This window comes from Hibiscus syriacus, unplaced genomic scaffold (genome assembly GCF_006381635.1).
Source record: "Hibiscus syriacus cultivar Baekdansim isolate YM2019G1 unplaced genomic scaffold, ASM638163v2 tig00116984_pilon, whole genome shotgun sequence".
NCBI classification, from domain to species: Eukaryota; Viridiplantae; Streptophyta; class Magnoliopsida; order Malvales; family Malvaceae; genus Hibiscus; species Hibiscus syriacus.
In genome coordinates, this window is record NW_024063507.1 from 327,498 (window position 1) to 399,586 (window position 72,089).

The following is a 72,089-nucleotide window of genomic DNA, read 5'->3' on the forward strand; positions in this document are numbered from 1 at the left end:
TCGGTTCTAGCCTTGAACAGTCATGTGAAATAATTTTGGCGTAGGCAATAAAATTTGCGTTCATCATTGGGCATCCTCAACTTATTCCAACAACTATCCTAATAAAACTCATACATGACAAAAAATTATTCGAACCAATTATTATCAAATGCAATTAACCTAAGTATGGAGTGTAGCACCTCCCCCAAACTTGAGGGGTGCATTGTCCTCAATGCATGAATATGAATGCAAGGAAAATTACTCGATCATACGGATGCAAATGCATATGCAAGAATCGTACCTCATTATGGTTGAGAGGCTCGGTTGGACGTGTGGGTGGTTCTGTGTCGTTTGAGAGGAGGGGGCTTTTGGATCTAATGTCGTCAGATGGAAGCAATGATGGAGATGGCATAGCAAGACAGCCGTTGTGCACTTGAGGTGACGCCTTGTCCTCGGGGTACTTGTTGGTGATGGTATCTCCTCAATGAGTGAGGGTTCAGTTGGGATGTCTTATGGTTGGCTTGCTTCAGGGTCAATAACTGGTTCAATATTGAGATCTGGTTGTTGTTTAGATGCTTGTTCAGGAGTAAGTTCGTTAGGGACTGAGACATCAAAATCTGTGGCCAGGGCCAAATCATCATTATCAAAAACATTTCGGTGGGATTTCTCGAGTGTGCTCGGAAGAAGAAGAGGATGAGTTGAGATAGTCATCGGTTTGGCCGTCGCCTTCTTTGTGGATGACGGAGATGTGAGTGGCAAGAGGAGTGACATGCATTGGGGACTCGGGTGGAACATTTTTTTGCCAAGCAAAAAAATGTATTGTCGCCTGTACGGGCCAATTGGCTTAGGATTTTATCTGGAAAATGTGTAAGGTCTTCATTGGTAACTGGAAGCAGTTCCTTGAAGAAAGCGTTCATCTGGGCATCTCGTGCCTTGACATTCTTGAAGAAGGTTTGTATGTGACCCTCCAAACGTTTCATCCGTTCCTATGTCTCTCGCGTGGATATGACCACGGCTGCCATTCTTATCACGGCAACTGATTTTTGTTCTCGCTCCAGGCCCTCTTACGGAGTATTATCATCAAACTCATAAGCTCGGGCACCTTCTTTTTGGTGATGCCTTCCTTCAACTTGACCTCTAAATGCTCCTCAGGGACCTTTTTCTTTTATGCATAAAGCAGTGATAAAATTGGGAAAAAGTAGATTACCTTGAGTTCTTTTTGCACACTAGTGGATCTACTCGAAAATTATCTTGCATGCATCGATGGTGCGACCATAGATGATTGAGTGGAGTAGTATTAACCACCTCACCAATACTATCGTGTTGTGAGAGGTAGGTATCAGCTTACCTTTCAAAAAGTGGTTTCATAGTTTGGTGACCGGCTTAAGGGTGCGACGGTCTACGCTACCGGCTAGGAACATGCCCTTCGAACTTTGCCAACTCGAAACACAAGTCCTCCATCACACTAACGTAGGTTTCAGAGCCTGTCACGATAATAAATTTTTTATGTTGATTTTTCACCTTGTCCAGCTTAAAGTAGCGGTTTATGGCCGAGGGAGTGAACCAGATGGATTTCCCTCTAACGTACACAGTGTACTGCGATGGGGCGCCTAGGTGGGCATAAAACTCTCAGACCATGGCTAGCACCACCGCATTTGGGTGCCGGGTGAATTTTTCCCAGTTATGTTTCCGGACAATGTCCATTACTTCCGATCTAAATGGTTCTTCGCCAAGCTCATGGAAGATAAAGTCATCTTCCAGGTATAATTGTTGTTCCTACAGAGCCTTGAACTTTTCCACAGCCTTGGAGTTTTGGAATCGCTGGAAGTGTGTGGCCGCGACGGAGGATGTAGAGGCACCATGATTCTTCTTTGAGCGAGCCATGATCAACATATTTTTATGGAGAAAGCAACTGATTTTTACGGCAACTATGGAGGGTTTTAGGAGGTTGAAAACTCAAAGAAAATTAAAGGAAAGATGGAGAAGAAAGTGAAAAGAAACGGTGAAAGGTAAAAGATAGAGGTAGACGGTTTTGGAGGAAAAAAGTTGGTAGCAGACGGTTTCGGTAAAAAGTTCAAGGGAAATGAGATATGGTATTAAATGGAAAGATATGTGAGTTGACAAAAAATAATAAAATAATGGGAAATATATTTTTTCCTCTCAAAAGTGTCGCCAAAACTAATATTTTAAGGTTTAACTCTCTTCCATGTGTGAGTGTGAGCCCTATGCTGCCACGTGTACCCTTGCTACTAAAAGAAACAAAATCAGAGAATAAAATAAAATAAACAACTCGTGCAAAATAAAATAAAAAATTATTTTTGTACAAAGTACAAATTGTTGTTACCTCAGCAACAAAATTTTTCAAGAAAAAGTGGCAAACTTTTGGGCATAGTGGAGTAATGAAGACGATTTATCACGTAATATGGGTGCTCCGTTGTACGTCTTGAGTTTTTGACCATTCACCTTGAAGGTAGACTCATCATCCATGTTCTTGATTTCTACTACGTCGTGGTTATGTACTTGATGTACTACGAATGGTCCTGACCATCTATACATCAACTTGCCTGAGAACAACTTGAGTCTTGAATTATAGAATAGTACTTGTTGTCTAGAAAAAATTGCGTAGGCAAAATTTTTTTGTTATGCCATATTTTTGTCCTTTTTTTTTGTATAGGCGGGCATTTTCATATGCTTGAGCTCTAAATTTATCCATCTCATTTAGCTTTGATAATCTTTTCTCTTCAACAAGTTGTGCACCCATATTTAGTTTCTTGATGGCCCAAAATGCTTTATGATCCAATTCCATGGGCAAATGGCATACTTTTTCATAGACTAACTTGAATGGGGACATTCCGAGTGGCATTTTAAATGTTGTGCGGTAGGCCCACAGTGCCTTATCAAGCTTTGATGACCAATCTTTGCACTTTGGGTTGACCACCTTCTTAAGACTATGCTTGATCTCACAGTTGGAAACCTCAACTTGCCCATTAATTTAGGGATGGTATGTCTTGGCAATTCTATGGCGCACCCCATATCTCTTCGGCACCTTGGAAATTAATTTGTTATCGAAGTGGGTGCCTTCATCGCTGATAATTGCTAGTGGTTCTCCAAAACGTGTGAATATGTTTTTGTATAAGAATTTCAACACAGTCTTGGAGTCATTGCGAGGTGTGGCCATGACTTCAACCCATTTGGAAACATAGTCTACCACCAAGAGTATGTACTGATCACCAATGAACGATAATAAGGGTCCCATAAAGTCGATCCCCCATACATCAAAGAGTTCAACTTCCAAAATATTTTTCCATGACATCTCATTTCTCTTCGATATATTCCAAGTGCACTGGAAACGATCATATGACTTGTAGAGTCGTGTCCATCTTTGAATAAGGTGGGCCAGTAGAAACCGGATTGGAAGACATTTGCAGCAGTCTTCATCCCACCAAAGTGCCCTCCACACAGGGACGTATGGCAATGAAATAGGATCTCCTTATGTTCTTCTTCGGGACATACCTTCAGATGATTTGGTCTCCACACTGCTTGAATAGGAATTGTTCATCCCAGTAATAGTGATATACATCATGTCTGAATTTTTTCCTGCCCTGACTAGATAAATCTGGAGGCATAATTCCACTAACAAGAAAGTTGACTATGTCAACGTAGCACGACACTGCCGCGGTAAATAAAATTTTATCGTCAGAGAAATTCTCTTGAATAACATTCATGTCGTGACAAATATTTTTGTTTTCTAGCCTAGACAAGTGATCCGCTACATGGTTTTCAGTACCATTCCTATCCTTCACCTCCAAATCAAATTCTTGCATCAATAATATCCATCTAATAAGCTTAGGCTTTGCACCTTTTTTATCAACTATGACCTTATTTTCTATAAGATATGGCCTAAACTTATCAAAAGCGAATACCAAGACAAGTAATTCTTTTTCAGTAGTGGTATAATTAAGTTTAGCCTCATTAAGGGTACGGCTAGCATAATAGATGACAATGAAGATTTTACCTTTTTTTGCCCTAACATTGCCCCTACAACATAGTCACTTGGATCGCACATTAGCTAGAAAGGGACGTCCCAGTTAGGTGGAAGAATAATTGGCATTTAGGTAAGCTTTTTCTTCAGATCAGTGAACACACTGAGGCAGTTGTCATTGAACACGAATGGTTGATTTTGTTGAAGCAAAAGACATTAAGGCTTTGAAATCTTCGAACAATCCTTGATGAACCGCCTGTAGAATCATTATGCCCTAGGAAACTTCTTATGCCTTTTACAGTGGTGGGTAGAGGCAGATTCTCAATCACTTCCACCTTGGCTTTATCAACTTCGATGCCTTGGTGAGAAATTTTGTGTCCCAACACAATTCATTCTATCACTATAAAGTGACATTTCTCACAGTTTAGCATAAGGTTGGACTCCTCACATCGCTTCAGCACTTTAAATAAATCGTCGATGTATTGGTATAAGTCCCAAGACATAAAAGTTATCCATAAATATTTCCATGAAGTCTTCCACCATATCTGAGAAAATGGCAACCATACACCTCTAAAAAGTTTTTTAGAGCATTACATAGTCCGAACGACAATCTTCTGAAGGCATAGGTGCCAAATGGGCAGGTGAAGGTACTATTCTCCTGATCTTCAGGTACTATGATGATTTGATTATATCTGGAATATCCATCAAGGAAACAGTAAAACGTCTTACCTACTAACCAATCAAGCATTTGATCGATGAAAGAAAAGGGGAAGTGGTCTTTCTTTGTTTGTTGAGCTTTTTGTAATCCATGCAAATCTGCCATCATGTGACGATTCTTGTAGTCAAAAGCTTATATTCTCATTTTTAACCACGGTCACACCACCCATCTTCGGCACGCATTGAACCAGACTGACCCATGAACTATCGGATATGGGATAGATCACCCCAACATCAACCTATTTTATGATTTCCTTCATCACCACTTTTTTCATTATCAGAATAAGTCTCCTTTTTGGTTCGACTGAGTTGCTATGGCAATCATCTAGCTGGATCTTGTGCATGCATATTGTAGAGATGATCACATTTAAGTCTGCCATAGTTCAACCTAGAGTTTTTATGTGTTGTGATAAAACATTCAATAAGCTACCCTCTTGCTCGGGGGTTAGACTAGTAGAAATTATAACTGGTAAAGTTTTATCACTCCCTGGATACGCATATTTCAAATACGATAGAAACGGTTTAAGTTCTAAGGTAGGTGCATGTTGCAGCGAAGGTTTTGGAGAAACAAATTCATTGAAATCAAGGGGTTCAAATCTCATAAATAGTCTAGCTTGAAGTAAACTAGATTGTTTCTCCTCCAATGAATTGTCCTCAGACTCTGTATTCGCTCTATCTTCAGTGTGTCTTTCATTGTTTCAATCAAAAAACATTTTTCCGAGGCAAATATCTTTGTATGCCTCGTTCAGAAAAATTTCGACTGGACAAAAATTATTGTATCCCTCTGATTTTAAAACATTGTCGTGGAAATTTTTTTTACACTATTCCTTTTGAAAAGTTTTGTCTTGGCACATATTGTCATACTCATCGAGATATGAAAAGTTTCTATTCTAGATTCCTCTATTGAATCAACGTCTTCAATGTAATGGCATTCATCTAAATCATCAACATATTTAAGAGTGTTGAAGACATTGATCGTGACGTTTTGATCAGTCACCCTTATCGTGAACTCTCCCTTCTCACAATCTATTAAAATACGCTCGGTAGCTAAGAAGGGGCGCCCAAGAATAATAGGTTAATTCTCATCGGCCTCATATTCTAAAATGAGGAAATCTGCTGGAAAGACAAACTTGTCTACTTTAATAATCACATCTTTAATTTTGTCGACAAGAAGAACGTGTGATCGGTCAGCTAGTTGTAGAATCACAGTGGTTGGTTGAGTAATACGCATTCCAAGCTTCAAAAATATGGACTTGGGCATCATATTTACACTTAACCCCAAGTCATAGAGAGCTATTCCCACATATTTGTCACCGATGGAACATGGTATAACAAAGTTGTCAAGATCTTTTTACTTCGGCGGAAGTTTACTCATTGCCGAAATTCTGTCGTCGTGGCAATATTTTCTATTCTTTCAACCTTTCTCTTTTTTGTGACAATGTCCTTCAAGAATTTGGCATATGAAGGCATTTGCTCAATGGCTTCAAGTTATGAAACATTGATATGCAACTGGTCAAGGACATCAACAAACTTTCTGAATCGGATCTCATCATTATGCTTCTTCAATCGCTAAGGGAAGGGTGGTAGAGGTCTGACTTCATCCGTTGCAGGTGGTGATAAAACTTTTGCCTTGGCAAATAATTTTTGCCATCAGTGTGATGATTTGTTGAAGCCGCTTCTTTTTCCTTCTCCATAGGTAGTTCTTCTTGTTTAGAAATTTTATCTTGACCTTCAGATTCTTCTTGTGTAATGCCTTGGCGAGAAATTTCTTACTTCTCACCCCAAACTTATCATCAAGATTAATTTGGGTACTACTCCTAAGTGAAAGCGCACTTCATTGCCCATTCCCATGAGGCTTAGTGACCTGAGTATCACGAGGCATAGCTCCTTGCGGCCGAGAATGTAATGTTGTGGCTATTTGACCCACTTGATTCTCCAATGCTCTCAATAATGAACTATGGCTTTGTAATAGAGCTGCTTGGCTTTGTAATAAAGCACCATGATTCTTGATTGTCGAAGAGTGCTCGTGTATCAAGGTCTTTGTTGAAGCCATGAACTCTTTTGTCAAGGCCATCAATTCCTACAGTGAAGGTTCAAGGGAGTTAGAATTTAACGAAGATGCATTACTTTTATTGTTACCTTGCTAGGCCATCTGTTGATGTTACAAACTTAGTATTCAGAAATGTTTTGTTGTGGCCTATTAAAATTACTGCATAATTGTTATTGTTGTTCCCTTGATTACCCCACGAAAACTTTGAATGTTGTCACCATCCAAGATTGTATGTATTAGTGTAGGGGTTGTTGTTGCTTCTATTGAAATTGCCCACGAAATTGATAACTCCTAGTTTTCTGGGAATTCACTCTCATGATGGTTGTCGCGGCAGAAAATGCATGCTGAGTTAGTTGCCTTGACTTCTTTCACCTCACTAGAACACTGCAAACTTTTTGGCATGTTAGTTATGGCAGAAAGTTGGGCAGAAACTGAATCCTTACCATCAAGTTCATACGCCCTAGATATTTTCCTGCCGGTTCTAAGCCTTGCAGATGGGAATTGATAGTCATTATTGGTTATCCGATCAAGGATTTCAAAGGCTTCCTCGGGTGATTTGTCAAGCAAGGTACCATTCGTTGTCGTATCCAACATCATGCGATTAGGTGAATTGACACCATTATAAAACATGATGACTTGAGTCCAGTCGTGGAATCAATGATTAGTGCATTTTCGAAGTAAACTTTTGTATTTGTCCCAGCACTCATACATAGATTCATCATTACTTTGGTGAAACTTGTAATGTCATTGCAAAGTTGGGTATGCATATTGGGCGGGTTGTATTTAAGCAGGAAATATTTGCATAAGTCAGCCCAAGATTCCATTGAGCCATATGGGATTCCACTCAACCACGCTCTTGCTCGGTCGCGCAAAGAGTATGGGAATAATTTTAGTTTCAGCACGTCCTTGTGCACATCTTGTTGTCTAAACGAGTCGCACACTTCAAAGAAAGCACGCACATGTTGTCTAGCATCTTCATTAGGCAAGCCACCAAACTGGCAGATAGAATTGAGCATGTTGAACATCATCGGCTTGAGTTCGAAGTGAGATGCCTATATTTTTGGTTCCACGATTATAGGGTTGAGATCATCGAGAATAGGATTTAAGTGACCCGGTATAGCTCATGGTCTTGCAGTATTTTGGGGAATATTATTTTCTGTGACGTCGGGATTTTCCTGGTATTCTATAGTGTTATCAGATTAATACTACAGTCAATTCATATAGTCTCTGGCACGCTGAGCACGTCGCCTTTGTCTGAATGACTACTCAATCTCAGGGTCGAACAGGGTCGAATGGTATTAATGGTTCGTCAGCAGATCTCCTAGTCATGCAACAAAAAAACCTACAATAGAAAATAAGAAAACAAACAAGTAAAAATAAATAAAGAAAACGTGACAAGAAAATAAAAATTGCTATGGAAAAATTATCAAAATTCCTCCACTTACCAATCCCTAGCAACGGCGCCAAAAACTTGATCACTTGTAATTGTATATGCTAAGGCAAGAAAATATGTGTAAGTGTACACAATCGATGCAAGTAATATAGTAGTAATTTAAGTATCGTCTCCACATGGATTCGTGGGAATTTTTGATGTTTTGCTACAGCTAGAACTAGGTGTCACTAGCTAGTCCTACGGTTCTTGTCAAAATTAAAACCAAATGGGATCAAATGGTATAAACAGATGGAAAAGTTTTGTCGAGGCAAGAAATATTGTATAGTTTGGTATGCAGAAAAGTTTGGTCGAGGCAAGAAAATTATTCAAAAGTAAACAAATAAAAGTTGTCAAAGCAAATAAAAATGTTGAGTTCAATATATTCATAAAAACCTCACACAATCAGACTTCTTACGAAGCACTTAGGTTAGTTTTGCTATGACAAAAAGTTATTCTATGTCTGGAATGTCTTAGTGTGCTATGCTTAGGTTCCCAATAGATTACTAGAGTATTCAAGGATGGTTGCTACATCAATACTACTCGGCGTAAACTACAACCCTTGGTTTGTCAAACTGTTGTTGTGGTAATACCCCCTCAATGTAAAATGTAGCCTTTGTCTATCTTACTCAAGCATTTACCCTTTTAGTCGAATGAAACCCTCTCTTTATCTCTAAGATGGATTAGAACCTTACCATCCCATATTAGTTTCGTTGTTCACGTAGATCTACCGTAACTCTCTCGATATTAGGCATATATTCCTAGAAAAATGGCAATCTTTCGAAAGCTCTTACAAAGTCTAGGAATGTTTTGCCGAGGAACCAGGTAATCTCTCAAAACTCTTATATTGTAAAGGTAAAATATTTAAACAATGAACAAAACAACATTTAGCATAAACAAATTGCATCATTCATTAACAAGAAAATAACGTTTCAACAAAGCAATAACTAACACCAAGTAAAATAGTTCATGGTGCGGTGAATATCATCCAAAAACACTATTTAAGTACAGTTCTTAACATGATATGAAAATGAAGAACAAAGGAAGAAAAACTCCCAAAATAAGAGTTTTGTCGTGACATTCTGACCACCACCATGCGTGCTCCAGTGGGCAGCCTCTCTCGAGTGCCTAACTGTTGCTCCGATGAAGTTGGGCTATGGAGGGCACCAAGGACGGTGAGTGGGGAACGGTGGAAAGGTAGGGTGATGCAGTCGTTTACTCCACGCTCGGGGTATATTCTCTCTTTGATTGCATAACCCTTTTAAAAAATTATAATGGGTATTTATAATGGGAATTTCTAGGGTTTAGTGCCCTTGGAAATTCCCTAAATACCCTCGTTGGCATACCCATTTTATAAATGATATAGCAGCTGGAAGTGGTCAATTTCCTTGATGAGGTCATGATTGCATGTGAGGATGAAGTTGGGCAAGTGACGTCAGCAGTTCTTGTTGAGTCACGTCAGACTTATAAGATAAATCTTGCTTTGGTAAGAAAATTTGTTCCTCACTGTCATCTTATTGTGTTCCTCTAGCTTTGGAAAATTACTTTGTCGTAGCAAATAAATTCCTCCTTCATCATTTCCTGCATCGACACAACCAGCAAACAACCTTCCTCTTCAGCAGCATTAGTTAAACCAAATAAAATTTGCCTCGGCAAAACTTATCCACTACATGCAAATGTATACTACATGCAACTATAAGCAAATAAAATGCTATGACAAATGGATTTTAGGCAAACAATAACCTAAGTAAAAAGGCCCAGAACATTGTCTTTTACAGAGTTATCACACCCCCAAACTTAAGCTATTTCTTGTCCTAAAGAAATGGATAACAAACGATAGAAAGATTAAGTGTCATGATAAATTAAAAATTAGGATAATAATGTGGTTTAAAAATTTCAGCCCTCAGCAAAAAGTTTAGCCTCAATATACTAGATTGCATGAGAAGTCAAGTACCTTTCCCTAGGTCGAGACTCTTTGTCAGTCTGTGTCTAGTCTATGCCTTAACATATTTAGAAAACTCCTAAGTAAGCTCCTCTATTTTTCCAAGGCCTCAAATTATTCATCAAGCATAGTTTTACTCCTATTTATTTAACATGTAACTTCATACTTTGTGTTGTCAATATTTTTTAAACACTGCTCAGGTGGAGTCAGCTCATCACACTTGCCACCCCACACTCTAGGTGAAAAGGAGCATACCTGCCACCCCTGAGCTAGTCAGGTAGAGTCATCATGTTGCTGCTTTCATTCACTCATATGCCAAGGCAACCTTTTATTTAGGGAAATTTTCCAAGTTATGTCAACACAATTCAAAACGTTAAGGAGTTTAACTTAGACTTTCAAACATTTAATGCCACGACGCGTAAAAATTTATTTCTTAAAAATTTTCTAAGCACCTTAAGCAGAGAAAACATACAATCGTGTTTACAAATTAAAAGAAGAGGGGATCAACGTTTGGTAGGATTTTTGGGTTAATTATGGCACGGGTTCCCGTAAATTTGGAAGTTTGTAGTACTAGCCTTTTTTCTATTTCTTCTATTTAGGTCATTATATATTCATGAATTATGTACCTTGGGTCTTCAATTAAATGAATTTTGATCCCACATTTTACTCTATTGTTATGTTTCTTTTTTATAAAATTTGTATAATACCATAATTTAGGCCTTAGCTTTAAATTCTTTTAATTTATTTATGTGATTAACCATAGGTAGAGTGATTAACCATAGGTAGAAACCTTTAGATTTTAATTCTTTTTAATCTAGTTGTTAATTAAATTTTAAGTAGATCCCATAGATTTTAGGATTTCTCAATGTAGTTTTAATTTTGAATTATTGTGTAATATCCCATATTTTAGACTAGTGACCAAAATATAAATTTTAAAAGTTTAGTACCCAATGTAGAAACTTTGTAAAAGTTTAAGGACCAAAGTGTAATTTTAAATGGTTATAAATATTTTCCCCGTAAATTAATAGTTCACCCCAAGAATGAGGCTTTTATGGGTTTTGAGCGTGTTGTGTGCTCTAATAATCCACTGGTTCTCAGTCCTTACACTACTCATCTCCCATCTAGTCTTTCCCTATTATCTTTTAATGTTGAACAATTTACCTATGCTTTTCTATGGATGATCTAGATCTACGATGATTGGATACGATGGGATTACTTGTTGCCACACCCAATGCACCTTTCATCGTACCTCTAAGCAGCACGACACCTTGCAGTGAGTGTGTCTTTCTTCGAATACATGCACTACCACCAGCGTCGATCGATGATATGCGACTGAACATACAAAATCAAATTAACGAGGTGCACAATCTGAACTCCATCGAGTCCAATCTTGCTGAGATTTTGTCATACCTTCGTTCGGGTACCTTTCACCGAGGTGGCGATCGTGACCGTCACTAAATACGAGGTGTATCTTTATTCCTTCTCATATGATTTAATTATACATATTGGGATAATATGCTTTAAGTGGGGAATAGAGAACTTAGAGAACACTTGCATCGAATTATCGCTCGCTTGTTTACACGCTTGAAATTTATTTTCATTGGTTGATTTGTTGAAATATCATGTTATTAATCTTGAATCTTTCTTTGCTCCATTGATTACCTTATGAGTTTGTGATCATGCTTTTATCGGATTTATGGTGCATAATAGTAAAAACGGCATTATTAGAATTTTTCCTTAAAAAAATTTCTTGATATTCCATTAGTTCATTAGTTGATTTGTTTCTTGACTCGATACACAATACACCTTCATGTGATATTTGAGTCTAAACAAGTATACCTTCTTATTCTTGTTCATTTATTTGATTGAGTGCGCCAGATTAATTTTTACATTCTAGAACTTGTAATAAATGCATATCGATACTATATGTTGAACTTGATGTTGTAAGATGATTAGGGAACTTAGGATTAACCCACTTCTTTACCCAAAATTACCTACCCACTTATTTTTATCACCTACTGAACCAATTTTGTCTTTGCCCCTTTCTTTGCTTTCACGGCATTACAAATCCCGAAACCTTTTTATTTTTTCCTTTTTTTGTTACCTTTGTCAAGACAGGAGATAGATTTGTTCCATGAATGAACAATCAAGAAAATGAATGGAAGCATTTGGAAAAAAATCTAGTTCAAATAAGTGTTCGAATACAACAAAAAAATGAAAAAAATGGAAGAATAAATAAAAAGTTGATTGTTTGATTATGTTTCTTCGAGTTTTTTACTTAGTTGAATTCGTGGATTAAACTTATGTATTTTTGCATCTCTTGTCTTGAAGTTTAAACCCAATCTTTCAGATTTATTTCTTGATTTTCGATAATAGATGATTGACAATCGACCTTTCTTTCAAAGAGTGCACATTGTCTTAATCGACGCCGTGATCTATCATTGGGGAGATGAATTGGTTTGTAACATCAATAATTCGAGCACAAGTTTTTCTAACCTAAAGAAAAATTGGTTTTAACATCGATAGCTATTATTAATCCAAAAAAGGATTAAATTTCAAGGAAATTAGCCATGATCGAGACGAAGCAAACCTAGAGGTTATCTTTCATCATAATTATTTTCAATCTTTTATTATTCTTACATTATTTATTTATTTATTTTGAATTTATTTAATTTACTTTGTTAAATCCCCTTCTTGTTTTCCTATAATTTCTTGGTTAAAGATCAATTCAAATCGACATTGGAAATTTCTGAATCCCTGTGGATCGACCCCTTTTTCCCTATTATATGTTTATAGCTAATTTATCTGGAAAAAATGGCTTATCTATTTGAAAATTATGACACTTGTCAAGTATTGATACCACGAGAATGGGAATCGATGCTCCAAGACCAAAAACCCTTTTATTTAGACTACACGAAGAATAATATCGATATTGTTCATCTAGTGTCGATACATGTACCCAAAAATACCCTGTTTGAGAACGAAAATGTTACCCCAATTCCCCTCACAAGTCCCTCTAAGACTATTGAATGTTTACTAAGCTTTATGGGAGTTCAAGGCATCATTATAGGTCATTTCAAAGCAATGTAAACATCAATATTTCATTTCCCATCAAAAATCACAATAACCCATGTTTGCACCCATGAACACAACAAGCAAGCAAAGAACAACCTAAAGATATACAATTAGTAAAGGAGAGTTAGGAATGTGTTACCCTAACACCAGCTATTGGAAAATGCTCACAAGATCACCCCAAGCACCAACTTCTCTTTGTTCTTGCCCTTTGAGCTTTCACTAATTCCTCTCAATAACCAAAAGAAAATAAGAGGATTATTAACTCATGAAAATACCTTAAATGAGTAAGGACATGATTCAAAACTTTTAAAGTCATATTTAGAGGCTCCTAGAGTCCTAAAACTCAAAACCCTATAAAACCCCCATTTTAGCCACCATGATTATACCTTGAAATGTTGGGCTAGAAGTGAAGCTCTAAGGGAGGAGTTAATCTTTCTTACCTTCACAAACTCGTGCTAGGAACGTGGAACAACAAAGTTTTCACCTTTGGTGGCTTTGAGACAAAGAATATAAGGAAAAGATGAAGAGGAAGAAGACAATGGAGAAGTCTTCCCTTTCCATGCATGACATAGTCACAATCAAGGGGAATCAACTTTTGATTCAAACTATAGTGAAATTGTTCCCTTGGTCCTCTATATTTTGACCCCAATTTAAAAATATACCATTTTTAACACCTTGTGGGCTTCACCTTAAGCCCAATCCATCTCACATTTAACCCAATTTGTTTAAATTAAGCTTATTAAAGCACTCTGAGCCCAAACATTATACCCGAAACTACTAACCTAATTTTTGGAGTGTTACATTTTTACGGTGAGTACCAAAATAGAATCAAAACATAATATTAGATATGCTTTCTCAAAAGATAATAATTAAGTAATCAAAACAAACTAAGTGACAGGTGGATGGCCAAACCAAAAGCTTACCCAGAAATGTATGTTTGATTATTTCCAATCTCTGCATATCTCACAAATCTAAGTCCACCACATCCAAAAGTCTCCGATTATACTTTTTAAATGCATGAATTCTTTAATAAACTTTGAGGGACGTCTCGTTTACAAAATATAAAACTATGTATTTAAATAATATTATAAAAATATAATATTTATTAAATAGTATAAGTAGATATATTTTATTATCTTATTCGATTCATTGAACAGAAATAATGTAATATTTTAATATTTAATTAATGAAATCTGAGATCAATCATAGTGATGTCAAATCAACCCTTAGAAGAAAGATAAATAAAAATGGCAAAAGAATCGAAAAATGCCAAAAAGCATAAGAAAATGTGCAATGAAGGAAGATGAAAATGTGCAACATAGGTAGACTTATTGAAAATAAAAAATAAAAGAAAATAAAAATATGATATAAAAAAAAAGAAAATAAAGAACACCAGCTATCGACAACCATCATTAAAGTTGGTGTCGTCGTTGATCAACCAAAAAAAATATGAGCACCACACAAATTACTCGGACGAACTATTAAAATCTCAAAAAATCCAATAAAATAATTGTATAATGTATGTGACATGGTATCCAATAATTTTTTTCTCAATTCATAGCATATATGAAGAAATATAGCTTGTCCCATAATCTCACTAGTCTACCTGGCCTGCCTCTCTAGAGCCCTATTCACTGTCTTGGCCTGGTGGGTGGATCAACTGCAAGGTGTGTTAGAATGTCGCAAAGAAGGCATATTTGTTGAGCCTGAGAAACTCTCGCTCATTCTCCATCACTGAGCGATCACCCTGAGTCAGATGTAGAAACTGCTCCATCAGATCATCGGTATGAGTCTGTCCAATATAATTCTATCTGAACTATGAGAGGAACTGCTACCAAGTCGACCTCTTTGTCTCCCTAACCATCTAAGTCGTCTTCCACCAATCTATGGCATCACCCTTGACCAGGGTAGTGACACACCCCAGATTAACCTCTAGAGTGAGATGCAATTGTCTAAGGGTACGAAGCGTGTCTCTAAGCTACTATTCGTATGCTATAGGGTCATTCTCTTTATAACCAAAGAACTCGATGGTCTTATATTTACAGAGTCTATCTATTGAAGACTCATGGGGAATGTCCACTGGCTGAGCTAGAGGTACTGGTGGAAAAGGTGGTGCAATTAATGAAATAGGGAGAAACCTAGCTATCTGTCTAAGTATGGAGGTGAGGTTCATGAAGAAGGTATCCTCCACAACCCCCGCATCTACTGGAGCATACCGCTCATAAGTGTCTGGGAAGAACCCCTCATTGATATTTGCTGGCGGTGAGGCATGGCTCTCCTCTCTGCCATCCTTACTATATGTTGGGTTATCTGCCATATGTTCTATATGAAATTAAAATAAAAAGGGGTCATTATCGTCATTCCAATATTTATAGTACTCTTGATTCCCTAGAGGCGTGTACATATAGAAACTGATTGACTCTAACTCACGGGTCCTAAAAATTAATAAACATTTACACTCTAATACCACTAAATGTAATGCCATAATCCCATTTGACTCGAGGATCCATAGGTTACAATGTTACATGGGACTACCGAAATAGTGACTAAAATTTTTCTTTGAAATTGTTGTAATTTACTGAAAATAAATCATCCAAAGTAATAAAATAAAATGCGATAATAATCCAAGTTTATAAAATAATGGGGAGCTCCCAAAATAGATCCAAAATAATATAGTACCAAGTACAAATCAAAGTTACGACTGAATATACACAAGGGTCCATAAATAGTACATGCCCTCTAAAGATGACTCAAGATGTACTCTGATAATCTCTGCTAGTCTGAACTACTGCACCGGAACATCTGGTGATGATAACTCCCCATGATCTGCCCCTAAGAAATTGTGCATAGAAACATATTCTGAACGCTGAGCTTACGAGATCAGCGGGTCAATAGTAATTGTGCTACATTACATACATTCACTAAATAAGTTAGCTAGTGGCACATGTCTGAACATGTAAAGCTATTGATTTTAACTGTTGAGTAGGCATCATGGTGTGGATGTAGGTTCTGCATCTCAGAGCTCATCCAACCCTCTAGCCTTTCTAAGTTACCCTCGGGTATCTAGGGTGAGGCCTTGAGATGGATCAGAAACGTACACCCGCTAACTTACTCCTTCGAGTCTTGGGGAATATGGGCTCAGTCGACTACTGAAGTGCCTTGTCACTGACTTGGATATCCATTGACTGTCGTGTTCTACTAAAGTGGAAATCGGGTGTCCTGACTATTTCCCGAGCGTCAAACAAGGTTATTTATGTAATCCTAGCTATTAATATTTCTACTATTCTATTATTTATTATTGTTCTCACTTGAAGTCTTATTTGTTATATTAGAGCATATTTGGAGTATCTCGGGTCTGATCCCTTAATCATTGGATTATTTATCCAAAAATGTCTGTGGGTATTGATACTAACCCTTCAGTATCGATATTGAACCTTTGGTATTGATACCCTCGACTGATGTTGACTATTTGATTAAGGAATTATTGATACTCAAGGATGAGTATCGATATGTTTTGAAAAATACTCTAGTATCGATACCCCTATGGAAAGTATCGATATTATTTCCCTTGTATCGATACTCAATGAATGAGTGTCGATACTACCCTTATAAAACTACACAATTTATGCTTTACTGAAGAAAAATATCGATATTGTTTCTGTAGCATCGATACTGTCGCTATTGGGTGCTCTGTTTTGGCACGAAAATCCTATCTTTCCATACCTAAATGCCCCATTGATGTCCCCAACTGATGTTTAAGTGTTTTATTCCATTATAGGGGTAATTAAGAGTTTATAAAGATTCTAAAAATGCTCAAACCATGCAAATTATCATGAACATGCTTCAAGCTTATGCAACCTACAAATCTCACCAAAATGAGCTACAAGTGATATAGAGAAGTTAAAAATAAGTTTCCTGAGTATCTAAGCTGTTGGTAGAGTCAAAGGCTCAGCCCAAGATGAGTTTCTCATTCCCCACTGCTTGAGAACTTTCCCCAACTTCTCTCACCATAAGAAGAAAATGCTACAATTACTAACTGAGTTTTAAGGATGAGAAAGGTTTAGAAATACCTCATAAGGCTTAAACTTGTTGAAAAACGGATTAAACTCAAATGATTCTTAAACCCCCATAAAACCCATTTATGGTAACCAAGGCAAAAACTTGATCTCTTGGTCTTTAAAAGAAGCTCTAGAGGTGTTGAGTTTGATTCTTATCATCAGTTTTTTAAGTGAAGGTTGAAAATTATAAAGCTTTGACCTTTACTAAACTTGTTGAATGAGGAAGTGAATGGAGAAGAAGAGGAGAAGAGACAAGGTTTGTGGAGGAAAAGAAAAACATTGCTTCAGATGTGATATCACCCAACTTAATGGGTTTTCAGGCTTTTGAAAATAAAATGGTGTATTCACTTCCTTGGTCCCTCAAACTCTGATTGTGAACTGAAATGACCCTTTTTACACTTTACTTGGCTAAACCCAAGCCCAAAACCAGTTCAACTTGGGTCAAAGCTTTCTATGAACTAAAGAATTAAATCAAGGTCCACCCTGGGTTAGCCCGAAACTCCGAACCCAAGTTCCAGGGTGTTACAAAAGAGTAAGATCGTTCCACGACTCAGCGTCTTTTAGATGAAAAAGTGAGATCGTCACCAGATTCAACATCCTTTAGTAAAATAAATGAATCACCTACCAATTATGACTTAGCTTCCTTCAGAGAAAGGAGTAAGATTTTTCCACGATTCAGCATCTATCAAAAGAATGAGTGAGATCGTCACTAGATTCACATCCTTCAACAAAAGAAATGGATCGCTTACCAATTACGACTTAGCGTCCTTCAGAGGAAAGAGTAAGATCATTTCATAACTCAGTGCCTTTTAGACAAAAGAGTGGGATCGTCACCAGATTCAACATCCTTTAAAGAATAAGAGCAATATTATCTTTAAGTCTGACTTCTACAAGTGAAGAAGTAGTCATCCAAATGCGACTAGTCATCCACATCAAGAAGGAACAACGCCGTCAACAAAAATGATTATATCCTTTGAGATTGTTTCTCTTGAAACAAAATTTCATCTTGCTTAAAATAATTTCCCTTGAAACAAGAACAAAATGTTTTTTCCCTTGAAACATTCTTTATCTTGCTCGAGAGTGTTTCTCTTGAAACACAAACTTAAACAAATTTTGTCTCACTAGATATAGTTCTCAAAAGAAAAAAAAATAATCTTGCATAAGGTAGCTTCTTTTGAAATTAATTTTGTCTCGCTCGAGACAACTTCCTTGGAAACTAAAAGCATTGATGTCGTTTCTCTTTAAACAAATTTTTTCTTGCTTAAAATTGATTTCTCTTAAAATTATAATTCATGATAAAATCTAACTCTTTTGACAAGGTTTCTCTTAAAACAGAATTTTGGTAACATCTCCTTGAGATAAAGATCGACATTAGTCTCTCTTGAAACGATGTCAAATTTCAATGTCAAATGGAATAAAACAAAAACTCGTTGTCTTTTTATATTTTCCTATTCTTGTTAACACAAGAATGGACAAAGAGGGCATCTATAACATCAATTTTTGTCTGAGACATAACATTTTTTTACATTTATTATTATTATTATTTTACTTTTATTTTGTAGGCCTAAGCCCTTTTACAAAATGACCCAATAAAAGACCCAATAACAGATCCAATATTACAAAAAAAAAACCTAAAGCCCATTGTGTTACAACTTTTGGCTAACTCTAGCTTTAGGGTTAGCCACCTACTGCTACCGCCATCTACCGCCACCACCTAGGTCGTCAAGTCTAGCCGCCACTGTCAGAGTCCATCCTCGATTCGAATAAAAATAAAAAAAAGATAAGAAATAATGGCATCTCATTTAATGAGATGCGGCCGGCCAGGGCAAGTGGGAAGTGGTGGACAAGAATACACTCGTCCCCAACACATTTCCAAGGCATCATATAACCTGCAAAGATCAAAAAAGAAGAAAGAAGATTCAAACAAAACAAAAGTGAACCCGGAAAAACAACAACCAGTTCGAAAAAAAACATAAAAAGAAAGAAATTCAAAAAAAAAAAAAAGAAAACTGAAAAAAAAGAAAGGAGAAGTTAAAAAATAGAAAAAAAATACTAAGAGGGAACGAAAAAGAAAGAAAGAAAAGGCTTCATCTTGCTTTGTTGATCGTTAGAAAGCCCATAGCTCACCGAAAATCCCAAACGTTGCCGAAATTTTAGTTTTACAAAGGTAAAATCCTATATCTAGGCTTTTGAGGTTGATTTTAGGTGAAAGTAACAAAAGTTTGGGGAGAGAAATAGGAATAATTTTGTGTTCATTTTAAATTTTTCCAGCCACCGGTACCGATGAGTGCCAACCGGTCGTTTTATCTCCACCGAAATGAGAGACCAATGAGAGAACTTTGAGAGAATTCTCTTAAATTTGTTTTCAGACGAGAAAAAATGAAGGCTTAGCTAGAATTTAGCCTTGGTTTTCACTTATATATGGTACCCAAAACTATGTCGTTTTGGAGGTTAGCATTTCTGAACTCTAGCGCATGGGCTAATTGTGCGAAAAGGGGCTATGATTTTATAATGTTCCATTATAGTCACTAAATGCAAATTTCTATTTCCATGCTTCAAGCTCTAAATTTTTATTTGACTTCCATTTTAGTCACTATTAATTAGTAGTATGCTTTGGTTAAATTTTACTTTGATCCGTTGATTTTCATAATACTATATTTTTGTCCCTGTTTCATTATTTGTTATATGTTAGTCCCTGTACTTTTTGTATGGAATTTTTATTTTTATTATTTGTTATTATTATTTAAATATATATATATATATATACACACATGTATATTTTACTTGTACATATTATAGTATATATCTTTTATAATTGTTTATTTATTCAACATTTTTAAACCCTTATATATTTATATATTATTATACTTTTATCTTTTTTTTAATTTTAATTTATAAAGTATTTATTCGTCAAAGTTTATATTATTACTTGTTATAAGCTTTACTTGTACCTATGTTCAACAACCCTCATTGTGTGATGGGCGTGAAAAGCACCACTCTATAGGAGAAGTGTGATTCGACAACATTAGAACGAAAAGTGAACTTAAAATAAATGGAATTGATTTTTGTTCAATTATATGATTCAAAATAATTAATCATTGAATTCATATGAAATGAAACACTATTACAATGACGTATAAGAGATTAGGTACCATTTTGGGTGTTGTGGGGGTGCTCACACTTTCCCACGCGTAATCGACTCCTGAACTCTTAAAAATGAATATTTAATAAACGTAGATCAATTTTTGTCTTTAAAATGATTTTTCTTAAAATTGTTTTAAAAGGCGTTTTTAGGTATTCAACCTACCTAACCTAAAGGTTGATGGTGATTCCAAAATTTTAAATTAATTCGAAGTTTCAAAATTTTCAAAATAAAGTCATAATTATTTTTAAATTTAATTTTCGTTAAAAAATGGTTGTGACAGTATTTTTGGCATATTGATGGTTCACAAAGTAGTGATTGGGTGTGAAGGAATTTATTGCACTGAGGTTTAAGGTTACTCTATTCAGGAGCTTCTTGATGATCCAAAGTTCTCTTATAGCTAATATATGAAGTGCAATCAAGGTGAAGAGAAATAAAGCTCTATGAGATAGGTTGATTTGGCACTAGGTTACTTGCTTGATAATTTGGTTATAATTCATTAAGTAATTTTAGTGATAAAAGAGAATGTTGTTATTTCTAAAAGTTATATGAGATCAATTAATGACATTACAAAGTGTGTATATATTTTCAATTGAATACTTTTTTTTAAATAGATATTATCTTGTAATCATCTCAAACTATATAAAAAAGTTATTCATAACTTAGATAAACATTGGACAAGCTTCAATAAAAAACAAACTTAATAGGTTGAATATTGATGATCTATGTAATTTGTGCGTGAGAGAACAAGAAATATGTGATCATGTATTCTATGAATGTATATATTTTGTGAAACTATATGTTTTGAGGATTCTCAATCATTTGATAATAAATAGGGGTGTTTAAAAATACCCAAAACCGTTAACCATAACCGTTAACTGGTATAACCGTTATATTTAACAGGTTAATTAACCGAGTCGTTAATACTAAACGGTTTCGGTTAATCGAACCGCTAAAAATTATGGTTAACGGTTAAGGTTACGGTTATCATTAATAAATTATATTTATAATTTATTATATTTTTACACAAATAACTTGATATAAGTTTTTATTATTTATAATTTATATAGATAATTAATAAAATTTATATACAAATAACTTAATATATATTTTTATTATTTATTTCTTTGAACATAGAAACATACTTACATTAATATAATTATATGTTTATTGTTAGGTACTAATATATTGAGAGATGTACATACTTACACCAGTATAATTATGTGTTAAGTGCTACACTTTTATTTTATTTTATTCACTTACACCGGTGTAAGTATGCGTTAAGTGTTACACTTTTTTATTTTATTTACTTACACTGTTGTAAGAATATGTTAAGTGTTACACTATTTTTTTCACTTACACTAATGTAGTATGTGTTAAGTGCTACACTTGTTTATTTTATTCACTTACACCAGTATAAGTATGTGTTAAGTGCTATATTTTTTGTAGTATGAATTATGAAGAAATTTGACAAAAAATTGTAATAGGTTAACATATGGTTAACTTGTAACAGAACCGTTAATAACGGTTAACCGTTAGCAGTTAACTATTTCTGAATGGTTAGGTTACGGTTAGAAAAATCTCATAATCGTTATAACGGTTAACCGACCGTTTAGGCTAAACGGTACGATTAATCGTCCATAAACAACCCTAATAATAAACACTCAAATATCCTACAGGTACTCATACTCGAACCCATAACCTCTAAAAATAACAATTATCTATTTAAACATTAAGGCTGTTTGATTCATGACGATATTAATATACATTTAATCTAAATTTTGATTATAATATTTACATTTATAAGGGTTTGTGCGAATGCTACCCTAGAAAGTTTAATTTATCAAAATTTGATGGAAACTTCGGATTTGATGACAGCAACGAGTGAGAAATTTGTAAGGGTTTGGCCAAATGCTACCCTAGAAAGTTTAATTAATCTGACAGTCAGAGAAATTTGTTGACGCTATTTTATTTATAGTTTCTTAGGATTTGATTTAACAACGCCACGTGTGATCAAAATAGAGTTTATTTGAAATTTTATTGATCTTTTTTATTAGACTTTCGGATTGAATTTAGATGTACGATTTTATGTTCATGGATATTTTCTCATGACGTTCGGTTTTGATTTGAGGTTCTCAGTTGTATTTCAATAGCTTAACTCCCTTTGTTGTTTGTTTGCCGATACAATCAGAATTATTTGTATCTATTTTTGTTCGAATCTTTTAGTTGTGTTCTTAACCTCTTCCATATATAATCCTTATATAATATAAAGTGGCTATTTCAATGTTATAAGAAAAGTTCATATTATGTATTTAATTTATGATGATAGTAATAAATTCTTATTGTAATTTCAGATATTTTCACTTTTTAATAATACTAACGGCTTCCATTTTATACATAATAACATTCAATATATATACACTTTAAATACGTACATATATATATATATAATACTTGATTGCAAATCCATAAATTATCATGTATAAATAATAACATTCAATATACGTATATACACAACGCTAGAGGCTAGGGCGGGTAAAATTCTAGTTGTAAAACCGAAGTCTTTACCGAGTCAAACAAATCTCCAATGGCCTTCTGGAATTATAAATAAGCACAGATTCATTATTCCTCTCCTCTCCATCTCTTTCTTAAATCACGGCGCCATCACTATTACTGGCAAAAGAAATGCAGGCAATGAGGTCGCGTCGTAAAGTGACGCCAGAGCCCGAATGGCAGAGATTCTGACGACAAATGGGAACAACTCCTTTCCTCCGCCATCTGTAACGGTGACGACCTCGGTCCTTTTGTCCGCAAAGTGTTCGCTTCTGGAAGGCCTGAAACCCTCCTCCACCACCTCCGTTACTTCGCTCGTTCTAAGGAATCAGAAATCGAAGAAGTTTGTAAATCTCACTACCAATATTTCATCTTGGTCGTCGATGATCTCCGATTTCTTCTCTCCGACGTTGATTCTCTCAAATCTTCTCTCTCTGACTCCAACTCAAGACTCCAATCAGTCGGTGGTCTTCTCCTTTCTTCCCTTTACTCCTTAGTCGTAGCTCAAAATGTTTCCAACAACATAAACTCGACTTTGCAATCGGTTACATTGTGTATTAAGCTGATGGAGCTTTGCTCAAGAGCAAACCTTCATCTCTCAAACGGCAGTTTCTACATGGCATTGAAGTGTTTAGACTCGATCCAAAACGAGCTCCTAGATAAAACATTGTCATCTACTTTAAAAAGGATGCTGGAGAGTAAGATTCCAGAGATTCAATCTCATATCGAGCGCAAGATCAGCAAAGAGTTTGGCAATTGGCTCGTGCATACTCACGTGGTGAGCCGCAATTTAGGCCAATTAGCAATTGGACAAGCCTCGGCTGCTCAGCAACGCGAAGAAGATCTGAGAATCAAGCAAAGGCAAGTCGAAGAACAAAGTCGACTCAGCTTGAGAGGTTGCGTTTACGCTTTAGAAGAAGATGACGATGAAGGTGGACCTGGAGGAGACGAGGATGACAGTTATTGTAACGGTAATAACGACTTGTTTGGATTTGATTTGAATCCTCTTTATAGAGCTTATCATATTCATCAAACTTTAGGACTAGGAGATCAATTTAAGCAGTATTACTTTGAGAATAGAAAGCTTCAATTAACGTCTGATTTTCAAGTATCTTCTATGACTCCGTTCCTTGAATCTCATCGAACATTTTTTGCTCAAATTGTGGGGTTCTTCATAATAGAGGATCACATTTTAAGGACAGGCGGGGGTTTGGTTTCCAAAATGGAGGTTGAGAATTTGTGGGAGACTGCGTTGGTAAGATGTGCTCGGTCTTATAGGATCAATTTTCTAGGATGCAAACTGCTAATCACTTTTTACTCTTTAAGGATTATGTGAGTTTATTAGGAGTTATTTTGCGTAGGTATGGCTACCCTGTTGATGCATTGCTTAATGTTTTGAGTAAGCATAGGGTTAAGTACCATGAGTGATTGTAGGAAACAGATTGCAGAAGCTCTTGCTGATGATAAGTTTGAGCAGGTGTTGAAAAAGGAATATGAGCACTCGATGAATGTGTTGTCTTTCCAATTACAAACGTCAGATATTGTTCCGACATTTCCTTATGTTGCGCCATTTTCATCCACTGTGCCTGATTGTCGGATTGTGAGATCTTTTATCGCAGATTCTGTTAGTTTTATGTCTTAAGGTGGGCAGTTGGATTTATATGATGTTGTAAAGAAGTATTTGGATTGACTTTTGGGTGGGATTTTGGATAGGGCTCTTTTGAAGCTGATTAGTTCATATATAAGGAGTTTCACATGCAATGCAGGTTGCGACAAATATAGTTGTTTTGGAGCGAGCTTGTGATTTCTTCTTTCTTCATGTTGCACAACTTTCAGACATTCCTTTGAGAATGGCAGAAAGGGGTAAGAAACAATTTCCTCTTAAAAAACCCCGTGATGCTGTAGAAGAGATGTTGTCAAAAGAAAAGTTGATGGTTTCATGGCAATTTCAAATAAGTTATGGGATTCATCAGATCGACTATTAGGAACCTTTGGGAGACGGGGTGCCAGACATAATCCAAAAAAGAAATCTTTGGATGCATTGATAAAAAGACTCAAGGATGTGAGCTAACTTGGCAAGGAATCGTACGTATGTACGTATGTACGTATGTACGTATGTATGTATGATTACAAATGAGGAGGAGAGGCTCTCTATTTATAGTTGAGCTCCCTCTCAACCAATGGCCTAGATCGTTTTACATCAATGGCTAAGATCTGCCCAATTAATTACAAATCCCCTAAATCAAGGAAACCCAACCCAATTACATCAATTATCAGGATTCTTTCCTTGGATAGGTGTTCACATTGGATATGGTAAGATCCCCCTACAATATCTTCCTGATTTGTTGTCTCTTGTCATATTTACCGAGCACATGTGATCATCTTAAGATATGATGCCACTTTTCTTTTCTGCAAGGCCAATGTGAATGGTTTCCATAGCATTCTCAAAGTGATGGGCCAAGTCCAGTGGCCTTGGCGAGCCCACACTCCATCTTGAACCTCTTTGTCAGACACTTGCACCAATGTCTTGGACACAGATATCACAGCCCATGACATTCTCCCCCATCGAACCTAGTGATGCCTCGTCACTGTACTGAACGATCTTGCAACATCACCTTGGATACTTTTCAACCCCTTGGCTTGTTAGGGTCCCCCCATACAAACTGTTTGCCTTGGCTTCTGCCGCATGTAACTTCACGATCCCTCGCACCATACTTTACATCAACGTGGTTTCCTTTCGACACCTTCACTTGCTCACGTCCTCCCCCATAAAGACTCGGCCTCCACATAAAAGTTGTGTTTGCTTGTCACTTTTCGCTAAGTGGTGAAATGGGCTAACACGCCCTCAAGTACATCTTTTTTTATAGGAACCCTTTCCTACAAGTCTTGATTTGTCTTATCTTGGACCCTTCTGGCCTACGGTAAAGTCTTGGATCCCCTCCAAACTTTGATTCCTCGACCTATGCTCACTAAAGAAAACAAATCAAACTCAAAAGAACATTAGAATCGTGCTGAGATGTACCTTCCTCTCTGATTTCGTGGCATTTACTCAAAAATGAGCCAACCCTTCTTACTCCATGAAGTCTGACACTCCTCGCATTGAACCCTTGTCATTGGAGTTCTTTGCATCACCATGCATCATCACTTTCTTACGATAAAGTCCGATGCCCCTTCTTGCCTCCTCCCTTCTAACACGAAGGTTAGAGCTCATTTCCCACCTTTCAAATGGGTAGTTTCTACATGGTTGCCTTGTCACTCAACGTCTTGGGCCCCTTCGACTTTTGTGTACTAGTCTATAAAGGATGTTCTTCACTTAACATTCTCGGCAAGCACTTCCTTTGACCCTTCTCTTATGATGGTCTCTGAAGCCATGTTCTCTACACGAACATGCTCGACAAACTCCTTGGACATGGACAACGCTTCTTGCACTTGGCTTCCACTCGCCTTGGCAGAAACAAACCTTATTGAGCCAAATCTCAATGCCTCTTTGATCATGGGTTCGTCCTCTTTTCTGGACAACTAGATTATGGGCTCATCCATCACCTTGGATGACTCGACTCCCCTCGGGTAATCTTGCAACACCTTTGGCATCTTAATTCGACCCTTTGTTTACTCAACTCTAACCCTCGCGTAGCATCTTTGACACTTGAACTTGTGCCAAGTCTGCACACATCTTCCCCAGACTCACCATCTAGTTCATCATTGAGTGGATTTTCTTTGCCACTCGAGGAACAACATTCCTTATCATTTGACTTGCCTTCATCACAGAATCCCTTGCCACTACCCTTGTCTTTCGGCTTTACCTTGGAAGTCTTGTTCTTTTTTACTTCAAATTCTTTGATGGACTCAACGGTTGTCAAGGCTTTAGAGAATTCCTTGACTTCCTTTCGCTCTAACACTTTCTTCGCCCATGGCTTCAATCAGAACATGAAGGTAAAGAACCCATCTTTTTAAGTCAAACTCAGGACTTTGAGCATGAGCTTTCTGAATCGGCTCACATACTCTTAAGTGTCACTTTATGCCTGAGACGTCTCAACTTGGACCACACCTCCATCCTGGCAAACTGTGAGCGAACTTGCTCACTCTACACCCTCGGCTTAATGGTTTTATCTTTTTCTATCGCATCAGGTCTCTTTATGTGCTCGATTGCTTTGACACTTACAGTCTCGTACGTCTCAATCCTGGATTGACTACTTGAGAACTTGTAGTCACACCATGCTTCCTCCTTGATCCGAATACTTTGGAACATGCCTCGCCAAGTCCTTCTCCTGACTTGATTGCTTGGACACTCGCAATAGCATTGGACTTTCCTCTGGGTTCAGTTGCCTTAACATCCACAGTTGCACCTCATCTTGTTCCTTGCTTGACCGCATTGACCCCCTCAATCAGACCAAGTCTTTTCTCTGGCTTGACGTTTTAACACTTACAACCACGCCATTTCCTTTCTTGACGGCATTGACACTCACAATAGTACCAAGTCTTGCTACTCCTCATTATGGCTCATCTATTCCCTAAACGATGGCAGTAAGACGAGTCTTCTTGGGACATACTCTAATCAAGTGATGACCATGTATCACTTCAACTTTTCTTTGCTCACGTTCTTCTTCACACCGGACTTAGCCTTGCCATTCTTTCCTGATGACTTTCCTTGGTTACGCACAGTCTGTAATACCCCAAATATTGAATCGGGGACTTTATTGAAATAATTTAAAATTTAAGGATTTATTTAACAAATTGATAAAAATTGAGAATGATTTGAAATAGTGGTTTAGACTAAATTGTAGCAATGGATGATTATGAGGGTATTTTGGTCCTTTAAAGGGAAAATAATTTAAAATTTATTTTAATAAGATATTAAGGAAAATTGGGAAAAGGGAAAATAGGTTACCAAAAGTTATCATCTTTTTCTTCTTTCTCTTCTCGTGGAAAAGCTCTCCTCCATAGCTAAAGGTGAGTTTTCAATTTACTAGTTTATTCCTTCATTTTTGGGTGGCTTTTGAAGCATTAAGTATAATAGAAGCTTAAGGGATGATTAAAGGGGATCAAAACTAAGTTATAGATGAGATATTAGGGACTGAAGAAAATGAGTTTTTGAGTGATATGTTAAAATAGGAGTGTTTATGGATGTTTATTGGTAGATTTGACTTATCAAAGAGGTAAATGAGAGATTAGAAGTATTGGATAGGATTAAGAACATATTAGGAAAAGTGATGTGATTCTTAGAATTAAATGTTCTTTGATGATGTTAGATGTTTTAAGAAACAAAATGAAGAAAAATTAGTTTGGATAATTGAAGAAGAGTTTAATAGGATTGTAGGGTGTAAGCATGACGAAATTTGTCCCCATTTGGGTGATATTCGAACTGAAAACTGGAAATTCTAGGTACAGGTATCGATACTGATAGAACAATATCGATAATATAGGCTAAAATTTGATGAAATTGCTATGTAGTATCGATATCGATTCAATCAGTTTCGATACCGAAGGGAATGTATCGATACCATTTCCAAACAGAATGCAAAAATGGTATCGATACCATAACATAGTATCGGTACCATAGTATAGTAGTATCAATACCATAGTAGGGGTATCGATACTATGGAGCCAGAAATGTTAAAATAGGTTGATATTGTTATAGAAAGTTAATGATATGTCCTTTTAAGTATTGTTTTAGTATAATGGTTAGGAAATATACTAACATTGGGTATCGTACACGTTTTAATGGATGCTTGAGTAGATCGAAACCAAGCTCCCGAGAAAAGCAAAACTAAGGGTAAGGGAAAGTACCGGAGTAATCAGCTTTACATTTTGGATAATAGCGAAGCAATCTAGGTGAGTACATTTAATTATGTATGTATATGTTACGGTAGTCATAGTTGTATGATTTATTAATGTATGGTGATTACCAAATGATACTAAGTGTGCAAAAACTTAAGAAATTCATACTAAGTGTATGAATTTCTGTATGGGCACTTTATGTGCAAAACTAAGAAATTCATACTAAGTGTATGAATTTCTGTATGGGCACTATGTACGAACTAAGAAATTCATACCAAGTGTATGAATTTTCGTATGGGAAATATATGTGAAATTGTTAGAAGTCCATAATAAGAAGGTGGATTGTCGTATTGGTAGCTGGATTATTGCATGGGCACTATAGGTATAAACCATAGAATGTATAATGATTGAAAAGGGTTAATTTATATTATGAATGATTATTATAATAAAAGCTGGTCTAAAATAAAAGATTAATAGGCCTAACTGTGCATTTGACAGAAAGTTATCATTTATGCCAGTTAGATGAAAGGCTAAGTGTCTTTGAGGCCTAACTGTGCGTTTGACAGAAAGGTTTCATTTATGCCAGTTAGATGAAAGGCTAAGTGCCTTTGAGGCTTAACTGTGCATTTTGTAGAAAGGTGTCATTTATGCCAGTTAGATGAAAGGCTAAGTGTCTTTGAGATATAATTATGCATTTGACAGAAAGATGTCATTTATGCCAGTTAGATGAAATGCTAAGTATCTTTGAGGCCTAACTGTGCATTTGGCAGAAAGGTGTCATTTATGTCAATTAGATGAAAGGCTAAGTTCCTTTGAGACCTAACTGTGCATTTGACAGAAAGGTGTCATTTATGCCAGTTAGATGAAAGGTTAAGTGCCTTTGAGGCCTAATTGTGCATTTGATAGAAATGTGTCATTTATGTCAGTTAGATGAAAGGCTAAGTGCCTTTGAGGTCTAACTGTGCATTTGGCAGAAAGGTGTCATTTATGCTAGTTAGATGAAAGGCTAAGTGCCTTTGAGGCCTAACTGTGCATTTGATAGAAAGGTGTCAATTATGCCAGTTAGATGAACGGTTAAATACCGTTGAGTAAAAGAATAATAGTCTAACTGTGCATTTGGCAAATAGGTGTCAATTATGCCAGTTAGATGAATGGTTAAATACTATTGAGTAAAAGAATAATAGCCTAACTTTGCATTTGGCAGAAAGGTGTCAACTATGCTAGTTAGATGAATGGTTAAATACTGTTTAGTAAACAAATAATGGCTTAACTGTGCATTTGGCAGAAAGGTGTCAATTATGCCAGTTAGAAGAACGATTAAATACCGTTGAGTAAAAGAATAATGGCCTAGCTGTGCATTTGGCAGAAATGTTTCATTTATGCCAGTTAGATGAACGGTTAAACACTGTTGAGTAAAAGATGAACGGTTAAACACTGTTGAGTAAAAAGAATAATGGACTAGCTGAGCATTTGACAGAAAAGTGTCAAATATGCAAGTTAGATGAAAGGTTAAATAACTTTGGGTAAAAGAATAAAGGAATTATAATGTATTGTGATAGGAATGTTGCATAAGTGATATGAAGGGATGATATAAATATATATAGATAATGTACAACAATGGATAACTAGTATGACTGGATGTTATAAAGGAAAACGTAAACAGAACATAATGGGCATGAAAGGATGCCCAAATGAAAATACAAAACGGTGTATTAACAATATTTAAGGTGTCACCATAATGACTATAAAAGATACATGATCAATTAGCACTTTGGTGCAATACATGTATAGTACTTTCATAATTAATGTACACAGGGCAAATAAAGAATAATGAGGAAAATATATAGAAGGATAGGTATGATGGGCATACTTGGAATAATATCTATGATAGTATGAAAGAATTATGGTTTAACTGAGAAATGCTTAACTAGTATTTATGAATAATGCAATTTAATTCTTCACTCCATATTCATAAGATACTGTCGTATAATTGTAATATCTTTACAATATTATGTCTCACTAAGTAATTACTTAACTTGTGTTGATTTCACGCGTAGGTAAAGGCAAAGATTAGTTGCGCAAGGAGTGCAACAATAGCAGCAGCTTTCATCAATTAAAGGTTGACTCATCAGTAACATTTTGACAATCTTATTCATTTTGAGAACTTAGTTGGCATGTAATTAAACTATAGTAAATATTTTGTAATGTAATTAAGTGATAGTTTTAGTATGTTGATTCTATGAATATCATATTTTGCAGTTGTTCAAATTGAAACAAAATTTTACGGGTTTTCAAATGTCAAAATTTTTATAAAGTGATGTGATCTTGTACCTCGTGCACGAAAAGGTATACAAGATACGGGTGTTACACAGTCGATGGCTCACATTGGCCATTCGAAAAGCTTCCTTTACCATATCCCAGCTGCACCTTTTCTTGGTCTCCCCCACTATTGCCACTATCCATGGGCATGGGCCTAGACGACATAACGCTCGTTGGCTTGTCTCCCGTAAGCTTTGTCATCTTTCCGGTTATATCTATGGCCTCCAAAAGTCCCTAGGTATCAGTTTGCTCTCCCGCGAGCATCAACTCTGGTCTAGGTCACTCCAAGAAGGTCTTGAGTGCACCTTACTCACTCATTTCTCCCTTGCATTGAGCAGCTCCTTCTTGATCTCATTCACCTCATTTCTCGAAGACATCACCTCGGCTTCATGAGCATTTATCCTTTGGACCATTTTCTAATCCACCTCGTTGAGAACCTGTTATGCCACATCCTTAAACATGTCCTTCATGAACTCCAACTTCTCAAGACGTGTCTCCAAAACTCCTTGGATTTCTTTGGCTCCTCATCGGAGCTTTCAAAGCTCACAATCCTATTCTCCAATAACGATGAAGTCTCACTCATATCTTCTACCTGAGATTTAAGAACAACAATTCTCTCATCAGATTTTCTGAGAGAACGTTCCTCCTGGTCCCCTACTTGTCCATGATATCCGACATTCGGTCAAACAAACTTTGAACTCCCACCTGAACTTATCTTGTGAAGTGATATGATCGCCAATAACAAAGACCCGGAGAATTACCCAAGTGGCCCCATCACACGAGCAAGGGCTAAGAAATTTCAAGCAGCCATGGAGAGTATGTTTACATCATATTTGGAACGTGGTGAAGAAGGAATAATAAGGGAGGAACACTTTAATCAAGATTATATCACATTTCAGAGTTCAAGCTATCATTACGGGGTTTCTTACTAGAATCACGATCAGACATTCACATATATGACTCGAAACATATAATCAAGATCATATCATGAAGTCTCCAAGGCATCCTCTCTTTCCATCACCAAGTCCATTGGCCTTTCCTCTTGTTCTCCACCACTGGTCTTTACACCCTTCTATGCATAACCACCTCTTTTGCATGCCATCTCGAGCTCCTTTTCCACGAACTAGTTCAATTCACCCTTGACTAGCTCGAGCACAAATCCTTGCCAGCTTAATTACCAAAGTAAATTGACAATACAGTAAGTAAATCAAACTTACATGATTTTTCACCTTTCACCAACACAGACGAAACGATCGTTATCTCCCCATAACGACTCGCTCTGATACCACTTGTCACACTCTCATAACCTTCAAGCCCAAACTTTCGCAATATCAGAGTTAAGATCTGACAGGTCGTGCCGTCTTAGACGCTTCTTAACACTTCTAGGTCTTCTTTGCGACTAAGTAAGTCTTACCTAAGCCTAGTGAGCATGCAAACCAAGGTTGGAACCAAGCCCTCAAAGCTTCTAGGACGCGGAAGCTTTAACACCGATGTGGTCCAAGCCACCAAGGTTGGACTATGGTGTAGAAATGCAAACACAAGTGTGACTACTCCTGGCCACCAAGATAGGCAACAACAGAAAGAGAATAAATAACAAAGAATTAAGAGTAAATGCCTCAGAGCTTTATTACTCTCTAAATAGAATGAATGGAATAGATGATTACAAATGAGGAGAAGATGTTCTATATTTATAGTTGAACTTCCTTCTCAACCAATGACCTAGATCGTTTCACATCAACGGCTAAAATCTGCCCAATTAATTACAAATCCCCTAAATCAAGAAAACCCAACCCAATTACATCAATTATCAAGATTTTCCTTAGATATGTGTTCACACTGGATATGGTAAGATTCCACCACAATATATTTATGATTTGTTATCTCTTGCCATATTTACCAAGCCCCTGTGATCATATTTGTATATGATGCCACTTTCTTTTTCTATACGGCCAATGTGAACAAGTTCCATAGCATTCTTCAAGTAATGGGTCAAGTCTAGTGGCCTTGGCAAGACCACACTCTATCTTGAACCTCTTTGTCAGACACTTGCACCAATGTCCCGAACCCAAATATCATTACCCGTGACAATTGCAATTGTCGTTATATGTTTATTTTTAGTAGTTCATTGCTAATTTATTCACTTGATGGAAGGCACAACAGTTTTTTTCTTTTCATTATTTTATTTTTGCTTGGCTGCATTAAATTAATCGAATCGAATTGATTTTTTTTGTATTAAATTCTTTTTGGGCCATGACCATGAGTGAATTTGTTCGTAGAATTGCATTAAGACCCTGCTATATGTTTGTAAGTAAAAACCTAGTCGTTGCTTGGTTGCTTGAATATTTCAGTCAGTTGATATGCTAGCCTATAGGATATGGAAATGCTTGATCTATTTGTACCATTCAAAGTGCATGGTTGAATCGCTACATATAATGATGCATATATGGGGAACATATTATACGCAAACATAAAATACAGGCATTTAGCTATATGTTATTTGTGTGCATTCGTCATCACTCGGACAATTTCCCTACTGACAACTTTGTTTCGAGTCTCCATGGTGTAGTTCTTCCGCTATAGTCGAAACTTCGTTTGCCCCCCTCTCCCCTGCGGGTGCGGTACATATGCTATAATGTGATGCAAATGTCAGATTATGCGTTTACCATTTGGCTCTTGAACTAAAAATGGTCATGCCATGTGGGAATTGGTCTAGGAAAGGCATGATCAAGATGCAGACATGAATGCTAATAGAAAACATTGCAAATTGCAGAGGGTTCAACTATGGAGGGGAATTAAGCATATAGCTCACCAGAGATGTTCTTTTCTTAAAGCTCTTTCCGCTAAATGGGAGCAGGGTTTGAAGAATGCTCCAAAAGTCTCAGACCATTTCTCCAGTTTCGAACATATATATTCTGGTCCAACGGTATCGGCCCAGAAAATGATTCCCCCTTAAAGACAATTCACCATTCGTATTGAAAATCGGGAATTAAGCATGCAAATATCGAACAGAAAAAAAGCGGGGCACAAACCTATATTCTGGGAACCCCATTCCTGTCACAGAAGCAACATTGAGATCTGAAGCCTAGATAACAACTTTGTCCTCGAGAAGGTGGCATCCCTCGTTGACAACAGGGAAGAGAATCATTTCAACTATCCCTTCATCTGACAACTTCATCAACTGTTAACAAACTGGAAATCATCACATGTGCATGCATATATGAAAAGACGCTGAAACGGTAAGGAGAATTTATTGAGTTAGTAATGCACAAATTCATACAGAAAAAAGCAATATAGGACTTAAAACAGCTACTTTATTCCTACTTGTTATCTGGTCAAAGCATGGAACCTGAGAAGTGAGGAATATAACTGAACAGTAAAAATTTCACATGGACGGAAATCGGGGTATGTAAATAACCTCATAATCAATGCCAAAACTGGATATGCTCCTTGCCTTGTTGACATACTTCATAATATCAGGGTTTGAGGTAAACTTGGCCTCCCTGCCATATATGTAGAAACCCTTTTTCGTAGTTTTAGCTGAAACAGGAGACAGTGATGGACATATGATATGTTATCACTATACGCCTTCATAAATAGATAGAGGAATAGGATACCTAATATTGATCTAGTGAGTCATTTCTGGCTGAATACTGTGCTGAAAGAGATCGTCATTTATTTGGGGTCGACAATATACCTGCTTGATTGTCCTCTTGCATGACTGAGATCAGCTTTGACTCATTGAATCTCTCTCCAAATTTCTTTCTGAATTGGACTTTCATTTTAGTTAAAACCTCGAAACCGAAAAAATCGATCATTCTGAATCAAAACAGAAAGTTTATAGCCAACCAGATGGGTACTATATAATTTTTTGGCCAAGACGTTAAAATCAGAAAATGAATAACAATTCAGATTGTTGGGATGCTTAAACCAACACACTCCGTTCCAGCAGGACCAAATGATTCTTAGTATCGAGTAAACTAGAATTAGGTATGATCCTTTGCACATCTAAAAGTACCTAAAAGGACCTGTTGTCATTCTAAATGCTTCAACTGCTTGGTCAATCTGATAGAGATCAACTCCATGTTCAACAAGCATCATAGCCGCTTGTGAATAAGGAAAGAAAATCCGGATCATTGCAAACCCAGTGGGATTGTGGACTACTACCAGGATTTTCTTCATCATCTTTCCAATAGCTAGCAAGTCAACAATGACTTGAGGAGATGTTTTTTCTTTGGCACTATCTCCATGATCGGTACGGAATGAGCTTGACTGCATCAAAAGCAAACATCACTGCGAGGTCGGAAACTAAAACCAAAAGAAGCACAAAGCAAACCTACCTGAAAAAATGAGTCCCGACGAAACGATTTTGCAATTTCATCCTTTCCCTGATTGAATTCAAGTTTATCACGGAAGAATTGCTCGCAAGTATGCAGAGTGGTGGGAAATAACTTTCAACTTCAGCAAAAATTCTCTGCTTTAAAGATATATTTTCACCAACAGCCTGCTTAAAACACAAAAGGGAAAAAAGTCAGGTTCTTTGACAACCTCAAATCTCAATGTAATACTATAAGAGAAAGATAATGGCAGTAAATCAATCAAAAATAAAAGAGACGGCGGAATCTATGTGGACTAAACAGGAAAAATCACAGGTAGAGGAAGAAAATTTTCACTGATGTTGAAAAAGAAGAGTACAACTTTGCGTGGCACGACTTAACTTCTAACGCCAATTTCTCCTCTATATTTAATTTCTACACTAAACGAGTTGCATCACAAACTTTTCGGGCCGGATCAAATGGAATTCGGGTCGCCAACTCTAACACTAAAAATATACTACTATTGTTCTTAATTTCTCTTTCTCTTGCTATTCTTTGACAACCTTGCAGCACTGCAAATAAGTATTTCCTTGTTTCGTGTTATCCTTGTTGCATAATTTCTCTCTTAAAGAACTTATCTTTTTTTACTTTTCCATCAATTTTAGACATATATCTTTTCTATATCGAGAAAATTTATAGACCACCTTCAACTGTATTTTTTGATGACAAATCCAGGACAGGCAGGAGTGGCCAAAACGAGATAGCTATTGACGGGTAAGCATACAAGGTGAATATAATAGACCATGCATTATGCTCACCTCTAAATTGGACCAACACTACCTCATCCGAGCAGTTCATAAGCTTAGTATTTCAATTATTAATGGGGTGTATGTTTTATTATTATTTTTTTTTGGGGGGGGGGAGAAACATTAGCAGTGGTTCAACATAAAAACCAAACCTCGATGACCATATCTACTTCACTAAAACCATCATAGCGGAGAACAACTTTACAAAGAGAGTGTTTTATCAAGTTTTTCTTCTGCCAGTTTTCCATTCTTGACATGATCTTGCAAATTTACTGGAGGGACAACAGAAAAAAAAATGAGAGGTTATGATAGCATAAAATGTTCGACTACATGAGCTCGTGTGAGAGGAAAATGGCAGAAAATAAAAGAAGGGATGGGGATGGGGTGGAAATCATTCACCTAAACAAATGTTGATTTTCACCTTTCACTCTTTCTATTCCAGCCAGTTTCATCCATTTCTTTCAAAATCACCGAGTATTTACTAAGAATGTGTGTCGTTGCTATGGAAGAGCCCATTATTCCTCCACCAACAACAGCAAACGTATTCACTTTCCTCGGTGTTAAACCCAGATCGGGTTAAACCAGGCACCAGTTTTTCAATTTAGACAGGATGACCTGGCAAGGTAAAATCCCAAAATATCAAGAAAACTAGAAACACCATAGACTATTAAAGATAGAAGTATCAATTTAGCTACAACGGTAGAGCTTCAATCGTATTCTTTAATTTCTCAGTGATATATTTGCTCTTGTTTGAATTTGCAAAGAAGTATATGCTTATACCAAATACTCCTACAGGTGTTGACTTAGAGCTACTGACTGCATACCTTGGAGGTTCTCTGCCACGCAAAGAAGTAGGCCAAACTCCTACAAGTGTCAGATTGTCGAAGTTCATTTAATGCCTCCGATTCCTATAAAAATCAGCATGCCATCTAGTACAACAATAAAGTTTTCTGCAATACAAACCAAAAACTGACCATAAAGAAATACCTTCCAAAGTGCAGCATGTGGACCACGAATTAATCCTTCTTCAATGACATCAATGCAAACCAATGGATGTTTGAGATTTGAAGATTGTTTTCTGGACTTAACTCTGGCATGCTCAAGCATCATATTAGCCTCTTTTAGGGGCTCTAATCAATCTGCTCTGTAAAGACTAACAATCCATGGCCTTTTATGCACTAAAATGTCTTTAGCCCAGTGACAAGCAATGGTAACCAATTCATCTGCTGAAGAAATCGCATCCACGAGATCCATGCCTCGTGCATCGTTTCCGTTCACTAATTTTGACATCCGGAGGGAGAGAAAGAATAGAGCACTTATGAATCCTAGTAGCTAAAATTAAACAAAAGAAGGGGAAAAAACGCATGCTTGCATCATCGTGTGTTAAGAAAATTAACCATAATTTCTTCCCATGAAGCACGCAAAGAGAATGATCATACCAAGATTATTTCAAAAGCCTTACGAAGACCTACAAGGCGTGGCAGATGCTGTGTCCCTGAAGTAAGAAAGTAGTGTAAGGACTGCAAAGGTAAGAAGTTGAGGGAAATCGTTCCTTTCGCCCTTTTGTTAAGGAGAGAATTATACTGCTCAATAGTCTTTCATAAAGGAGCTGGGAAATTAAATGATAATAATATACACCCAAATAAGCACAGCCTTACCACCAAATCCCGGAAGAATTCCATATCGAAGCTCGGGCAGGCCCAGTACTGCTGAAGAGGTTGATATTCGTGCGTGGCAAGCCTGAAAAGGTATCAGGTAAATTATAATTACTTTGATGAATAAAAACACAGAAAGATTCGTATCAATCATTCAAAATATACCAATGCAATCTCCAATCCCCCACCTAAAGCAGGGCCACCTATAGCAGCTACTAAGGGCTTTCTGGCAGATAAGAAACCAACACATAAAATCATCTTAACAAAAGATCAGAAGAAAAACCAGATAGCAGATAATAAAATGATAAATTATTTGATACACAGGCTCTGTAAAATATAGTTTACACCGCCTTATATATTTTAATGCTAAACGCTAAACTGTAAATAGTAAATCGGAAAAATGACATTAAAATGTATTGTCTAAACTAAATTTTATGGTCTGTGTATCAAATAATTTTCCTGATAAAATATGCAAAACTATACAAATATACCCTCTAAAATGTCGGTGACAAAATCTATTGACCAAAATCCTTGCTTCCTGTGATATGCAGGTTTAGATTGAGGAAAACATATTATACATATACTACAAGAATCAATTCAAATTGCATAGTAAGATGATTTGGATTAACCCTTTTTCCCAAAAGCTGTGACATCAAAACCTCCCGAAAACTTCCCATTCGAACCTGTTTTAGTGACAAATGATGAATACAATTTTCAATAGCAATAATACACAATTCTTAAGTCTTGGTTTACCTGTAATGACTATTGCTTTCACATCATCCCTTTGAAAAGCCTGCTCAGTGTTCTCCTTCAGGCTAAGCATCATTGGGAAAAAAACAACAGAAAAGTTGTTGTCCATTAGTGAAACAATTAAAGCTTGAAAATTTAGAAATGGGCTAGAAAGCAAACCATCGGCGGAGAGCAAATTAAGTGGTGGGTTGTTGATGGTGATGATAGCCACGCCATCAGGTCCGATTTCCAGATAAGTTTTTCCCTTCATTCTTCCACTCTGCCTTTCGGTTTTGAGATTCACGGTCATGGACTTCACTGAATTTAATCAGCCATGGCTTTCACCGTCTTTGTTTTTTTCCTCTGTTGGGTTGGACACATCTGTTTGAAAAACAAATTGAGATATGCTCCCTCCGGAATATTTCTTTTACTCCATTAAAACTAGAACCGAATCTGAAAAATATTGTAAGGGTAAACTATACAAATAGTCCTCAACTTTTAGAGCGCTTTCATTTTGGTCATCCAATGTTTGAAACAGATAATACAATCATTAAACTTTTAGTTCATTTTCAATAAGGTTCCTATCGTTACCTACTGTTAATTTTTGCTGAAGTGACACTTAACGCCTCTTTTTTATTCTTCCTTTTTCTTTTACCTCCCCTCCCCCTTCTTCTTCGTTCTTCAATCGCGAACCATCATCGAGGACCTCATCAACACCGACCACGTCGATGAGGTCTCGATCATCGACAATTCCACCACCGCGGCCGTCATTATGCTACAAAAATAGCTTGGGGATTCGAAGAGGAAAAATTCAATCATGGGGATGCCGTCGTAATGCTTCATTACGCTTACGATGCTGTCAAGAAGTCTGTCGAGGCTTATGTCACATGCGTTGGCGGGTATGCTATCGAGGTCCCTTTGCCTTTTCTCGTTAACTTTGTAGATGAAATTGTACATGAATTTAGACAAGCTTTACAGAGAGGAAAATGAAATGGGAGAAGGGTAAGATTAGTAGGTATCGATCATGTTACTTCCATGCCTACTTTAGTAATTCCCATTAAAGAATTGGTCGCTATCTGTAGATAAGAAGGCGTTGACCAGGTTTTCGTCGATTCCACTCACGGAATCGGGTGCGTCGACGTCGATATAAAACAAATCAGAGCTGATTTCTACACTAATAATTTGTACAAGTGGTACTTTTTTCCCCCATCTGTTGCCTTTTTGCACTATAAAAGGTCTATAAACAATTCCGACTTGCACCATCCCTTTGCTTCGCACGAGCATGGTAATGGATTAGCTATCGAAAGTGCTTTGATAGGAAGCAGAGATTTTAGTGCTCAGTTGGTAGTTCCAAAGGTTTTGGAGTTCATTAATAGGTTCGAATTTTTGAATCGTTTGGGTCAAGAAAAGGAACCATGAATGTGTTGTCGAGATAGGGAAGATGTTGGTTGATGCATGGGGAACTCATCTGGGTTGTCCTCCGAAGATGTGTTCGTGCATCGTTATGGTCGGTTTACCTACTTGTTTGGGGTTTTCGAGTGACCATGATGCTTTGAACTTGAGGACTTGTTTAAGGGAAAAGTTTGGTGTTGAAGTTCTGAAATATTATCGATCACCCAAGGATGGGGAGGATGGTGTAGTAACGGGGTATGCAATAATCTCTTATCAAGTTTATAACAAGTTTGAGGATTATTACAAGTTTAGTGGGAGGGGAGGATAAAAGATAGAAGAAGAAATAAGGAGAATGGGGAGGGGAGGGTAAAAGAAGAAGAAGAAGAAGAAGAAGAAGAAGAAGAAGAGAAGAAGAAGAAGAAGAAGAAGAAGAAGAAGAAGAAGAAGAAGAAGAAGAAGAAGAAGAAGAAGAAAGGGGTGGCAGTTAACGACAGTTAAGTGCACATCAACAAAAACTAACGGTAGGTAACGGCAGAGACTTTACTGAAAACGAATTAAAAGTTTGATGATTGTATTCTAAGTTTTAAAAGTTTGGGGACTATTTTTATAATTTACCCATATTTTAATTCTGTTGGTACTTAACTAAAATTAAAAACGACGGGGTAAACTATTTCAATATCACTAAAATTTTAGAATTTATATAAATTTTATCATTAAATTTTAAAAGATTTCAAACTTGTCCTTTCACTATTAATAGTTATGATATTTTATTGAGTCATTTAACTATTAAAAATTATAAAATGGTAATTCAACTGTTTATTATTTCCAAACTTGTCATTTGCCATTAAAAATCGACAACATTATGAGCTAAACGTCAGGGACGGAACTACATAGAGAGTGGGAGGGGGTTTTGCCCCTCCCAAAATTTTTGGTTTAATAGCATTTTTGGTCCTTATTAGTTTAAATTTAAATAAAATTAGAATTTTGCACCAAATTTCTTAGATTAAATACATAATAAATCCTTATTATCTTGGATCTAGATACTTTGCACTCCCAATATTTAATCCTAGTTCCGAACCTACTGAACGTTAACATGTTGACCATGATATGATAAAAATTTAATCCCAAAATCTCAAATGACTACCATATCTCAGTCATCATGTTAACGTCCAGCTTAGACAATCGCCAATTTTGTAACAAAAAAGGACGAGTTTGGAACATAATGAATAGTCAAGTGACCATTTTGTAACTTTTAATAGTCAAGGGACTTAACAAAGTAATATTTTATTGTCGAATGATCATCCTGTAACTTTTAATAGTCGAGGGACTTAATAAAGCAATACACTTTAGTCGGACTATTTGTCTACTTTACCCTAATTTAATTGTAAAAATATAAAACATTATGAATGATTTAATTGATAATTTGGGTATAAAACATACCGTGGCATTGACATATTGGCGTTTTCCAAATTAAAGAACAAAATAGTTAATAATTTATACTTTAAAGTTTCAAAGTAATTATTTAAGCATTAACTATTTTCTTAATACTGTATTGTAAGGTCTCAACACATTATTTTAGAGATAGATCTTGCAAGGGAGCATACAGGGGCCAAGAATCAGAATTTCTTAATGAAGTCATAAATGTGCATGCTAATCTCCTCTGGTTTTTCTTGGTTGATAAAGTGGGCTGTTCCTTCCATGAAGACTACTTCCTGCAGCAGCGGTACGTCTTTCTTGAATCCGCCGTCGTGTATGTATTCCTTTACACCAGGGATGTGGTATGTAATGTCAAGGTTGCCGACAATGAATTTAACCGGCACCTTGATCTGATATCCGGTCCAAGGAGCCGTAAGTTCCCAGTTCCTGTAACAAACAATATTGAATTAGCTTGGCTACACAAATGTGTTTCCTTCAACAACTTCTTAGCATGCTAGATTCAACGACCTACTGGTCCATAGCTCGATAATAGTTCAGTCCTCCAGTGAATCCTGTCCGATTGAATTTGTTGGTAAAGTAATCGATGTCGTGTTCAGAACACCAGGAGGGCAGGGGTGGGGTATCAGGCCACCCTCTCAATCCAGTTTCTTTAGGTATACAAAATGGTCGTGGATCACGAGAGGTAAAACACAAGTTAAAAAGCTTTTCAGTGCCCAATTGATCTAAGTCCTCTTCAATCTCCCCGGGTTCCTAGAGCGCAATGAAGTAACATAAACAGTGAAAGCAAAATCAAAGAATCAAAACAACTAATCTAACTCTGTAAGTGTTGCATGAACCAATTACCTGGAACCTACAAACATACTAATCGTCCCCAAACAAAGCCCTGATCCCTTCCACGGGCTTCACCATAGGGTTCCTTGGCTGATACGCCACGCTGAGGTTCACCAAAGCATGGACTCTATCAGGCCTGAACTGGCAAAACGACCAAGCAATCAGTGCGCCCCAATCATGTCCCACCAAATACACTCGCTTGACACCGAGCACGTCGAGGAGTCCCACGAGGTCTCCCACGACGTGGAAAATGGTGTACGAAGTCGTGGAAGCGGGAGCATCGGTGTCACCATATCCGCGAAGATCGGGAGCCACACAACGGTACCCAAGAGATGACAGTGAAAGGAGCTGGTGGCGCCATGAGTACCAAAGCTCGGGAAACCCGTGCAGAAAGAGGATAACTGGACCCGAACCAATCGACGCCACATGCATTTTTATGCCGTTGGTGGTCACCGTGGTGTGCTCTATCTTCTCCATGTTCGCAGAATCACCAGTGTTGGGGAATACTATGACAATATTATTGCATTTTAAAGTGGAGCCTTGTAATATTTTTTGAAGTTATTTCCAAGAAAACAGTTACCAGTCTGTCATAAAAACAATTGAAATTCAAAATTTCAGACGGCTAGATTCCTTTTATGACCGGACAATGCTCGTAATTCACGGAACATTCTTAGGAAATAAAGTCGGGGAGAAAGCATTTATGGTACTACTTTATAGAATATGCAATAGCATTAATCGCCCTTCTTTGAGTGATCATATCAATTCCCTTGCACGCATTGATTTAGCCAAAAATTTAGATTGTACTGCTTCTAGAACGTGGATGGGATAAAATATTGTGATCATTGTAATAAAAGATGTATGATTTTTCTATTATTTAAATACATCTTTTTAACATGTATTATTTGAATAATTAAAAATAGGGTAAAGTACAAATAGTTCTATGACTATAGGGTATCACTTTTAGAACATGGATGAGATAAATATTGTGATCATTATAATAAAAGATGTATGATTTTTTCTATTATTTAAATACATCTTTTAACATGTATTATTCGAGTAACTAAAAATAGGGTAAAATATACAAATGATCCCTTAATTATAGGGTATTATTTTATTAAGTCCCTTGACTATTAAAAGTTACAAAATGATCTTTATCTATATAATGTTGTTTTGTTAAGTCATCGACTATTAAATGTTACAAATTGGACACCTGACTATTCATTATGTTCCAAACTCGTCATTTTTCGTTAAAAAAATTCGACGATTGTCTAAGCTAGACATTAACAAGATGATCGAGATATGATAGTCATTAGAGATTCATGGATTAGATTTTATTATATCACAGTTAGCAGGTTAACGTTTAACTCATAATACCGTCAATCTTTTAGCATAAAAGAATGAGTTGAGAGACTTAACGAAGCAACACTCTATAATCAGATGATCATTATATAATTTTTAATAGTCGAGACTTAATAAAATAGTATCTATAGTCGGAGACCATTTACATAATTTAATCTTAAAAATAAAGTATATATAATATATCATTGTTCGACTTAATTTGTATTTTTTAATACTAATGTTTACACATGTAACGCACGTTTTATTTATTTATTTTAGATAAAAATTCATATATTTTCATTTTAAATTTTTCTATTTTTAATTTAATCTTCTGATGTATCATATCAACCCTTACAAGGTCATGTAGGATAATGCTTTGTGTTGTTAGACACAATTTAAAAAAATACAATTAATATAATAATCCTTTCAAAAGCGCATTTGATGTCAGCGTCTTTGCTTAATTGACACTAAAAATAAATTAATTTAATAAACGAATATTAGAAGGATATTATTTTCATAAATCATTTTAATATAGATAAATTAATTTATCATTAATATGTTATTTATTTTTACCATTAATAATAAAAAAGTAAAAAATAGTTTTTATATAGGAATTGAATTTCACAAAAATAAAATAAAAATATTAAATACTAGTGAACCGATGTAGGATTGTATGGGTGGGAATAAGGAGGCTAATATGGCCTTGAATTTCTAAGTTCAGTCTAGCAACAAACAAAGTCAATCAAAAGGAGACTGACTAAAAATAATCTTTTTATGAATTAAAAGGATATCGTTAAAAACGGATGAACAAATTCATTTTTAGGCAGATTGTTAATATTTTCACCATTTTTAGTAGTCATTTTGTGTGGCTAAGAGTAATTGTCTTTTAAGTTTTTTTTATAGTTTTTAAAAAAATATTTTTTAATATATATTTTTAAAGAATGAGGTTTACATGTGAACTATAAAGATCGTGATCCTATAACTTATTACAAGTCTAGAAAGGTGAAAAATTCATAAACTAGAGAAGAAAACAATGAAGTCTACAATAAATAATGGCACCTTGGCGTTATATTTATTCATTTGCATCTCTTTCTTTCCTTTATTAGACGCTGAAAACAAACTAGTTACCGAAACTTGTCAAAAGCTCAAGGAAAAGGATCTTTGCCTCTCAAGGCTAGGAGCTGAACAGGCCAGCCAAGACGCAAAGGACATAGTCGCTCTCACATTGATCGCCATCAATGTCGCCGCCAGCAACGGCTCGGAAACCGCAACGTTCATCCGGACGACACTCTCCGAGAGCGCCGAAACTTTAGCTCCTACCACGGAGCAGAATTTCGAAGATTGCTCGGAGAATTTCGAAGACGCGATGCAGGACCTCGATGATGCCCTGGCACTCGTTACGTCAAGGGATTTCAAGGGTATGAAAACCGAGGTGGGAACCGCGCTGGACGACGCCAACGAGTGCGCAGCCGCGTTGAATCAAGGCGAAGGGAAAGACTTGGAGCTGTTTAATAGGACTAACAACTTCCTCCAACTATGTTCTATTGTCGACGACCTAGCCCATATTTTGGCTCCGAGTCACGACGGCGCCGATGGTCCGAATTCCGACAACGGTGATAATTTGGCTCCGAATTCTGGCAATGGTGATAATTTGGCTCCGAATTGAGTTATTTACCCGCCTAGCTTCATTTCCCTACTGCAACATAATTAATATTCTTGCATGTTTACGATTCCCATTCGCTTCGTACGTTAACTTTTTTTAAATTTAATATCCAGTAGATTTAAAGTTTGAATGTTTAATACATAGATGGAATTAGAATCGAATATTGAAAAAGGGATAAACTGCTTAATTTTGAAACAATAAAAATGTATTCGATATTTAAATTTAAAAATGGAAGGATTAAGTAGTTTCACAACACGTCTATTATGCAGATGAGAGAGTCAAACTATGGGAAAAGAACTCAAACCCTCTTGGAAACATCTTCTAAATTTTAACGGAACGTGGCTAGATTTAAACCAAATAAATAGTTATGTGATTATATTGTTAAAAATTGAAAGTATGATGGTCATATTAATACTAACCTCATCGTGAAGTGGTCATTTGGTAATTTACCATACGTTTTATAGGGTAAACTACTCAATTGACCACTTAACTATTTAGCCCTTTTACTTTTTCCATCCATCTTTCAATTTAGTCAATCACACCACTTAACTATTTAATTTGTTTAATCATATCACTAGCGGTTAATATTCGATGGAAATGCTGACGTGATAGTTAAAAGAATTGATATAATTTTATATTTAGTCATTAATATTTATATATTCTTTCAATTTGGTCATAAATTAAATTAAATTTTATAAATTAACCATTCAATCAGGATCTGACATGTGTCAGAACAAGAGCATGACACGTGTCACTATATGATTGGATGATACATTTTTTATTAATTTTAATATTTAATTAAATAATTTTTCTATTCAATCAAGTGATAACACGTGTCAACACCCGATTTGTATAGAAAATAATGAGAATAAAATTGAAGTTCGGTGGAATCAAACCAGCAACTTAAAATGTGAAAGATGACCGTCCCAATCACTGCACCAAAGGTGCCAATTATTTAAAACTTACAACAAATGTTACTTATCCTTTAAAAGGTTGTTATTGGTAAAAGTAGAAGTAAAAAAGAAATTTTTATATTTTAAAACAAAAGTTAATATTTTACTTTTGTATTATCGCCTAATTGGAATTAAAATATAAAAATCTTAAATTTAATAATATTAAAAATATTATAAAAATATTTAAAATATTAAAAATATTATTAAAATATTTAATTTTAAAATATAAAAAATGAAATATAAAAAATATTATTATAAATCTTAAATTTATTATAGCTAGAAATATTAAATTATTTTTAAATTATAAAAATGTTAACTTTTGTTTTAAAATATAAAAATTTCCTTTTACTTCTACTTTTAAGATTTATAATAATATTTTTATATTTTAAAAAAATGTTAATAATAACTTTTGTTTTAAAATATAAAAAATTCTTTTTACTTATACTTTTAAGATTTTAAAGGCTAAATAACATATGTTTTAAGTGTTAAATAATTGAGACCTTTGGTGCAGTGGGTGGGGCGTTCATCCTATACCCTTTATGTCGCTGGTTCAATTCTACTGGACTACAATTTCATTCCCATTATTTTTCGACCAATCGGGTGGTGACATGTGTCATCTCCTGATTGGATAAAAATATTTAATTAAATAAATTAAAATTAATAAAAAAAATCTAATCATGTAGTGACACGTGTCATTAACGACATGTGTCATGCTCTTGTGCTGAGACATGTCAGATCCTGATTGAATGGTTAATTTATTAAATTAAATTTATGACTAAATTGAGAGAATATAAAAATATTAAGGACTAAAATGTAAAAATATACAATTTATTTTAACTGCCACATCAGTATTTCCGTCAAATATTAACGGCTAGTGGTTTGATTGAACAAATTAAATAGTTAAGTGGTGTGATTGACAAAATTGAAAGATCAATGACAAAAATAAAAGGGCTAAATAGTTAAGTGGTCAACTGAGTAGTTTACCCAATTTTATAACTGGTAGAATTAACAACACATTGATGAAAGAACCAAAATAGAATGATATTGATAGTTTGATGAGTGATAAATAATATCTAAAAGTTCATAGATCAATTTAGAATGTATCATAATTCAAAAATTGATATAAAATATTTAAAAGTTTAAGGATTAAATAGAATATAGATCATAGTTCAGGGACATCCTATGCAATTATCTTCTTTTTTAAGTTAATAACTATAGTACGGACTGTGCAATTCATTAACACATGAATAGCCAATAAACATAATTAAATAATTTTGATATAACAAAGGACTAAATTGAAAATTTTGTAAAATTGATATTTTTATCATATTCGATCCAAAATCTTTCAAGTTTGTAAAAATATTTTTAAAGACCAAAAAGTCAAAAAAAAATTTAAAAATGTTTTTGGAATTCATAAAGATTTAAAATACTTTAGCAAAACAAAACAAGGCTAATTTGTAAGGTTTTTGAGCATGGTTTCGAAACCCATGAGACAATAGCAAAAATTAGCCTTAAGGTTTCAAAACCCCCTTCACTGGTTTCAAAACCCCCTATTTAACAGTCAAGGGTTTTAAAACCCCTATACAGATTTGCATTGAATGCGTGAATTTATTGCTCCAAACGGCTCCAAGCTCCATCCAATAACCCCAAATGCCCAAAAATCAATGATGACATATAAAAGGGGTCTTCAAACAATCAAGAAGAGACAAGAAAGCTATTTCAACAATCAAAGAGCAAAAATAGCCAAATTTGTATTCAAATTATGTCTTTCCTACATAGAACACTATTTCATTCACTGTAATCTCTATTTTAGTGTTCTTAGGTGCGTGTGAGAACTTCAATTTGCAAACAATCTATCATTATGTGGGTTTTCAAATTTTTCTTATTTGTAATTACTTCTTGAGAAGGGTTGAACACTCAAGACTTTGGGGTATAAGTTTTAGTGTCGTGTAAGGTTACACCTTGTTTACAAGATTAGAATAAATTAGTGAATTTGTTAAAATTCTTAGTCATGAAGCTAAGGTAGTGGATGTAGACTTCATTAAGGAAGTTGAACCACTGTAAAATTCTTGTGTCCTTTTTTTTTTCTTACAAAAGCTTCCCACAATTTTTATTGCATATCACCCCCTCTATGTCACTTTCCTCGATCATTTAACTCAACAATTGATATCAGATCAAGGCTAATTAGAAGGTTTTAGAACCTCTTGAGAAGATTCTAGAAGAGTCAAGTCATCATCCAATTCACCCATGTCCTCTACACCAAGTTTCGTCATTGCCAATGATTCCCAACCTATTTAAAAGCCTCCATACTTCAATAGAGCCAACTATGCCTATTGGAAGAATATGATGATATTTTCATTCAAGTAAATGATTTGGGAGCATGGCTCATGATAAAAGGACATTCTACTCTAACTAGAGAAATGGAGGAGTGAGTGAAGAAGAAAAGAAATTGTTCCAACTAAATGCAAAGGCAATGCACATTCTATTTTGTGCACTTTGCTCCGACGAATATGGAAGACTACCATCTTGTTCCTATTCCGATGAGATTTGGGACAAACTTGAAGTTACTCATTACAGAACAAATGAAGTAAAAGAAACTAAGATTAGTCTTCCAATCATAATTATGAAAACTTCAAGATGAAATCGGATGAGGATATCAAAGTTATGAGGTCCAACAAAGGAAAAAGATTCCAAAGAAATGAGGGCTTCAAAAATGAATCCAAGGAGAAGGATTCTATTATTTTCTTTGAGTGCAAAAAACCTGGGTATCAAGTTTGAATGCCCACAATTGAAGAAGAAAAGATCCTCCAAGAAGAAACACAAGGCACACATAGCTAAATGAAGTAATGTTGAGTCTGTCAATAAAGAGGAGGAAGAAGTAGCCAACTTGTGTCTTATGTCCATAGAGGATGATCCTAAGGTAACCTCTAATTCATTATTTCAAATGAGTATTCCTCTGATGAATTACGAGCGGATTATGATAAATTAGCCTTAGAATTTGAGATTATGATTTCTAAAAATAAGAAAAATACTTCTAAATTGAAAAATGAAAATGATCTCCTTTTTAGGACTAATCTGAGCTTGAAACGCAAGTCAAAACTATGCAAGTCAAACTTGAAGAGTTTGAAAAGAAAAAAAAAGATTTACATGACTTGCTTTCAAAGGCTCATGATGATCATCAAAAGAAGCTTGATGATATTGCTTCTTTTAACAATGTTGGGGCAAAAAGATTTGAAAATGTGAAAACTCAAAACTCAACTATGTTAAAAATAACTTTAATTATTACAAACATAGAGGTCCCCAAAGAACCTCATATAGAAAAGTTATTAGAAGCATATGGGTCCCCAAAAGACTAATTTCTACTAATGATAAGGATATCCTTGAAAAAAGGATACCAAAGGGTACAAGATTATTAGGAACTAATACTAATAGACCTAAAAAATTTGAGTACCAAAAATCAAAAATCAATTTATGCTTGTATGTGGAGCATTGCAACAAGGCACAAAGAAAAAGTTCAAATTCATGGTACCTTGATAGTGGATGCTCAAGACACATGACCGATGATAAGAGATGGTTCTTGGAGCTTAAAGCTAAAACTGGAGGAGTAGTAACCTTTGGTGACAACTCAAAAGGTCACATTGAGGGAATATGTCACATTGAGGGAATAGGTTCCATTGGTAACAACTCTTCCATTCTTATTGAGAATATTTGTATGTGAATGGGTTGAAGCATAATCTACTTAGCATTAGTCAATTATGTGATAAGGGATACAATGTCTTATTTGAGTCTAATGGTTGCAAAATTATTACATTGCATCTAATATGATTATGCTTGTTGGTTATATGATAGGAAATATACATGGTGCATCTAAATAACATTGATATTTCTAATGTATGCTTGGTTACTAAAGATAAGCATAATTGTTGGTTATGTTATAGAAAACTTGGACATGCTAACATGAGTGCTTTACAAAAACTTGTTCAAAGCAATCTAGTAGGATGCCTAAGATAAAATTTGATATTGATAAGATTTGTGATGCATGTGCTAAGGGCAAACAAAAAAAGCTTCTTTTAAGCCTATTAATGATGATTCATTTAGTAGTGTATTACAATTGATCTATATAAATATTTTTGGGCCTATTTGAACTACTAGCTTTGGTAGAAAACAATATGCATTCGTTTTGGTAGATGATTATTCTAGATTTACTTGGGTTCTATTCTTAAGTACAAAAGATGAAGCTTTAGAAAATTTCATCACTTTGTCAAAAATAAATTAAAATGAAAATGTTACTCAATTTTAAGTGTTAGGAGTGACCATGGAATTGAATTTCAAAAATATTGGTTTTGACGATTTTTGTAACTTAAATGGAATTGCCATAATTTTCAGCCCCTAGAACCCCTAAAAAATATCATCTTCTATTATAATATTATTAGTAATGATAATCATGGGTTGGGTTGGACTGATTTTTTTTATTCATCTAAATCTAAATTGAGTATAATATTTTATAATAGTTTTTTTGATTTATGATTCAAAATTCAATTTATTTATTTTTATTAAAAACTAGCTCCTAACTGACTAAGCATCAAAATATATTAAAAAGATTATTTTTGGTTTAAAAAGTATGAACTTAATTGAAAAATATAGAGATAAAAGTACTATAATAATTAATCTTATAAATGTGAATTGTAATATTATTCTTTGATCATGTCAAATTAGATTGTAACGGCCCCGACATACGGGTTAGGAGTTTTAGGTTTATTCAATTTGGCCTTAGAATATTTCTCCCTTAGTTTATGAAGCTTTGGACACCAATGGATTTGATTTGGGCCATGGATGTGCCCAACAAGCCTTAAAAGAGGTTTTTTTAATCTGGACCAAAATATGGAAGGAATAGGAGAGTAATTAACTCATTATTTCAAATCAAAGCTGATTTCCATTTATGAGCATGATATCACTTTTGTTTCCCCTTCTTTTTTTTTCATCCCATGCTTTGTCTTCTTCATCTCTTCTTCTTCATTCACTTCTCTCCCAAGTTAAGCTAAAGGTTGAAACTTTGAGAATTTTAATCCTCCATTAAGTCATTCAAGGTAAGAAATTCAATCTTTATCTCCCAAGCTTCCATTTAAGCCATATTTTGTAATGTTTGGGTAAGTTAACCAAAAATGGGTTTTTATAGGAGTTTATGGAATCTTAAATTTTATCTGTTTTGGTAAGAGTTTTGAGTTGTAGGATCATTTTAACACCTTCCTAAGTTATAAAATGAGTTAATAACTCATTTTCCATGGTTTTGATTAGTGCAAGAGAAGGGTGAGAGCTTTAAGGAAAGGAAAAAGGAAACACTCACTCTTGTGTGATTCAAGAAAGGTTTTCAGTAGCTTGGACTCAAGGTAACATGATTATAACTTGACCATATTGCGTGTAGACCATTTAATGTACACAAAAGTAATGTTTTGCTCATGAAAGCATGCTAGAGTAAATCCATGACATAATTCATATTTTATGTCTGTAAGCATGAAAGATGATAACTTTTAACCTATAAGGCCTCAAATAAGACTTTAATAAGCTTTACTAGTCTTAGGGGAGTGTCTGGGGTGAGATTTGGAGGTATTTTCGTGCCCAAAAATGGTATTCTAGTATGTCGGTATTCTAGTCTGTAAGGTCAGTATCGATACTCAGGGTACAATATCGATACTCTGAGGGTCAGTATGGATACTAAGGTATTTCTGAAAACATCTATTCCAAATTTGGTATAAACACTCATGGAAGTATTGATACCAATGGTAGATTATCTATACTTCCCATAGCAGTATCAATACCACGCTATTTTTCAAAACATCGAAGAAAATTCTTGTATCAATACTCAGATGAGTATCATTCCCACGAGGATTGGAGAAAATCGCAAGTTAAGTTAAAGCAAAAATACTAGAATATCTAAGTATAGTTAGTGGTATGCACAAATGAGTATGCTGAGGCAAGATGAAATGTATGTGGGTGGAATTGGTTTGGTGGTTTGAATATTTAGCAAATGGAAATGTCGAGCAATTTGAATAAAAAATGTTAAGGTGAGGTAAAATGATAACTTGGGAATTAACTAAAATGACTTTATAATCCTCTCATAAACAAGCTATTATGGGAATGATTGATGGGGATCACTAAGGAATCCTAATGCTTATCTTTTAGAATGGTCTAAACTTCTATGGTTCACTTGCTCGACAGAGTTCACTAAGAGTGCTCCTATGCTATCTCTAGTCATGGAACCTGACAGACAAGAATGCCACAAAACATTCTCTAGGTCTGAGTAGCAACATCTAACCTATCGAATAAGCTCAAATCTTATTAGTCATTGAAATTCTACCTTAGTTTCTCTCGAACAGTAATGTTGGATTAGACTCTAGTTATTAGCTAAAACCTATTGTTCATGTTGATCTTCCCATAGTTTCTCTCGAACACTAAAGATCTTTAACTTAGTTTCTCTTGAACACTACGGATCTTTAACTTAGTTTCTCTCAAACACTAAGTAATATACTTAAGAAATGGCCACTCTTATGCCTCCTACAATCTTAAGTAATTTGAAATAATGAATAAAACAAGTGATAAACATAAAACCATTAACCATTTATTAAATAAAAACACTTAATCATCAATCATAAATCCCACCAAATAAGGTTTAGTTCATGGTAAGGTTCGAATCATCCATAAAAATAATCTGTTCTATACGACCCATCGAATAAAAAGAGAAATGAAGCAAAAAGGGTGGAGGGAAACTCCCAATGTGCATTACTGTGAGATTATCGACCACCATAAATTGCCTTAGCGCCACTTACTCTTCTCGGATGCCAAGCTCGCCACTCCCTCAAGCTTGTTTAATGGAGGAACACCATGAAGAAATAAAAGGAACAAAAGAAGAAGCTTTTTAGCTCAATAATGGAAATTAGAAGATTTTGAAAAGCCTCATTCCTTTGCGATGTCATAATCTCTATATACCAACAGAATATAATTAAGTTTTTGTCCCAAAATTCCAATGGTACCCTAAGTCACATTTCCCACATGTTAAGGGTCGTACAACAAATAGAAGTGGGTCCCTCATAGGCGGTTGGTTGCAAAGAACATATGGTGAAAAGACAGTTGGCCTTGTTTGAAAATATCTTCAACATATTTATCCTTTTTTAAGCCTAGAATTTGTCACAACATTTCAGTTCTCTTTGTCACAAAAATTCTCCTTGCACACCATCTAGAAATGCCACATCTTTTTCATCTAGTTTGCCACATCAACTTTCCTTGCACACCCTTGCACCTAAAACCTGCACATCAACATCCAAACCAAGCCTTCCCCATAAAATAGAATCATTCATAAAATGAAATGCCAAGGCAAGACAAATCCACCAAATACAATTACATGCTCCTAAATGCATCTATATGAACCTATATGTGCTTTAAGATAACTAATAACTTAAGTGAAAAGGCCCTAAATATAACCTTTTATGGATTTATCACACCCCCAAACTTAAGCTATTGCTTGTTTGTAAGCAATGGATAGTTGTCAGTAAAATAAAAATGTCATGGAAAAGTTCAATTTTAGGATAACCATGTGAGATAGAGTTTCAATCCTCAGAAATGTATTGCCATCAAAAAGTTAGATGAGTGGAGATTTCAAGAATATTACCATTCTTTTATGAGTGTGTGTGAGTGGGACTGTATCCAGTCTATGCTTAGTTAAGTTAGAAAAATTCTAAAGAAAGTATATTATTCTGCCATAACATGTTTTCAAATTTAATCACAAGTTCATTACTCCCATTTTCCAATTAAATTAATCAAAATTTATTTTTTTAACACTGCTACGAGGGGAGTCAGCCTATCACAACTGCTATCCCACACTATAGATGAATGAGAGTATACCTTTCATCCCTGATCTAGTCAGGTAGTGTCATCCCATGATTACATTCATTCACTCGTATGCACATGGCTGCCATTTATTAAAATGTGGTATATAGGAAATACCATATTGAAGATAAGTGTCATTCTACAGTTATGCCGAAGCATTTATTCACAATTAACCACAATTTAAAATATATAAGGGAGTTTAATTTAAACAGTTAAGTTCATTCTTATTAATACACACTAAGGCATTCAAACTTTCTTTCTTAAAAAATTGTAAAATTCCAAAGCATAGAGAGCATACAATTGTGTAACAATTAAAAACACAAACAACCAAGTCCTAGAGAAAATACTATCCAACTCCAAAGTCATGTACATTCAATTCGTAAAAGCCATAAGAATTCATCATCATCGGGCATCATCATCTTTTTCCAACAAACTATCCTAATTCTTACTAATGCCATGGAAAATTAATTATGCTAACACTATCATGCAAATAACCTATTGAGAACACTACCTCCCATAAAATTAAGGGATGGATTGTTCTTAATGCATACAATAAACTAGGTTAAAAACTAAGCTACATGCTATATAAATGCAATGCTAGGTACCTTGACTTATCTAAGATGGTGGTGGTACCGTGGTGGCTGTGCAGCGTCTGGTGCATTTGCTAAGTGGGTTAGGGATTGATTCAGGGTCGGATTCGGGTTCAGCAAGTGGGGTGCTCGGGCCCTCGGTAGCCTTGGCAGTCGAGGTCGCCACATACCTAGCAGACTTCTTCAGGCGTCACTTAGTTCTGCGCACGGGAAATTGTTGTGGCAAATCTAGTTGCCTTGTCATCTATCTATGGGACTCCTTAGCAGTCCCCTAATCATGGATGAAATAAAATATTACCCTAAAAAATGTGAAAAATAATTTAAATAACCGAAACATTAAAATAACAAAATAAAAATAAAAAAAATGCATGTGTTATTTATGAAACAAGAGTAAATGAAAAATGTCATGGCATTTTCAAAGGGTTAGAGAAGCAAACTCACACATCTGCAGGTAGAGCGTCGACTATCTCGCACGATGGGGGTTCCAGTGTATGCCTTCAAGCTTTGGTCATTAATCTTGAAAATTGTTCCATCATCCAGATTTTTAATATCTACAGCTCAGTGGGGGGGATACTTGGTACACCTCAAATGGTCTAGACCATCTTGACTTGAGCTTTCCCGGAAAGAGTTTCAATCTTGAATTGTAGAGGAGCACATGCAGACCAATATGAAAATGTCATGGAAAAAGAGTTTGATCATGCCATTTCTTAGTCTTTTCCTTGTATAGCTTGGCATCTTCATAAGCCTACGCCCTAAACTCCTTCACCTCTTTGAGCTCCAATAATCTTCGTTCACCAGCTAATTAGACATCAAAATTGAGTTTTAATAGCCCAATAAGCTTGTACTCCAACTCAACTGGGAGATGTCATGCTTTTCCATATACCATCTTCATAAGCCTACGCCCTAAACTCCTTCACCTCATTGAGCTCCAATAATCTTCGTTCACCAGCTAATTAGACATCAAAATTGAGTTTCTTAATAGCCCAATAAGCTTTGTACTCCAACTCAACTGGGAGATGTCATGCTTTTCCATATACCAATTTATACGGGCACATTCCCAACAGAGTCTTGAATGCGTACGATAGGCCCAAAGTGCTTCGTCAAGCTTTGGTGACCAGTCTTTTCTTTTGGGGTTCACCACTTTTTCCAATATCTGTTTGATCTCGCGATTCAAGACTTTGACTTGCCCATTAGTTTGGGGGTGATATGCCATGAGAATTTTATGTCTCATCCCATACCTCTACAATGACTTGGCAATTAACTTGTTATCGAAGAAGGTGCCTTTTTCATTGATGATAGCTCTAGGTGCGCCAAATCTTGTGAATATGTACTTGTGAAGGAACTTAAGCACAATCTTTAAATTTTTCCTTGGCATCGCAATTGCTTCAACCCATTTAGATATGTAGTCCACTGCCAGCAAGATATATATAAGTCTCCAAGAGGATGGGAAGAGTCCCATAAAGTCTATGCCCCACACATCAAAAACTTATATCTCCAAGATATTTTGCAAATACATTTCATATTGCCTGGAGATATTTCCTATGCGTTGGCATATATCACAAGCCTTGTAAAATTCATGGGCATCCTTAAAAAGAGTGGGCCAATAGAAGCCTAAATGAAGGACCTTTGCAGCAGTCCTCATACCTCCAAAGTGTCCTCCACATGAACCGTATGACAATGGTGTAAAATGTCCTTTTGTTTCTCTTCGGGGACATACCTCCGAAACATATGGTCGACACACCGCTTGAACAAGTATGGCTCATCCCAAAAATAAAATCTTGCATCATGCTTAAATTTCTTCTTTCTTTGGATGTTCATTTCATAAGAAAAATATCACTAACAAGAAAATTAACCATGTTAGCGTACCATAGACTTGTCGTGGCATATAAAATTCTCATCAGGGAATTCCTCTATAATTTCTGAGTTGTCATGACATTATGAATTGTTTTCTAGCCTAGAAAGATGATCAGAAACTTGGTTCTCAGTACCTTTCCTATCTACACCCTCTAAGTCAAACTCTTGCAGTAGTAGTATATATCTAATAAATCTAGGCTTGCCATCCTTCTTATTCACTAAATATTTTATAGCTAAGTGATCATGTGAACTATGACTTTGGTGCCTATTAAGTATGACCTAAACTTGTCAAATGCAAATACCACGATAAGTAATTCTTTCTCAGTAGTAGTATAGTTAAGTTGTGCATCATTCATAGTATGACTAGAGTAATATATGACGTGGAAGATTTTACCTCGACGTTTCCGTAACACTGCTCCCACAACATAATCGATTGCACCACACATTATCTCGAATGAAGATGTCCAATGGGGGGAACAAAAATAAGTTCTAAGATAAGGCTCTGCTTCATCTCTATGAATGCACTATGGAAAAATTTATCGAACACAAAAGGTTGATTTTTATAGCAAGGTACACAAGGGCTTGGAAATTTTGGAGAAGTCCTTAATGAACCTCCTATAGAAACCAACATGGCCAAGAAAACTCATAATACCCTTCGTTGTGGTTGGTGGAGGTAACTTCTCGATCACCTCAATTTTAGCTCTATCCACCTCAATACCTTTTTGTGAAATCTTGCGGCCTAGCACAATTCCCTTAGTCACCATGAAGTGACACTATTCCCAATTAAACACAAGGTCAGCCTCTTCGTATCGCTTAAAAACCTTCGTCAAATTGTAAAGTCATTTTTCAAAGTTGTCTCTAGAAATAGACAGAAATCACCCATGAATATTTCCAAGAAGTCCTCAACCATGTTAGAGAAAATGGCTTTCATACATCATTGAAAAGTTATCGGAGCATTGCATAGGCCAAAGGGCATCATCATAAAAGTATAAGTGCCATAGGGTCATATAAATATTGTCTTCTCATGGTCCTCTTGTGCTATGGAAATTTGGTTATACCCCGAATATCCATTTTGAAAGCAATAATATATCTGCCTGCCAATCGATCTAGCATATGATCAATGAAAGGTAAAGTAAAATGACCTTTCTTGGTAGCATTGTTGAGTTTATGGTAGTCCATAAAAATCCTCCATCTAGTGATAGTGCACATGGGTAAGAGCTCATTGTCTTCATTACTTACCACAATCGTGCCTCCTTTCTTGGAGACGCATTGCACCGGGCTCGCCCACAAACTATTGGATATTGGGTAAGTAACTTCAGCATCAAGCCACTTGATAATCTCCTTCATCACCACCATCTTTATTTACAGGTTTGAGCCTTCTTTGTGGCTCTATGGAATTGCCATGACATTCTTCCAACATAATTTTGTGCATGCATATGGTGGAACTTATCCCCTTCAAGTCTGCCATAATCTATCATATTGGTTTCTTATGCTGTGACAAAATGGTTAGCAAACAATGTTTTTGCTCAGGATTAAGGCTTGAGGAGATAATCACCGGTAATGTCTCATTACTACCTAAGTAAGTATAATTTAGGACGTCGTGGCAAAGTTTTTAGCTCCAAGGTAGGTGCATGCTGCAGTGAAGGCTCAGGAAGAATACATTCATCAAAATCAAGAGTTCAAAGCACGTGCCTGCTCTAGCTGAAAGTAAGCTAAACTATTGTACTTCCAATGGAAAGTCTTGGCCTCTTCTTTGTTGTCATCATTAGTGAACTTTTCATAATCATCTAGCTGTATGAAATTGATATGGCAAAGCTGTACTGCTTCCCTTTCTATTATTGAGTCCATTTTAGAATGCTCTGGCATTATTCAAAATCATCCACATACTTGAGAAAATAAAAGACATTCACGATCACCCTTGGTCAGCTTCTCGTATAGTGAGTTCACCCTTCTCACAATCATTGAGGATGAAATCTATGGCTAGGAAAGGTTTCCCCCAAATTGTTGGTGTATTAGCGTAAACCTCACAATCAAGTATAACAAAGTCGACTACGAACACAAATTTATCCACTCTCATTATGAAATTGTCGATCCTTCCCTCTGGACGAACATGGGATCGATCGGCTAGTTACAAAATAACGGAGGTAGGTCTTGCATTTCCCATCCCAAGCTTAAAAAATATTGACTTGAGCATTAGATTCACACATGATCTAGGTCACATAGTGCTTTCCCAACATAATTATCTCATATAGAACATGGAATGATGAAGCTTCCTGGATCTTTTTGCTTCGGTGGTAGCTTTCTCAATGCAGAGCAAAATTCTTTTACCGTGGAAATTGTCTCAAACTTCTCGAATTTTCTCTTCTTGGTAGAAATTTCTTGAGAAATTTAGCATGTGTGGGCATCTAATCAATTGCCTCAAAGAATGGGACATTAATGTATAGCTGATCTAATATGTCTACAAACTTCTTGAACTGTACCTCATCATTGTTCTTCTTCATCCTTTGAGGGAAGGGTGGTAGGGGCCTGAAGTTTTCTACTAATGATGTGGCAAGTACTTTTGTTGTGGCATTTCTGTCTGTTCCCTCAGTAGGTTACTTGTTGAACCCCCATCATTGTTCTTCTCTTGGGGTGGAATTATCTGGCTTCCTTCCCTCAAACTTGTCTTGTTAATTAATTTGGTGCCACTCCTTAGTGTGAGTGCACTACATTGGTCCTTGTTATGATCTTTAGTGACTTTAGTATCACTGGGTAGTTCACCTGGCTGGCATTCTTGTAATTCCATGACAATTGGATCACCCTAATCGTCCAAAGATTTTAGAGATGCACTATGGCTTTACAGCAATGTACCTTGGTTCTTGATAGTTGTAGAATGCTCTTGCAACATAGTCCTTGTGCTTGCTATAAATTATTTCATAGTAGCCTCTAGAGAACTTGTATTCGATGAAGACACTTTACTTATTAGAATTATGCCATGGCGTATTCGTTTGATAGGTTGGGGCTCATTAATATGTAGTTTCCAAACAAGATGGCTAGCATTATTTGTTCCTTGATTTCCCCATGAGAAATTTGGGTGATGATGTCAGCCTGTGTTGTAGGTGTTTTAGTAAGGGTTGTTGTTTGTGCTTCGGTTGAAATTCCCCACATTGTTGATGGATTCCTAATTTCCTGGGCATTCACTCTCATGATGATTTCATGACATAATAACATGCTGAGATGGCCACCTTCACTTCTTTCACCTCATTGAAACGTTGTAAATTATTTAACATATTTGTGATAGCTGAGAGTTGAACGGAAAAAAATCCTTAGCATCTAGCTCAAATGTCCATAGTGCCCTTCTCCATGTTCCAAGCCTTGAAGAAAGAAACTAGTAATCATTGTTTGTTATCCTATCAAGAATGTTAAAAGCCTCTTCAAATGGTTTTTATAGTGAAGTGCCATTTGCTGAAGCATCTAACATCATCCTGGTGGGTGCATTGACTCAATTGTAAAACATCATAACTTGAGTCCAATCTTGAAATCCTTGATTAGTACACATCCGAAGCAATCCCTTATATCGGTCCCAATACTCATACATAGACTAGTCATTAGCTGGACAGAAATATGCTATATTTCTGAGTTGAGTTTTCATGTTCAACAGATTATACTACAATAAAAAACTTTTCTATAGATTGGCCCAAAACTCCATCGAGCCGAATGAAATTCTAATCAACCAAGCCCTTGCTATCACGCAAAGAATAAGAAAATAGTTTGAGTTTCAACACATCTTCATGCACTCCTTCTTACCTAAAGGAATCACAAACTTCCAAGAAAGCACGAATGTGTTTCCTTGCATCTTCAGGAGGCATGCCACCAAATTATCCTATGGAATTCAACTTGTTGAATATGACTCGTTTGAGCTCAAAGTGGGCTGCCTGAATCTTGCGAGGTACAATCCTTGGGTTGAGACCATCCAAGATAGAAGTTAAATGATCTCAAAAAGCACAAGGTCAAGGTACAAGTCCATCATTCTGAATTGCCATAACATTTCCAATTGTTGGATCCTACACTTGTGGAACTCCTTGGTTTTCCTATTGTTCATGGCTCTATTAGCACGTTGAGCACATTGTATTCAATGGAGTAAGTGTTTAATCTCATGTACTAAAGGATAAAAAGGTTTCTCAATAGATTTTCTGGTCATTCAATTGGAAAGCCTGAAAAAGAAAAAAATAACAAGTAAAACTATACTAAAAAAATAAACAAACAAGAGTAAAATAAAAAGGCTATAACAAAGTTATTATACTTTCAATTCTAATCCCTAACAACGATGCCAAAACCTTGATGCGTGCAGTGAGTACTTTAAATTGGACACAAATTATGTGGAAGTATACACAATTGAATAAGTAATAAAGAGAGTGAGTGAGTGAGTATAGTTCCCTCGAGGATTGGAGTAAATTTTAAGTTAAGATAGAGCACGAATGCTAAAATATCTAAGTATAGTTAGTGGTATGCACAAATGAGTATGCTGAGGCAAGATGAAATGTAAGTAGGTGAAATTGGTTTGGTGGTGTGAATATGTAACAAATGGAAATGTCAAGCAATTTGAATAAAAAATGTTAAGATAAGGTAAAATGATAACTTGGGAATTAACTAAAATGACTTTATAATCCTCTCACAAAGAAGCTATTATGGGAATGATTGACGGGGGTCACTAAGGAATCCTAATGCTTATCTTTTAGAATGGTGTAAACTTCTATGGTTCACTTGCTCGAAAGAGTTCAATAAGAGTGCTTCTACGCTATCCCTAGTCATGGATCCTGACAGAAAAGAATGACACGGCAAATCCTTTCGGCTTGAGCAACAACATCAAACCTATCAAATAAGCTCAACTCCTATTAGTCATAGAAATACTACCTTAGTTTCTGTTGAACACTAATGTTGGTTTAGGCTCAAGTTATTAGCTAATACCCATTGTTCACGTTGATCTTCCCCTTGTTTCTCTCGAACACTAAGGATCTTTAACTTAGTTTCTCTCAAAAACTAAGTAATATACTTAAGAAATGGTCACTCTCATACCTCCTACAATCTTAAGTAATTCGAAACAATTAGCAAAAAAATTGATAAACATAAAAGCATCAACCATCCATTAAATAAAAACACTTAATCATCCATCATAAACCCTACCAAATAAGCTTTAATTCATGATAAGGTTCGAATCATCCATAAAAATAATTTGTTCCATACATCCTATCGAATAAAAAGAGAAATGAAGCAAAAAAGGTGGTGGAAAACTCCCAACGTGCACTGCCATGAGCTCCTCGACCACCATGAACAACCTTAATGTCGCTTGCTCTTCTCGGACGCCAAGCTCACTATTCCCTCAAGCTTATTTAATGGAGGAACACCATGAAGAAATAAAAGGAACAAAAGAAGAAACTTTTTAGTTCAAAAATGGAAATTAGAATATGATGAAAAGCCCCTTCCTTTGTGGCATCATAATCTATATATTCTTAGGTTTTTGTACCAAAATTCCAATGGTACCCTAAGTAAGATTTCCCACATGTGAGGGGTTATGCAACAGCTGGCAGTGGGTGCCTCATAGGCTGTTGGCAACAAAGAACAAGTTATGAAAAAACAATTGGCCTTGTGTGAAAATATCTTCAAGTTCTTTGTCTTTTCTGAGCCTAGAATTTGCCACGGTATTTTAGTTCTGTTTGTCACAAAAATTCTCCTTGCACACCATCTAGAAAAAGCCACAACTTTTTTATCTAGTTTGCTATGACACTTGCACACTCTTGCTCCTATAACTGCACATCAACATCCAAACCAAACTTTCCCCATAAAATAACACCATTCACAAAATGAAATGCTAAGGCAAAACAAATCCACCAAATGCAATTACATACTCCTAAATGCATCTATATGAACCTATATGTTCTATAAGATAGCCAATAACTTAAGTGAAAAGGCCTGAAATATAACCTTTCTATGGAGTTATCATGGTACCTAAGGGTTCAGCATCGATACTATTGGCACAATATTGATACCCATGGTGATTTTTGGGTAATTTGGTTAATTTGTTTGAGTGTTCGGGCTGAGGTGTTTTGAGCTCATATAAACTATAAGTATCCAATACAAGAAAAAACCAATGAATTAATTAATTCTACCTAGAAATCCAACAAGTTAGGATGACATAAGATTGGCCTTTGTATGATGCTCAGGAAACGGCTAGGACACCCGAGTTACTCTAGCATTATGACGGTCGTTCTTTGTTTGTGAATATTCAAATTTTCTATTTGGTATGCATCCAATGCCTGTAAATTCTAGGTCATACTAGTACGAATCTGATGCACATAAATTATAGAAACGTACCCTATTCTTAACTAGGTTCGGGAGGTGAGCTTCCGAAGAACGTAAATTATGTACCTTACCCTGACCTTTCAAGGATCTGAAATAGACTGAGGACTATAAGTACCGATGCACATAAATTTCGGTTTTTTACCCTGAAGCTATTCTGTTCTAGATGGGCTGGTATGTTATTCGAGATGCATGTAATTCCTCCGACCACACCAGTTGGCCTATCTCATGTTTGTTATATATTTTTGCATGTTTATGACCTTGCACCCCGACATGTTCATGTATTGAATGCATGTAGTATAACATAGTTTTCTTGTGGAACTAAGCTTGTGAGCTAGCGTATGGAATGTGTTTCCAAATGTAGGTTAGTAGAGGGATCGTCGAGGAGCCTATCATAAGAGTACATTCTATATCAGCCATTGTAGAGTATGTCTTGAGTCTATTTTAGAGGGCATGTATTACATGTGAACCTTGTACTTATTTGAGTCAAAACTATCTTTTGATTTTTAAACTTATGGGTTGTATTTATACGTATTTGGGAGATTCTCGTATTTCGTAAACTTTATTTTAATAATGATAAACTATTTTGAAAATAAATTTTTGGGTTGACCATCTCAATTATCCCATGTCACATCGTTATCCATGGATTTTTGGGTCAGACTGTATTAGGGTGTTACATTTAGTGCTATTAGAGTATCCAGGTTTAATCGTTCCTATATCTCGCGGGTTAGAGTCAATAAGCGTCTGTGTGAGTACTTGCACCTAGAGTGTCAAGGATACTTAAGTTTTTGGAATGGTGATAATGACCACTTTCATTTCTAATTTCAGGATTCTATTCTGGCTGATGATACGATCCCTAGTCACGAGGGCCAGGAAGAGAGTCTCGCCTCCTTGGCTGAAGATTTCGGTGAGGAGTATGCCCCAGATTATGAGTAGGAGGTACCTGTAGATGCAGGAGTCAGCGAGTCTTTCGTGACCTGACCTCGACGCTTAGGCAAATAGATATCATTTTTTCGAATCTATACACTATGCCACCACCCCCTCCTGTGGCACCCATTATGCCCACTGTAGTACTTTAGGAGTTCTTGATCGAGAGGCTCTATAGGTATAAGACTACTGATTTTTATGGATCTGGGGACGATAATCCCTCTTTGCAGACTACTAGCTCCGAGAGACTCTCCGTACCCTTCATCAGTTGCAAATTGGAGTACGCCACTGTCCTTCTAAAGGTGACTCAATCAATTGGTTGAAGACCGTCAAGCTGGCAATGGATCCAAAGAGACCCACCTGGTAGTACTTCCTGTCAGAGTTTCATGAGAAGTATATCAATGAGGCTCACACCGATGACTTGTGTGACCAGTTTTTACACCTAACCCAAATTATCAGACCGTGCTTGAGTACTAGAAGGATTTCCTCAAGTTGAGAAAGTATGCACCTGAGCTCATTTGACAGAGGTTTATCGTTGTAGGAAGTTTAGGGATGACCTCCACTTGGATATCCAGACTTAGTTGGTAGTCGATCCTCCCCGTGTCTTCGTAGAGTTGACCGGATAGGAAAAATCTATGGAGATAATTTTGAACAAGAAAGCTCAGCTGGTGAACGATTTAGTGGGTCAGAGTATGAGTTCTCCAGAGACATCTAGGTCATCTCAGTCATCAGCGAAACGGGACAAGGACACTTAGAGTTTAGGGAGACCACCATCAGGGAAGTCTAGAGAAACGTCTCAGAGTTCATACCATGGAGGTAGGTCTGACTCCCGTAGGAGACCTTTATCTTCTGATTTTGGTTCAAGCTCTATTAGATTCGAGCGGGCACCCTCTCATTCAGTGTGCTTTACTTGTTGGCATAGAAACCCTGGAGAGTGCTATTTAGTGACGAGAGGTTGCTTTGCTGTAGGTCTTGGATCATTTTGTCAGAGACTGTCACAGAGCTCAAAGTTCGACCCCAATATCATCATAGAGATCTACCCTATCTATTAAGCAAGATCAAGGGTATTCGAGGGGTGGCAGAGCTAGTTCAAGGTAGTATAGTAAGGGTACCACCATATTCGAGACCGTCAAGGAACCTAGGGTAGCCTCGCGCCAGTGTTGTGCAAGCCCAGTAGGAGTGCGATACTACCAACATGATTTAAGATATCTTTAAAGTTTTCTCCATTCCTGTTACTACATTGGTAGTGTCGACAGTAGTTTTCACATTAGTTTTCGTCTGAGTGACGTATATATAATATAATATATTATTATATAATAATACTATTAATATTATTATTTACAAGACCCAAAGGCCTAAATTACAACATGTAGATTCAGGCCCAGTTTACAGGCTCAGTCCATACCCGACCCAGAACCAGTCCAACTCGGGAAGCCCAACACTCAGTAGGCCTAAAACCCATTTAGGTTTTTTAATAGGGTTTCATCTCTACTCCAGCGCCTCCAGCAACTCAACTATCTGATCCAGAGGATGATCAACAGTCCATAGCCTTTCAGCAGGAACCCTAGGGTATCATTACCACCATAGGGCCTATTTCAGCCACACCTTTAACTGTTCCAACCAAAGGAAACCACGCTGCCACCGCCTCTCCAGAGCTATCCTTAAGGTTTCAGAGGATGAACACTGACCGTATAGCTTACTGCTCTAGGGTGAGTCACCATCATAGGTTCGGTGACTCACCAGATTTCCTCATCATTATAGAGGATCTCTAATGGCTATAAATAGCCTCGTTCCTGCAAACAACCAAGATAACAGAGACACCGACGACAACAAAGAGACAGAGAAGTGTAAGCAAGGCCGAACAATAAAGGGCAAACCAGAGACAAAGAGAGCACAATAGCAAGATTAACTAAAAGCGAAAAGAAGAGAGTGAATAAGCTTACCATCGTCGAAGTCTGAATGTCGTTGGAAAGTCGAGAAAACTGAAGGTAAAATCTCAGATCCCGACCGATTAGAAGCTTTTTAGGCCAAAAGGAGTTTGGAATAGTGATTAAAAGGCTCGGATCTACATTTTGGTGTATTTGGGTATTTTTCGGCCATCGTGGGTGGTGAACGACGATGGTTGTCGGTGGTGGTTTCCGGTGGCCAACCGGTGGTCGACTCTCCCTCCGGTGAGGAAGTCTAGAGAGAAGTCCGAGCTTTTCTCTCTAAGAGAGAGAAGCAAAAGAGGGAAATAGTGAGAAATGGCCTTAATGGTAGGGCTAGGGTTTATTTATACCCTCCCTAAAACTATGTCATTTTAGGGAAGGGCTTCTGGGTAATTAAGGAATGCTCAAATAGCAAGTGTGGTCCCTGTATTCTATAAGCTTTGCAAATTGATCACCGAAATCAGGTTTTGTATGCTTTAATTTGGTTTCCGTATTTTATATATTTATATTTTAGTTTATATATATATGTTTTATGGAAAATTACATGTTTAGTCCTTAACATTCTTAGTAATTTATATTTCAACTTATATAGTAATTTAGGGTAAATTGCATATTTATTACATAATTTTAATATTATTTCCATTTACGGGAATTAATTTTTATTATTTTATGTTTTAATCATTAATTATTAATTATTATATGATTACTTATTATTAGTATTTATACTTTAGGATTATTATTTTACATAATTTATTAATTTAATCTAAGTAATTATAATATAATTTTATAATAGGATTAATAATATTATCTAGTGTTTATATATATATATTAAGTTATTTGTAAATTTAAATTTAAAAGCAAATTTATAATTTATTGCAAAGACACTAATTAATAAATACCGATACCAATTTTGGGCGTTATGAGGGTGTAATTCCTTCCCCATATGTAATCGACTCTCGAACTCATTTTTCTAGTAAGCAGACCCGAGTTGTATTATTTTAATATTATTCTTAGGAATTTTATTAGAATAATATAACATTTTGGTGACCAATCTCACCAAATTAAAAGATTGGTGGCGACTGTACAACTTGGTGTTTCATCTGATTCAAGGAGGATAAACACTTACTTTTTCGAGACTAGTTACACTCTTTGAGGTGTACTATTTGCACTCTCCGTCGCCGGGCAGAGAAACGTCTCGATAGCTTTGTGACTCCACTGGGGAATTTAAAAGAGAGTTCAACCACCAATTTATTAATTAGTTGTCTTTGCAGTAAATAATAAATTTGTTTTAATTTTGTTTTAATTATTTTATTAATTAAACTAACTTTGTTTTTTTTATGTGTACATATTTAATTTTGGGTCATTTGAATAATAGGTTGTATATTATTTTATCCTTTTTTATGGTTTTCCTCAGCCACTATGCATTGCATTCATGATATGAGGTAAAACCCCGCTCTTATCCTGTTTAAGCGAATGAGAAACTACTCCCTCGTGTGGTTTTCACCTCCGTATGGGATAGGGGATCATTCTTTGAGCTCACACCTTATGTTCCTCGTGTGGTTTTCACCTCCTTATGGACATAAGGAAGTGTGTTCCTTCGAATTGAACTTAATCTGAAAGTTTGTAATGGACCAGGATTAAGGCTTGGCAGTCCAAGGGGACACCAACAAAGGACAATTCGTTGACCTTTTTACCCTAGTGCCAAAACCCAACATATAATAAAACCTAGAACTGGAGTTTTGGTGGAATCTAACCCAAATGAGTCTTGAAAGGTTATCACACAAGGAAAAGCATGTTGAGTCTTTTATATTTATTTATTGTTTTATTTTCTGAATAAAAGCATGAAACTAGAAAGCATGAGGTTAGGATGTATATATATAATAGATAAGATCTTTTTCTTTTCATTAATTGATACTAACCAGTTCTCTTATCTTTATTTATTCTTAAGATGCATATATTAATTATTATGTTTGCCTTTGCATAATCATGACATACTCAAGGGTGTTGATTCAAGAGTTATTATCATAATCAAAGGTTTTCATTATGGACAAAGTATTTCTTGATCAAGTAAATTGTAAAGTAGCCAAAAAAGGTATCTTGAGGAGGCTTTTAAAATAATGGAGGGGTATGCACATAAAAATCCTGGTAGATTGGCACCAAAAGCATTTTATGGTAAAAGCATCAATAGAAGCAGTCACAAGGGAGAAAGTTTTTATGAAGCTCAAGCCCGTTTTTGGAAAGACAAAAACAAGAAATTGAGCACAAAGGTCGAAGACATGCTTAATGATTTTTGAAAAGTTAGTCAAACCTTTAAAGATGTTGGACTAGGAAATACCCTAGAAGAATGGTTAGCAGGAATCATTAAACTGAAAAGTGATGTTGGTCATTGGAAAAAGATGCATGAAGATCAAGCAAAGAAATTTTCCTATGACTTTCAAATTGCTGAAGAAATTTACAATGCAACCATCACCAATTTGGAAAAATGTCAAGCTAAAAACCAGTTATTGAATAAGGATATAGCCAACGTAGAAACTTCATATCTGATTCTTCAAAGTGAGATTAATGTTAAATTAAAGTCCACTAGAGCTTATAACCACACATTGATGAAGATGGTAGATGATTATGAGATCTGGTACAAGAACTTCTTGAATATAAAGGTTCTCTGATGAAGGAAAATGAGCAATATTGTCTAGAACTTCAGGAAATGGCAGGTAAGTTTTAAGAAAAAGAAGATGACATGAAGAAAGCTGCTACTCAAGCAAGCAAGGTGGCCCATAAGCTGGTAGACTTAGATGGTTTTACAAGGGAGCTGAAGTAGAATGATAACTCGATTTTGAAGCATAAATGGAAATTAACTTGGCTTTTTAAGGAGATAAAGAAATTAGGAGAGAAAGTTATCCCTTATATGTAATGATCTTTTGGATGTATTGAAAAACCCTTTTTTTGTTCAATAGAAAAAGTTTTAAGATGATCACTCTTGAATTACCCCCTTTCATAGATGCATTTACATTAACATTGTATTTACATTCATGTTCTGCATAGCATGATAACATGTGTCAATCATGAAAACATGAGAGTAATCAGTGAAAGATTTTGGAATCAAGAGTTTTGAAAATCAGGGGAAGGTCTTTAAAAATAGATTGAAAACAATGAATGGAATATTAGCTCGAGTTGGAAAGATTGAGAAAATCCAAGAGCAACTTGTAGAGACTCAACGAGAAATGCTTAAAGAAACAAGAAGGTTCCAAGCTGTGTCCGGGGAACAGATGTCTAAGATGATGGGTATGATGATTACTCTACTATATGGGGAGAAAATGTTAGAAGACCCTATTAAACATGAGAAGATAGAAACCTTGGGAAAAAGTCTGGATCTTAATGATACAGTTACGAATATGACGAAAAATGACCAAGAACATGTTGTGGAACTCAGAAATTCAATTTAGCTTCATGGATCAGGACATATGACAGAGGATATGGACATTGAAGTTGGTTCAAGAAAGAGAAATATGGAATAAGTCCCATTGAAAAAGGATAAAAAAGGCAAGAAGGAAAAGAGGCTGAAGCATCTCATTCCAATTCCAATTTCGTATTCAGAGTTGTTACCCTTTCTCTTTGAAAGTGGTCTTGTAACACCCATTCCTCCTAGTACTTATTTGCATCCAAATTGGAAAAATGTCAAGAATCCATCCAATTATCATTATGGAGATTTTGGTCACTCTACAGAAAATTACATAATTCTGAAACTAAAAGTCCAAGACTTTATGGTAGAAGGGTTGTTATGTTTCAAAAATAGGAAACCTAATCTCCCTAGAAATTCAAAGCTGGTTGAGAAAGAGAAATTTCAAGTCATCATCTCTCTCAAGATATTGGTCAAGAACCAAACATTCAAACCAAACATTTTGATTATCAGTCATAAGGTCTTCAGAAAAGCAATAGTAAGGAGACAGTGATATCTTGGGAATTTCTACATTGTTTTCCTTCAGTCTTATGCAACAAGTTATACTCCAAATTACACAAAGCCCAACTTATTGCCCCATGTCTGGCTAAACCTTTAGTACCTCCTTACCCAAGATGGTATAATGAAAAAGTCTTTTGTGAGTATCATGCTGGAATTCGAGGACACTCCATCGAAAATTGTGGCAACTTCAAATGATGAGTTCAAGATCTTCTCACTCATGGAATTATATAATTGAATGATAATAGTCAATACATTTTGATCAAACATTTGGGTGTCAACCCCAAAAATGAAGTTGATAGTGTCAAAACAAATAAAGGACAAGCAAAGCCAAGGAATATGAAGTATGTGTAGATGATTTAATTCACGATACTTCTTTGATGAGTGAAACAAAAAGGAGAAATGAAAAGCAATAGGAAAAGGAATTCGAGATTGGCCAACAATGTTAAAAAAGAATAGAGAAAGTACAACCCTAGATACAACCTTGAAGACATCTGTATCAGATTTTCTGAAATCAAGGGAAGCAGGGGGAATTTAAAGAATTTAGTGGATACTACTCCAATCACATCTGTAAGGAGCATTCAGAATTAGGATACAACTATTATCACCAAATAAATTGATTCTGAAATTTAAACTGAGCTCGATTTCCAGTCAGGAAAGATGATGATAGGATTTGATCAATAAATAGCTCAGGAAAAAGAAGAAGTTTGTGTATCTAAAAGCTCATCCAAAGAAGCTACCCAACAAATGATCAAGAAATGGGGGAAAATATTGACAAAGATCTTGGTCTGACTATACACTCGACATCAAAGGAGGAATAGGGTAGTGGAAGTTGTTATCTACCACTATTGTAACTTTCATTTTGTAGCATCTTGTTTGAACATGTTTTTGTTTCTTTCTCCGCCTTTTATAATAAAAGTGTGTTACTTTTAAGGTTATGAGCATTGAATCAATTTTGCAATCTTGCATTTCTTTGAGTATCATTAGTTTAAAAATTCTTTACGATTAGAGTTATACATTTTTGACAAAGTATCAAGATTGAAAACCAGAAGGAAAAAAAGACCCTGACCTTACCTCAAAAGAAATATATCCAAACACTATCCTTTTACAAATATGAGAGAGGATTCTCCAATGCAAGGAATTAGACAAAAGGCTTGGTATTGATATTTAGAAGCATACAACGTGAGGCATCTTTTGTAACATTGTAAAGCTGACTAGATTACCTTTCTATTGATGAGATTCGATGATGATACTTTTTCTAATCTGAGATAGTTGTTTGGAAATAGAAATTTGGTAGTAAATTTTTTTGAATTCCACCAAACACATAGACTTTAACAGGTTATCCTTAAAAAGGCAAGAGTTATATATGTAGTAAAGTTGTCTCTCTAGAGCAATTGGTTAATAGCCTTGACTTTATGGATAAGTTTCAATTAGCCCAATGAAGGCTAATTTCAATAAAGCTGAATTTAGCTAGCCAAAATGGTAAAAGAAGAAGTTATAAAAAGTGGAATAAATACCTGTTATAGTCTATTTCAGACATGTGCACACAAAAATTTCATTATTAGACCGATGTTTTCACACTATTTTGGATATAATCAAAGATTTCAGAGAATTGAAATGGAGGTATTTTAGAAGGTCTAGTAACTGTTATACTAGATTGTGTCATTTTGTATGTATCCGATTAAAGATACCAAGTCAAGAAAGTGAGGCATGTGACAATGTTCACAAAGAGCGAGAGAGGAGTGATATCTTCACTAAGATGTAACCATAGAAAGTAGGGAAGCTAACATGAAACTAACCTCTCAATCTTGATACTTGTCAAATAACTATAACTCTGAAATAGTAGAAGTTGTTGATTGTTTTGATATTTTTTGAACTCATATTTATGATTTGATTATATTGTGAACCTGTAAGGGACAATACTTTCCAAAATTCTTTGTCAAAGAAAGGAGGAAGAACATTTTTAAACATGATGGTCTCAAATGAGAAAGGATCCTAAAGTAAGTTGATGCCGATTATACCTTTATAGAAATAGAATTAGCAGGGCCAGAAGGATGAAGCATTTCAAATTCTTGAAAACAAGTAGCCCAAGAAATTGAAAGTCTGAGGAATTGAACTTATAACATTCCTTTGTGACAATCAGTCAAGGAATAGATGATTACTTCGTTTGGAAGATGCATTTTTTTCAAAGGAATGAGAGCAGTCAAGATGAATAAATTTGGCACTAAGAGAGCCACAAGTACCCATGATGGGACAATATCAAAGTTGGATCACAAGGGAGTCATGAGATTCAAATCAAATGGACATTAAGAGTGAACCTTATAACTTGGAATGTTGGGACATTTTGAAGGCTCACATCATCATATAATAGTGTTGGGGCATACTGAAGGCCCATTTCAATCAAAAATAATCTATGAAGGGCATGCTGAAGACGCATTTTAGACAAAAATGACCCAACAGGCCATTTTGAACAATCA

The 72,089-nt window shown here is 35.8% G+C and overlaps 1 protein-coding gene and 4 pseudogenes across 1 annotated transcript; 3 read left to right on the top strand and 2 right to left on the bottom strand.

Annotated features, from left to right (window-relative positions):
• The first annotated feature begins 23,026 nt into the window (after window positions 1-23,026).
• LOC120192952 lies at window positions 23,027-24,998 on the top strand (annotated as a pseudogene).
• An 8,854-nt stretch (window positions 24,999-33,852) lies between these two features.
• On the bottom strand, window positions 33,853-38,837 carry LOC120192953 (annotated as a pseudogene).
• A 378-nt stretch (window positions 38,838-39,215) lies between these two features.
• LOC120192954 lies at window positions 39,216-40,247 on the top strand (annotated as a pseudogene).
• A 1,208-nt stretch (window positions 40,248-41,455) lies between these two features.
• Window positions 41,456-42,664, bottom strand: LOC120193012 (annotated as a pseudogene).
• Window positions 42,665-44,558: 1,894 nt separating this feature from the next.
• Window positions 44,559-45,191, top strand: LOC120192955. Its single transcript, XM_039195622.1, has one exon. It carries the CDS (start codon window positions 44,559-44,561, stop codon window positions 45,189-45,191), a length of 633 nt encoding a protein of 210 aa, XP_039051553.1.
• The last annotated feature ends 26,898 nt before the right edge of the window (window positions 45,192-72,089 follow it).

What these genes read in the sequence shown, in the direction of transcription:
- LOC120192955 (XM_039195622.1), top strand. Translation starts at nt 44,559, where the DNA reads ATGAAGTCTACAATAAATAATGGCACCTTGGCGTTATATTTATTCATT.